This window comes from Chamaea fasciata, unplaced genomic scaffold (assembly GCF_029207755.1).
Source record: "Chamaea fasciata isolate MVZ Bird 193981 ecotype frontalis unplaced genomic scaffold, bChaFas1.0.hap1 SCAF_22, whole genome shotgun sequence".
NCBI lineage: Eukaryota > Metazoa > Chordata > Aves > Passeriformes > Sylviidae > Chamaea > Chamaea fasciata.
Window position 1 is genome coordinate 6112260 of NW_027094107.1, and position 71189 is coordinate 6183448.

Genomic DNA, 71189 nt, shown 5'->3' on the forward strand with positions numbered 1-71189 from the left:
AAGGTCAGTCAGACTGGAAAATCACTTGAAACAGACAGGGGTTGATGTTCTGCTGGGTTCCCAAATCCTAGTGAATCTTACAGACATCAAACAAAAGCAGGCACATGAGTTGTTCTTTTCCTTTTTTTTTTTTTTTTTTTTTTTTTTTTTTAATTTAATGTGGTTTCCTTTAATAAGTCTCCACTGGACATGATGACTTCCAAGTCATGGAAGTGGCAGAGTGGCTGGGGAGTCCCACAGCTGCTCTGTGGAATCTGAGGCCGCTTGCAGGATGAGCAGGAGAAGTGAAGGTAGTTCAGGGAACGAGAGAGTCGTGGATTTGGGATGAGAAATGGTCTCAGGAATTTGAGCAGAAAGGTTTCGGCTCCGCTGTCTCATCACTGGGACACCTGCATGCCCAAGAGACAGCCCCAGGGACATTTCAGGGAGAGCAGGAAACTTGGCTCCCTCTCTGTATTTTTGCTGTCGGGTTTTGTTTGCTTGTTTCGGGTTTGTTGTGGGGTTTGTTTGTTTTGTTGGGTTTTGGGGGCTTTTTTGAGCTTTAATTCCCTCTTCCTTGGCCTCATTTCAGTAAGAATGGAGACTTTTACCCAAAATACCACCCTGCAGGAAGGACACTCTCCTGGATATAGAAACTGCCACTGCAGACACCCTTAACCCCAGGAGCACCTGGGATAGAGGCCTCCCACCAAATGAACACACATCCAAACAAAAGGGGAACAAAATAATTGTCTACTCATAAAGCTCAACCTTGGAGCTCTGCTGCAGCTCTAAATAGACACAACAGCTAAATACAGACTTTTCCATACATCTCTCTCTCTCTGACAGCTCCCATTCCCTGAGATCTACTCCATCTGCTATGAAACCCTGTGGAGAAGAACCTCCACCCCCAGGCTGGAGATGAGACTGAGCTAAATCAGCCGTGACCTCCCCGGTGCAGCAAGGCACGCAGTGTGAGGAGGGGAGTGCTAAAAGGCACAAATGCCTTTTTGTTTGAGGATCCAGAACAGGGGGAAATAACACAGGCTCTGTAGGGAAATGTGGCACAGGCCAGGCTGGAATCTGGTTATCTCTACCAAACTTTCCTTCCGGATCCTGTTCAGTTCTCCTTCCTTCACCGACAGTATCTGTTCATTTCAGATTCATCATTTGGGTTTTCTTTGCTCCGTCCAATCACAAATACTTCCTAAACAGAACTGAAAATCTGTCAGGTTGCACTTAGCTGGGAAAAAAAGGAGATGGAAATAAAACTTTGCTGGATTTGTCCCCGGACTCCCAGCAGAGCACCAGCGTAAAGCCCTCAGTGATTCCACATCCCTCCTGTCAGCAGGCTGGGGAAGCACTCAGGAGTAGCTCCTACAGTAATTTCAAGCTTATCTTTGGGCAAAAGGCTTCTCTACAATTTTTGCCTTCTCCTTCTATTTGTGCTTGCCAGAACTCCTGTGACATTGTTACCAAGGCTTTGCAGCTCTCCCCAGGGGCAGAGGCCGACACAGCCACAGTCATTCTGTGCTGGTTGAACGGCCAGTTGTTCACACTGGAGGTTTTCTTAACCCTCACTAATGACGGCCAAAAGTATTTTAAAAAAGGAAAAAGCGCTTGAAAGCTTGTCATTTTCTGCCAAACGCTTTACACAGAAAAGTAGATTTAGTTAATACCAGTTTTCCCAAGTGTCTCAATTACCTGAAAACTCTGCTTAGTTTAAATGCTACAAGCGAGTATAAGAGAGAAATAATCAGTGCAAGCTGCCAAATCTAAAATTGAGAAATCTTATTATAACTTGTGTATAGCTCACCCAGTCCCTAATGCTCCAGCCTGGGGAAGGAACATCTGGACACCAGGAGCACTTGTGCTGCAAATTTTCATGCCTTGTACCTGTTCCCAGCTTGTTCACAGCCCTGAGCACAGCCACAGCAGGGGGATTCAGGAATGCTGGGCGTGTACATTAGAGTGCCTGTAAACAAACAAACCGAGGTGTTTTACATGATCCTGTAAAAAGGGAGACCTGCACCTCTCATCACATCCCATCACCACGAGCACTCCCCACTGATTTGCACCCTGTTCTCTTGGCAGTATTTTTGGCAAAGGTTCAGGTCAAGGGTTGGAACCCTCTTCCCCGTGAAGCCTTAGGAAAGCCACTACTGACCTCTGTGATGCTGCTGCAAGGAACTGCTGCCTCCTTCAAGAATCCTTTAACAGGTATTCACAACAGCATGGACAAAGGACAGCGTGTTGGCATCAATTTACTTTGGTTTTATTTCACGTAGAACATCCAAGATCCTGGGTCAGTAACCAGAGGTGAGACCTCCCACCAGCATGGGGAAGCTCTCCAGCCACAGGCAGAGAACACAATTCTACAACAGAAGTCAGCCCAACACTGTAGGCGAAATGAAAGTAGAATACGGGTCCTGTGGAATAAGAATATGGGACTTTCTGTGAAGGCAAAAAGAAAAACTTCCTTGCAGCAGCAAATACTGCTTACTTTTTGACTTGTGTAATTCCATTTAATTAGCAAAGAGAGCAGGATTAGTGTCTTGGTATTATAAAACAGCTCTTGTATTTCATTGACATACGCTTGAAACACCAGCCACAAATCAAGTAATTAGGCATCCTTGTGGATCTCTTGCGACAAAGCTGGCACACCTTAGAGAATGATGAAGCTAATGATCAGCACAGTATGCATTTCTGAGAAACAAAACCCACTGCTTTTCTTTTTACCCAAGAAGATATTTTCATTACTCATTTTAAATGTTACAGATTGAATCGGTTCATTTCTGGATATAAATTCAATCTCGCCCACAGTCTAAGCAAGGTGATTTTATCAGACTGATGAAAACAGTGGAGCTCTGGAGCCTCCTATGGGGAGGATTCCACAGCCTTTGAAGATCTAAAGTCTGTCACTTTGACACAGGTTGTTAATCTAAGCCTTGAGGCTACAGGATGAAACACCCTGGCAAACTGATTTTCTGAGGTTCTGTGATGGTCTTGTTTTAACCACACTCCTGCCCAGCCACTGCAGTTCTGAGGAGCAGCACCAGGCCAGCCTGCTCCCCAGATCTGAGGCTCAACTACCCACTCACAGTCCCAGGGGTGGGCTGTCAACTGCCAACATGCACACCTGAATTCACTCCTTGGTATTCACAGCAATTCCACACTTTCATTTGTTCAGCGGAGCTTAATTTAATCATAACGTGCCTCATTATTAGCTCTTGTTACAGCGGGTTATTAAAGGAGGTATGACAGTGTGGGATAGAAAAGCTTGCATTTTAGGCAAGTACAGCTTGCCCAACACGCTGAAATTTGCTTTTTCTCTCTCCTGGTTGTGATAAATGTACGTCACGTCTCGTCTCTGCATGGCATTTGGCTCTTGCACAGAGCTTGCTGCACTACTTACATACTGATACAGAACATGCACTACATGCAGTGCTCTGTTTGTGCTGTTATAAAACATAAAGCAAAAAACACCTACATATGTCAGATGGAAAAGTAAAACTATCAATCATAAGCAAAAATCTCCTGTTGAATATTTATAACGACCGATTTGGGTATAGAAAGTGTTTCACATTAGTAATAACAGGGTCAATAACTTTCCTATATATATATTCAGCATCAGCCAAATGCTCCCCAAGAAGAGGCCCAGCAAAACCTTGTGTGGGCTGCTCAAATCCTGTGCAAAACCCAGTTTCAGGAAAGAAGATTTAGGAGGAGTGGGTGTCACGGTGAGATACCCACTCTGCAAAGGGTGAGAGGAGCTGCAGGTCTGTCTGCGCACTGCAGAGCATTTGCTGCAGCCTGGACAGGCACACTGCAGCATCCCGTCCCTGCCCTCAGTGCCCACCCATGGCAGTGAAGTCATGGAAACTGTGGCTCCTGTGCCAGCTACATGAGGCAGATTGTCACTGTAGGACACGAAAGAAAGACTCCAAATATTTTAGAAGGCAAAGAGCATAGAAAAAGAAGGCTTTGTTTTCTATTTTGACGCCGTTTTACATTACAACGACACAGACTCCGAGCTTCAGAAGGCTGAAAATGACTCCTCTATTTTTGGGATGTGTCTCCTTTATATATTATTTTATACAGCCCAATTTGATTGGTGACACAAAGGCAAAACCTCTTCAATCACATTGGTCAGAGCAGAGGATAAACATCAAGAAGAAGTCCCTCCTGGGAAAAGGAATGAATAACAAAGTTACAGCTACAAAAACATCTCTCTTGTTTACAGAAAATTCCCTGGGAAAAGAATTTCAGAAAACCAAAACATCTCAGGCACGGAATCAGGGCTACACTAATTTTTACTACCTTTTATAAGGTGTTCCCATACAGACTTACCATGGCTGATGAACAGGAATGACACCTCTCTAATGCCATTGTTTAAACCAGAGAAACAGCAAAACACCACCTGGAGAAAGATCGTTTTGAGCAAGGAGAGTTGTTTGCCAAGATTGTTTTGAGAAGAAGCTTTTTGAGAAATTTTTCCTTGGGAAGAAGTTAGCAGCTGCTAGCAGGCTAAAATCCCGCAGACCCAGAAATATCAGGCCCACAGCAGATGAGCACAGGTCACTCACTCTGGCAGAGGACGGAGGCAGCGCTGCTGGGCCTTGGCTGCTTGGTTCTCACCAGGCTGGCTGCACTGGCACACACAATTCCACAGCTGGAATTGTGCCTTTGTTTGGGTCTCTCCTGGCTGTGTCCTTGCCCTGGACATGGGATATTCTAGAGCTCCACCCAGCCACAGGCAGGGGAAGCAGCTCCTTTTCAGTGCCATGATGAGAAAGCAAGGAGCACAGCACTGGCCCACACACCCCTCACTTTGAATCAGATCACCTGCTCGTGGCTGCAGCTTTTGTTACATGATCCAACACAAAATGAATAATAGCACAGCTCTGTAATCTAGGCACCATCTCACAGCTGTATCCTCAGAGAACACACAGGGTATATAAATAATACAGTGAGTCTGAGTTCTCGCTGACTCTTATACTGCAAAGGGACAAAACTTCTGCTTGTTCAACTTGGATTTAAGGAAAAACACAGAACACTGGCATTTCAGCTTTATGGAACCCAAGATTCTTACACAGCCCAGTGAGACTCAGAAGACAGATATCTCTTACATTCTTCTGGCCAGCATAGGGGAGAAATGAAGAACAGGGTAAGTAACACACTATTTCACAGTGACCATCATTATTCTTCATGCTTTCAGAAGTCTACACTGATGAGCAATTACATCATGCATCCTTATGGCGGAGGAAAGAAGAATGGTGCTCATCATCCTTTTTCGTCCTTCATGCCAAGTGCTAAGGTCTAGAGAAAATCAGAGCAGGTTAATTTGCCCCCATTCTCTTTCTCACAACAAAATCGTTGTGAATCATACATCACTTTCTGAATTGGATTACAGAATAGGATTGCCCACAGTAACAAGGACTGAATTTGATAACTAAATAAGCCTCTTGCATGCTTTTCTTAGGATTTAGCCCACACACTGCCCGGTCTGAGCTCCATGGGATCCCTGCACACTCTGGGTTTACGTGAGAAGCTGTATATACTGAATGAAAGGTTCATTAAACATGGGAACTTCCTGGCCTTTTCTTTGCCTTCACCCTCTCCCTTTGATAGCTGAATGTGCTGCTTTACTCACGGAAACCAAAGTGCCCTGGCAGGAGGGAGGCATAACACAGGCACGTGCCCTGAATACGGAGGGCTGTGAGTGCAGCTCTGGCAGAGCATCTCTCAGCCAGCCCCCAGCACCTCTGCCCCAGGCACCTCTGCAGGGCTCACCTGTGGCTGGGATGGTCAGAAAACACAGAGTGACACCATAGAAGTTCAGCAGGCTCTTTATCATGGCCTCATGCTGCCTTTTATACAGTTTTTACAAACCTCAAGGGCAACTTCTCATTGGTTAATGACTTTCTTGTTAATTATTCTATTAGTTATTAAAAGGTGTTTTACTTGTCCATCAAATCTATCTATTCTCAGATTGTTTACATATTTTCTTTGCTGGTTCTCATGGGACAAATCCCTTGTTATTACAGGTGCACTTATTTTTCACCCCTCAGAACAGATTGTTGTGTTAAAGGAACTTCTCATTCTCAAAACAGCTTCACATGGGAACTTACAGATTACTTGTTAGCTGCCCTTAGAAAGAAGTGACAGGCTGGATTTTTACCCTGTTCCTGTACTCACCAGGGCAGCCTCAGCAGGCACAGCAAACGCCCTGAGCCACGGTGCAACCGGGCAAAATTATCTGCTGAGGGGAAATCTCAGAGCAGCAAAAGCTTCTGCTCGGCTTAATGGGAATGTGAGGGCAGGGGTCTTGTAAAAGGAAATGCCGACAGCCTGTGCCACTCTGCTCTTTCCCTCCTCAGCCTCTTTTCCCCTCTCTTAAACCCGCTGACAGCCGTTTGTACCTGGCCAGTGAACCCAGCAGTGTCATATGTGCTGTGTGGGATTCTTTCCTTGGCTGAGGCCAGCAGTGTGAATAAAGCTCCGTGTGCAGATCGAGGGGAATGAGAAGGTTCATTTCAGACTGGAAGCTGGGGAACATGGATAAAATGACAGTGTAAAATGTTGTGCTCTTTCTGGTTTACAGTGGGGTTCTCACACATCCATCGAAGCATTCTGCTTTAACAATTTCAGATTGAGAAATTCTGCATCATACACTGGGAATTTATGACTGCTCACACACAGATACCCACAAACACAGTATTTTGACCAACAATAAAATCTTCTTATTTCTAAAAGAGCTACTGAAAGTCACAAAGTTAAATGGGATAGTCAGACCAGCATCAACTTTCTGTCTCTTCACTCCCCCATGCTGTGTTAAAAAATATTATATTTTCATGCAAGTTTTACACTAGTCAGAACACAGCCAAGAATATTAAAATGCAACTAAAAAAAACTTTAAATCCTCATCATTTACTATGATATCATAATACTGCTTTCTTTACACGTAATTCTTATTCTCTTGTGTTTTAGGAGTGGTTCCGTGACGCTGTTTAAAATACCTCTGTAAATTTCATGGATTCACTGTGAATTATGAAGCTTGCATAAAATAACTACTTTTTACAAAGGTTCCTTGTTGGTCCTCTAATGATTTTAAAGTACAATGACAAATAGAAGGCTAAACCTAATATCTCATGTCATCTCTTCATAAAACAGCGCTTTCGTTTAACAGCACGAGCAGCATCCAAGACAAGTCTGTTCTGCCAGTCCACCTTCATGAGCTGAGCTGCTCCAATTGTTCTGGCATCTCAGAACTTTTTGAATTAACGTTTGAAAAGTTTTGCTGCCCATGAATTATGTCCTGTTTCAACTTTTTGGCACGTCTTCCGACTTTCAGTGGGGAAAGGAGCTTTGACCGCTGATACTAAAGGAGTGTAAGTTGTGTTTTTCCAGCTTCTTATCTCCCTCTTTAGGGCGGTGCACTAATTGCAAGAAAAGAAAGCACAGGAATGAGTGGCTGGTAAATCTGCCCTCTGCTGTCCAGCAGAGAGTTTGTCGCAATAGGACACGAAATAAAGATGCTTGACTCCAGTCAGAAGGCAGGAGAAATCAGAAGGTTTTATTTACAATTCATCCAGCCCTTTTATAGCACGCTGCACTAAAGAAACACGTTATTGCTCCATAGGGCTGACACCTCTCCCATTGGCTCAGTAACAGAAACAGCAAACAGCACCTGTTGTTATGGGAAAGGAACATTGTTTACACAAGGTTGTTTTGGGAAAAAGAAAAACTGTTGAAAAGTTTCCCTTGAGAAGAGCCAGCTCCTCTCAAGCTCAGAAAATATCGAGCCCACAAGAGCTGGCTGCAGCCATGCAGGCCCGTGACAGCTCTTTCCTGGATTATTCTTTATTTGTGCCAGGGTAAGGAGCTCAGTCACAGCAGCTTTGATGGGGAGGAGAGATGGCAGACAGTGAGGAGGCAGCACAAGCCAAGGGGAGCCTGTTGTGTCCGTCCTGCAGTTTGCTCTGATTAGGCACAGCCAGCTCCACAACAGGGCTTTGATGCTGTTGTGACAGGGTGGATGTGGGGGCAAATACCCACAATCTCCTTAGAGCATGAACAGCACCCCCAGAGCTGTCCCGAGTTGTAGCCCTGGTTTCGTGCCTGAGGTGTTTTGGTTTTCTGAAATGCTTTTCCCAGAGAATTTTCTATAAACAAAAGAAATATTTTTGTGAACTGTACTTTGTTTTCATTCTTTTCCTTAGGAGGGACTTCTTCTTGACGTCCCTCTGCTCTGACCAATGTGAGTGAAGAGATTTGTCTTTGTTTCACCAAACAAATTAGTCTGTGTAAAACAGTATAAAAGGGAGACACATCCCACAAATGGGGGAGTCATTTTCAGCCTTCTGCAGTTGGAGTCTGTGTCATTGGGATGTAAAACCGAGTCTCATCAGCCTCCCCAAGCACTGAGAGCTGCTCTCCCAAGCAAGGACAGCCTAATAGGTAGAGTTGCACTCATTTGGAAAAGCCTGGATGGATTTTTTTGCTCTGAAAACAAATTAGTTTTGCCTCTCTTTTTTTTTTTTTCTTTTTTTTTTTTTCAGTTGTTTGCACTCTTCCCAGGACCTTTGGAGGTTTTTATCTAGTTACTAGAAAACAAATTTTCTTGTGCCTTCAGCAGTCAAAACCCCACAGAAAAATTTATTGCCGAAGACAAGGGAAAAATTGCTCTGTCTTGTTTGTCAGCCTCTACTCCAGAGATTGGGATTTTTTTTTTCATAAAACTTTCCACCCTATTAAAAGCTATTTTCTCTCCAAGGTTTTGATGATAAAATGCTTATGCACTTTGTTCAGTGGTAAATTTCACAGTATCTCCTACCATCTGCTTCACTGCAAAAGATTTTCCCCTATGAAGACTAAATATATAAACACAGAAATGCAGATTTCATGTCAGCAAGTTCTTCTCCAGAGATTAGGAACTATTTGCATGAGCAGGGGCTGTTAGCTTGATTATATCTTCATATTGAACCATCCCTAAATTGCTGGTTAAATAAAGCCAGACAAGACGCAGATAAACTCCAGGGGTTTTTATTTATATAATGTATATCATTGAGATAACACAGAATCTGAAGGAGCTGTAAGAATACAAATCTATGTAAATAAAGAAATCAGATCTATGCAAATAACTGACCTGGGGCATGAAGAAGAAGGTTCTGGCTAAATTAAATGAACAGTTTGACTTGACAGACCTTTATTTGGAAAGTTTTAGCACTTCCTTAAACTTTCATGTATGAATCAACTTCTTTTAAACAAAATACAAACCCCAAAACTTTATCAATCTGACAATATTTTCATCCAAAACTCTTTCAAGTTGATCTGAATTTCAATTTTCCTTTCCTTCCTCCTTACAAACCATTTATGTGCTCTGGTATCTTTCTTATTTACAGGGAAACAACTTGCTGCTGGAATGAGAGGTGGGGTCTCATGAGCTCAGAGCCCCTCACTCTCATGGAAACACTGAGGACTTAGTCAGAGCACAAGGGCAGGACAGGGAAAATGGGATTTAGTCCCAGAGAGAAGCCTGGCTGACACAGACACACAGCATCTGTAGGAAGGCCACCTGACCAAGTGGCAGAACCTGACCAAGTGCATCTGATGAGCAAAAGAGAATAGCTTCAAAAAACATTCTTCTGAGGTTGCTTGGGGTTGTAAAGTCTAGGACATGTTTGCAGATCAACAATGCACAAGCTGCAATGGCAGGAGAGAAAGAAATGGAGCTTGATCTTCTTACCTATGAAACTACTCAGAAATCATGAATGCTTGAGAGAATGAGGGGCACTTATAATCTAAGTGCTGTATCAAACTCTGTTTCTTTGGCCAAAAAATAACTCCTCAGTCTGAGAAGTTATTCATATGAATAGCTGCTGCCTACAGAATCTCTCCTGCTTTTCTACTTTGTCCTTGTGCTGAAGTGGTGACCTTCAATAGAGCTAAAATCAAGTCAAATCTCTTGATCTGAGAGTATTCCAACTTTTATACATCAACACATCCCAGGAATATGAGCCTGTGGTCATGGAGGAAGTTAATAAATATATTAGCCCATCTTCTAGGAAGCCCTGAGGAATGATTGTTGTGTGGAAGCGTGTCTGCCATTTCTGATTTAACAGTTCATTACCCATTTTTGGAAACTTTCAGAGGTTTACTGCCATAAAAGGCTACACCAGGTTGTTGGTTTTAAACTGCCTAAAAGCAAAATTCAGGGTTTAAGAACTAATTCAGCCAATTATTTGGCTTCAGTTGGTCGGGTAAGAAGCAGCAGCAGCGACAACCAACAGAGGCCATCCCAGCACTGCACCGCTGTGGTTCTGCAGACTGACTTTGCACTGTGCCAGCTGATCTCTCTCCACGAAGCTTTGCCCTCAGAGGATGCTCAGCTAACTTTGTCCTTTACAATCCTTTAGAAACCTGGAGAATCACGCCAAAAAAATTCACCCTGAAGTCTCTTCTGGGTGCTGCAGAGGCAGGCTGGTCACACGGGGAGGCAGGATCCAGGAACATCCCTGCTCCGCCTCCCCCATGACATCTAAGGTAGGGTCTGCATCTATCACTGTGCAGGCATGGCAGGAGATGCACTGAATGCAGGAATTATCTCAGCACAATTAACACTCTGCCCCTAACAAGCATGGAGAAAACACTGAGCAGCTCATCCTATCAGCCTCAGCCCCCCCAAAACCAAACTTTCCACAGGGAAAGGAGAGGCTGCTTAGGGCAGCTAGAAGGAGTTGAGGGGTTTCTGCTAATAAAAGAAGCAGTGCTTGGATCACTAAACACTAAAGTGCAAAATATTTCTCATTCTCTGCAGGTACTCCACAAAAAAAAATTTAAAAAAAAAAAAGTATTTTTCAATGAAACAGATAGTGGATTAAGAGAAAGAAGATAAGGAATGAAAGAAGTGAGGAAGTAAATAACGAAATTCCCGTGTTGAGCTTTAGCAGACAAAGATAAGCATCTGAGGGCTTTCAGTGATACGTATTTTCTACGGGCTGTTTTAAAAACACTAAATGCAGAGTCTTTTACGGTTATACCAATGCTTGGAAGAAGCACAAGGCATTGTTTTACAAATAACTGGATTTGAGAGGCTTTTGAACGTTGCTGTTTGGGACACAAAGAAACATCGATACATTCTCCTCAGACTTTACCAGCTCTATTGCAGAAGTGATGAACTTGCAGTGGAGCAAAGGGAGATTTTTTTCATTTCTAGGGATAAAAAGCATCTTTAATTTACAGCAGTGTTTCTCAAAAAGGTTGTAAATTTTTCTCAGGTTAAAATCCACATTCCCTTCCACGGGAATTCTTCAGTGCTTTTGTGGTTTGATGTGTGACTGTTTATATTTAATGTTCCCTCTTCTGCTTTTTTGAGAAATTTAAACCCAATAATACTCATTTGCATTCACTCTGCTTTCAGAGTATCTTTTCTACTTCCACAACCACCTACTGGAATCCTATGAAACAATGGATTTCACTTTGGTGGGAGGATCACTGAGGCCCTAAATGAAAAATCAGAGATTTCGATTCCCCTAGCCTTCATTCCTGCTCTAATCATCTTTTACCCTTAGCTTTTAAGTGCTTCTCTGTGCTGCTCTGCACCAGTCAAACTTCCTATAGAATTATTTTCAAAGTCCATGAGGGCTGAGCCCTGAACTGAGCCGCTGCTGCACCACCGGATCATGCATTGCTCTAATTTACACAAGCTTAACTAGCTCTGTTAGGGTCTGGGGCAGGGAATAGCAAACAAACAATGCATTTCATCCTTCCAAGGAGCCTGAATCTATATTCATTCATATTCTGCATCAATGCAGCCTGCTCCATTAATGAGGGGCAATTCCAGAGAGTGATTTTCTTGAATGTGCCCATCACCAGCTCTTTCACAGAACAAAAAAGTCGAGTCATTTCTTCAGGACGTTGCTTTGAGTAAGGTCTTCGCATTTCACAGTAGCAACCTGAAACCAGCAGCTTTTCTCTCTCAGGCTGCTGAGGGAGAATGTAAAGGAAGCCCTTGTGACATGACAGAAGCAGCAAGGTATTATTTTCTGTTTAAAATTTTAGGAAGCGCTCTGAATGAAACACAGATTTCTCTTCCTAAGTTCAAAGAGCAATTCTTAACTACATTTCAGCCCTGGGATATTTTTTTTTCTGCCAGTCTGAGGTTAGCAGCAAACAACAAAATTGAGCAACAGTTGTACAAAGTTTCAGCATGTAGGGTAGAAAGCAGGTTTTGTTTAGGGAGGTATTACCTGTACCCTCTAAAACTCATTTCTCCTTCTCAGACTTTAAATTTACTGGATTTTGAGTGCTTGTTGTAAGCCTTTGTAATGTACTTTAATGGGAGAAAATGACTGTACAAAGCCTTATACAACCTCATTATCCTCTAAATAAAAAACCTGCTTTCTGTTTTGCTATTTAGCTTTCTGTTTTGCTGTTCCAAAGCATCTAAATTATTTTTCTGAGACTTCAAATTAATTCACCCTGGCATTGAAAGTTCAGCTCAAACGGTAAGATTTGAAGAAAACTAAAAGGATTCAAGTGAAAGAATAGACAAAGACGTTATTGCAGTTTTCTTGAAGGCAAAAAATATAGTTCCCAAGTCAATAGAGCACTCCAGCTCCGAGCATGAGCACACTCTGGACTGGCACATATATCAAAAACAAATAAATGTTGTCTTTGAAGTATCTGCTTGTGTTTTTAAGGTCCGTAGCAGACTTGCATCTTTTCCTCATGATGGAGGAAAATCTGTAAGTCACACAGATTCTACTTGGTGCCTTTAAGAAGTAAAAGTGTCCTGGGAATTGTTAGTGTGACTTACTCCTTATGAATAATCGCTTGAACGGAAGAAGACTGTAGATTACCTGGAAAAAGGTGGGAAAATACTTCAAACAATGTCCTAAATAGGTACCATCAAAGCTAGTTTGGGGTTTCTATCTTGTAGAGCTGGATGCTAATCACACAGGCAGATGTAAATCTTTAGTAAATTCCCTGAAATCTGTTAAGACTATTTATCCTGGTATGATTTAGAAAAGTCTATTTCTTGAAGTATAAGTTGCTCCTTTTTTCACCTGGGGAAGTTTCTCACCTACATGTAGAAAGGTGCTACTTTATCCTGAAAAAAGAAAAAATCTATTTTTTTTATTTGACGATTTCTTTGGCAGAAGAGAAGCTCAGTTGTAGATCTGCTCTTAGAATCCTGTGGGAAATAAAAGAACAGAATATGCTGAAGGCTGGTTGGGGGGATGGAAAGGAAATGTTCTCAGATACTTGTCACTATATTACTCTGATCTATAGGAGCCTTTCAGAGCGTAATGCAATGCAATTTATTTCAGGTGGCACAGCACCCCCACAAGGCACAATTTTGAACTGAGAGATGTCAAAACCGGGAGAGGAAGCATAAAGAGCCCAGCAGGGAACTGCTGCTCGCTTCTGGCACGTGCTCATATAAAAACCCACCGGCTGTGAATAATGCTGGCTTTGGAAGCAAGGTGGAGAGAAGTGTGCAATAAATGCTGAAACACTGCAGTGACTTTTGGTGCTTCTTTCACACGTCTCTGTGTGCAGTCACTTTAGGAGAAGAGTGCAATTCATGTAAATAACTGCTGTAACGAATATAAGGATTAATGCTACTGAACAGAGCCTTTCTGAATTCTAGAGGTGTGCGAATACCAAAGCCTGCTCGTATTAGGAAGGGAATTAGAAAGAGGTTCTTTTCAATAATCACCCAGGCCTTCAATGAATAATCAGAAGGAGCAATGCACACTATTTAAAATTAATGGCCTTAGCTCTCTTTCCTTGGAGGAAACCGAAACCCAGCAGGAAATTCAGGATGATATGAGATTTGTATGCATAAAACCATGCACATGAAGGCTGGATAAACATCTTTGGCTTGGTTCACCCCGAAGTCCACAATGCCCCTCCTGCCTTGGAAAAGAGAACTGTACATGGTGTGGCAGGCAATGTCTAGGACCTGTTTAACTTTATGCTTCTGAACACCTTGCTATTTTCTGCCTTCCAGCACAAGCTCAACAATTCATGCAGTAGAAGATATTTTGGATTTGCAGACAAGCAAGTCACTTAGTGCCTGAAACATCTCTGCATTACAGGTCAATAGGAACTCTTTAGTCAGCTTTTTTCCATTTTCTGTGTACAGAGGAGATTTCAAAACATGTCACTCAGCCCAAGAAACAAGCTGATGCTCAGACTAGTTATTTTTAAATCTGGGTCTTCACAAACAGAATATCTAACAGACTTCTTAATTTGCTGTGCCACTCATTGGCTTTAAATCTACAGCAGCATTTAGCTACAAGACCAGTTTTGCTGTCAGCCTCGCTACCTGCTGTGCTGTACCTGCAACCTGCACTTGATGTCAGCCCGTGTGTTTAAACCAGAAGCAGTTTCAATTATAGTTTAAGCAAACTCGGGGGGTTTTGATCCAGGGGATTAGAATGCTCACAACTGCATCTGTTTTCCTACCTACCACACATGGGCTGAGGAGTTCTCAGTTTTTACAAGGCTCTGGTTTGATTCCACACAAACAGGGAGTCCTGGATTTTTAGTACAGGGGAGATGTAGGACTTAGAGCTACGTGGCAAAACAGTCACAGGAGGTGAGTTCTGGCCCTCACTTTCCAGGATGTACTTTAGGTTACCCATGAGAAATTCTCTATTATTCTCCAATTATTTTGGAGTTACAGCAAAGGGCCACCACCCACACCGGCGAGGTTTTTATCTTCTTTCCTTCCTGTTAGACCTGGGATTAATGCACAGGAGAGGCAGTTTTTCGTGTTCAGACTCAGCTGTACATTAATTCTTATCTAAAGTGCAGTCTCACACGTTGTGAGCTCTTAACAAGGTAGAAAATGGCTCCTCTCTAACTCTTTCCATGGTCTTTTAAGTGCTAATTACCCAATAAGGAGATGACACCTGTACTGTTTATACTTTTAACCCCATAACTGACCACTCGAGGTCCGCAATGCGGATTTTTTCACCCAATTAGAAAAAAACACCCAAACCCATGAAGAGGAAGGTAAAAGAAGAACTTAGTCTACACCCTAAAACCTCCATATTGTTTTGTATATATTGCCATGTACTAAAAGGTTAAAATCCAAGTTTCCAAGGTTTCAGCACCCACCCACCCAGTCCCCTGTGTACTCCAGAGGAGTGAAAGCTCCTGAAGCCTTTGGGTGGGATCAAACAGGTCAACCAACACGGTCTTTAAAACAAAAGAAACAAAATAAAAGCCACACATACAGTCTGCAAAGTGAAATCTCAACATTTACGGCTCTCAAAACCAATTGCAATGAAAACTCAGGATGAAAAGGAAGAAATCTTGATTATTTCTTCCAGGGGCAAAATCTAAATATAAGTAGTCTAAAAAACCCAGGTTTTTTTAGTTTTATGTCAAACTCCAACAATACAGGCTGCCTGCAACAATGCTATTAATATAACCATTCTTATTAGCACATTTTTACCAGAGGAAACAAGATGTTATTGTTTCTAATCTCGAACATATTGAATAATATTTTCAACAAGATAATTCCAAACACATTTCCTCTTGTAGCTATTTTATTACATTTCCTACAGATAATGCTTACAAAATTATCTCACTTATTGTTATAACTGTAGCCTCTGGCTTAGGAGAGAAACTCTAATAAAAAGAAAAATTCTGGTTTGCATTTTTTAGTCCTAGCAGGGATAAAACCTTCCTGTGTTTAGCCTGTATTATCCAGAGTGGAAAGTGACCAAAAATCCATAAATTAATCCATCTTCTAAAAAAATATCCCCAAACCTCCAAGTGTCAATCACCCCTAGCCCATCGAATGGGACAAAATACCTTCAGCAACGCTCCTAAAGAAGTTATAATTATTCTGGTTTATGTGACTGAAAGATTAGAAGGTTCATGCTGTTTTTTAGGGGGAAAAAAGAAGAAATAAATTGAATAATCACTTGTTAATGACAGGCTTTCACAGTGAGATAGGAAACCCGATGTTTTTACACTACAGTGTATCTTAAACTATGGTGTGATAAGAGGAAATGGGAACTAATGTAAGCTGGTCTGTTTTATAGCACTGGCCAAAAAGAAAATTTAATCCTGTTTTCTAGCTGAAAAAGCTTTTCTTTTTCTCTTTGCACAAGAATGGCTGGTCAAGCAAGCAGGACCACACTTGGTGGCTTTTCCTCCCCAGCACTCTTGCAGGACATGGGGAAGGGAGAATGGGCAAACAGATTCCCTGCCATTGCTCTTTTCAGTGAGTATCTTCACTTTTTCACTCCATAGAGCTTCGCCATCAACAAATTATTGGCTTACACAGCTGCTTGTCCACCAGTAGATAATTCTTTCCCTTTACAGAATCAGATTTTCATCACTTTCAGTGATATCTTCTCTTTGGCTTTTCATCCTCCTCTCAATTGCATCATCCAGAGCTCTTTCTGCCTTGTCTGTAGAACTCTTACAACCATTTTGGAAATAGAGTCATATTCCCTAATGCTTTAGCCCAGAGGCTGAGATTTATTTATTTATTCTTTGCCCAATCAATCACAAATAGTTGAGAAACTACCTGATGAGCAATATTGTTTCATTTCCTCTCCTCAAGTAACCAGAGTCCTGCTGTTCTTCCTCAGGCTGTTGTAAAGCACAAAATGAGTTTCCAGTGGGCCGAAAGCTTTGACTGCCTTCATTTTCTTCCCTTTTATGAGTGACATAACTAAAAGCTTTGATAGACTTTACAGTTTACTACAGGAAGTTTTCTGTTCTTATGAATTTTGGTAAACAATTTGTGTCTGTACCACCTGGAAGCTGTTTTACACAAAACTGCCACACTATTTCATTAAGACAAATTCCTCCAGGGAGTAGGATGCCTATCATCATAATGCCATGTGAGAACAATTGGTCTTCTGTGATTCTGGCTGATACCTCTTGTCTCTTCCTGGGAAATGTTAGACAGAGACATTTTTCTTTTGTTCAGAGATGCTTTTCTCAGCAGTTGGTTAACTGTGTCTTCTGTTATTTTATCCTTCCATGTTCCTCAGCTACTTTTCAGCAACACCTGACATCCCTATAAATCCTGTGTGACAGAACCTGTGTCCACACTCCAATCTTTCTTTGGTATATTTTCCAACTCAGACATCTGCTGCAAGGTACTCAGCAGATGAGTTTTAACAAGGCACTGAAAGAGTCAATAAAGAAGAAAAATAGTGCCTCTTAAGCTTTATTTTTAACCACAGATGTGGCACTTCAATATTTAATGAACACCGGACATGGACATCACTTCTTGTTCCATCAAATAGCCTGAATATCTGAACACGCCTGAAATGCAGAATTACTGCACCATTAGAGAATCACAGAATAATTTATATTGGAAGGCATGTCTGAAGGTCATGCAGTGCAACTCTGCTCTTAGCTGGGCAGCTCCGAGATGACAGGAGGAGCCCTGACCTCACTGGGCAGTAGGGAAGCTCTGGGGTAATTCTGCACCAAAACCTTGTCACAGGACTTCAGTGCTGGTGCTGAGGTGCAGCTGCTGACTCTAGAGTGAGAAAATAACCTGTGCTTCCCAGTGGTGACTTTTTGCATGTCACCAGCCCAAGGTTTTGTTTTTCAGGCCAGGGAATGCCAAGCTGCCAACACGAAAACAGCCCCTGCAGCTGGTGCTGTGCAACACCTCTGCAAGAGGAGCCCTGTCTTTCACTCACTGAAATCTGAAATTTTCCTTCCACAGTTAAAACATTCCTTTCACTAGCTCCCAGGCTCAGCAATTTTTCTTATTCCAAGAGATGCAGAGATTCATTAAATAAATATACTAGTCTTGTTTTCCATCTCTTCTGAAAAATGTTACGTGTACAAAAGGAAAGCTGATGCATCGAGTGAATCACACCCCTTCAAAATGCAAATCAATAATCACAACTGACATCTAAACATTGGAGTTCTGCCAAATCTTTGTAAAGGTGTGAATTGTTAATCTAACATCTAGGACAGGACTAGATGTTTTGAAAATAGTATTAACAAAAGCAGAAGATGTACAAGGTGGGGAGACAAATGAGTTCTGACAAAACTCTGCTTTGGCAACCTTCCCTTTAATATCGTGATGGGTTTGCTAAAAATCCCATTTGATTTGGTTAACTGCTACATTATTGAAGTGGAGCCTTTCAAAGAGTAAAGAGCACAGCACCAAAGTTGTTCCTGTGGAATCAGAAAATTTATTTGACTTTTCCTTACAACCAGAGAAAGCAAAACCTCGCTCTCCACTTTCAGTACACATTATTTTCTTCAAAAGGCTGCGAAAATGAAAAAGAACTCTTAAGCTGAAAGGAACAGGACCATTAAAATAGGTTTAGCCCAGTTAAAGGGTTCATAAGGGAACTTCAGGATTTGACACATGTACTGAACAACCGCTTGACAGTCTCCTGAGTGCCTGAAAGTCATGGATGAACACTCCAGGTCACGATATGTGAGACAGCTCTCAAAATTAAAATCCATTCCGCATAATAAGAATAAAAAAATCATTTGTAGGAGTCTAAATTTACTATTAACAAAAAACAAAAGGTGTTATAGGCTCTTAGCGTTGAATTTGTTTCAAGTATTTCTCCTGGGTTCTACGAAACACTGCGAGTCCCAAGGCGGTCCGGAGGCGGTATTTAAAGGAGCTGGCGTGGTGTCTTGTTCCCGAAGCGCAGTGGAAAGCAGAGAAAATCAGTGAAAAGTAGTAAAAAGCAGAGAAAAGCAGTAAAATGCAGAGAAATTCAGTAAAAAGCAGAGAAAAGCAGTAAAATGCAGTGAAAGCTCCGCGGGCCGGGCGCGCCCCCAGCCCCGAGCGGCTCCGCCCGGCCCGGCCGGTCCTGGGGGGCCCTCGTGTGGCCGCTCCCCGGTACTGCAGCCCCGCGGGGTGACCAACGCCGCCGCGCCTCTTCCGCGGGGTTAAGCCGGGACGGAAAACGGGGGCTCGTGTGAAGAGATTGTTGACAAAAGTGGGGAAAATAAAAGGTGAAAGCATGGCTATAAATATATAGCTATTACGTAGCTATAGGCAGGATATAAATCTGTAAGTGGTATGTCAAAGACTGTGTTTGGAACTGGTGAAGAATAAAACATTAGCTGCTGGGACAAAAATGTCAGCTAATGTCAGCCAGAAAAAAATTCCAAAAACCAAAAACCAAAGCAAACCAACCAACCCACCAAAAAAACCCCCAAAAAACCCCACCAAACCCCCCTCCCCCCCAAAAAAAAAAAAAAACCAAAACCAAGAAGCAAAACCAACTACAACAAAAAGCATAACTAAAAGACTACTATTGCAGGGTAATTTATTCTTTTACTTGTATTTTTGTTCTGTTTTGTTTCTTTCACACAATTCATCTGCGTGATTGTGTTGCCACAGCGTCAGTTTAGGGCATTGTTTTCTATAACAATTTAGTGGGGAAATACAAATCTTTTAAGTTATATAAGCTTCTAATAGGAAGTTAAATATCACAGTCTGTCGGGAGAATGGCATTTTATATAGTAGCTCCATAGCAGTTCCCATCAGGGTCAATACAAATAACGTTAAGGCCATATAAACGCACTGGCATATACAGCCTTTGAAATACAGACTCATTGCTCCTCGACATCACTGGGAATTCTGCTATGGATTGGAAAGAGTCATGTAATGGTTTCAGATTAATTTCAGCTAAAAGAGCAGTATATTGAAGAGAGGCAGTCATCAACCTTCATAAATCTCTGAACCAGCTTCAGACTGACGCCTCCTGTTCCTGCACACAGCAAAACAAAGGCCTGATGGTCACCCAGTGGATTTATGATGGGTGCTAGAAAAACATGCCCATGTTCCCTGTTATACACTCAGATGAAGATTCTAGAAATGTTAATCTGTTGTACTGAAAATTTTCTAGTTTAGATTGCCTAGAAATGTAGACTCTCTAAGCCCACCAGTTCCATCCTTGACATTGTTGCTGATTGTCCGGACTCAGCTTCGGGAAATGAGATGAATGTATTATCAACCAAAATCATACCAGGAAAATGAGAAATAAAAATATCCTAAAAACACCTTACCCCCCCCACCCCCCCAGCCCTCTTTCCTTCATGCGCTTTAACTATATTCTCAGTTCTCTACCTCCTGTCCCCAAAGATGCCAAGGAACAGGGAATGAGGGTTACGGTCACCCAATGTTTCTGCTGCTGGTCTCCCATCAGAACTTCTTCCCCTGCTCCAGCATGGATTCCCCTCCAATGGGAGACAGCACTCCAAGAACTTCTCCAATGTGAGTTCCTCCCACAGGGTGCAGTCCTCCAGGCACAGGCTGCCCCAGAGAGGATCCCCTGCGAGGTCACAAATCCTGCTGGCAAACATGATGGGCCAGATCCCTGCCACGAGCCTGCTCCAGCAGTCTTCCCAAGGGGTCAGAGCCTCCTCTGAGCATCCCCTGCTCTGGTGTGGGGATGCAGCTGGATTCCTGCCCCCCAGGGACCCCCCTGTGCTGCAGGGGCACAGCTGCTGCCTCTCCATGGGCAGCACCAGGGGCTGCAGGGGAACCTCTGCTCAGGCACCTGGAGCACCTCCTGCCCTGACCTGCCTGCCTGCAGGGCTGCTCCTCTCACACACTCTCACTCCTCTCTTCTCTGGACACAATTATTCCCACTCAGTATTATTTTTTCCCCTTCTTAAATATGTTATCACAGAAGCATTATTGTCATTGCTGATGGGCTTGGCCTTGGCACCAGCGGCAGGTCCATCCTGGAGCTGGCTGTCATTGGCCCTGTCAGACATGGGGGAAGCCTCCGGCAGCTTCTCACCTGCCACACCTGTGATCCCCTTCCCACACAGTCCACCAAAACTTGGCCACACAAACACAGCACACTGATGAACTCTGGCTGGAACCTCACTGAAGACCCTTGTGGAACCCATCTGAGTGCGGCTGACCACAGCACAGCTGCCTCCATCTCCATTGCTATCCATGGTCCTGTTTACAGCCACTGCAATGTAGGGCTGCACTCACCTCTCTCCCCATGTAGAAAAGACAGTCAGGGCTATTTTGATGCCAATAACTTTTGGATACAATTCTTAATTCTACGAAGGAAAGCCACCCCAGGCAGATCAACTCCTAAAGCACCAAAATCATTCCTTTTCTAATCACAGCATCAATGCCTATACTGATGATGATGATTAGAATATTGAGTTTATAGTTCAGGGAGATAAAAGCTCTTATTCAAAGGCTGTGTGTTCACTCTAGGACTCCCTGACCTGAACTGAGGGCTGCTGAGTGAGCCAGCACACACACTGCACACAGGGGTGGTTATGGATGTGTCCAACCACCTGCAAACAACAGAACATTTCTCTTGTGCTGCATTCTAACCAGCTGTATCCCAAGTTCTCTGAGGGTTTTCTTCTGTTTAATTCATTTTCAAGACACACATAATTCAGAGAATCTTTTCACTTTCATCTCATGTTACTTGGTTAGTGATTTAAAAAAGAAAAATAGCTGAGTAAACAGACATGCAGTTTTCTATATGAATGTGAGTGTTGCCATTTTAAAAGAACTGTTTAAAATACCAATATGCTTCTGCAGAGGAAACAGCATGCAGGATTAGTATAATGATAAATGTATTTGTGGGGTCACGAGAGAAGTGGATGGAAACGCATGAGTGGGAGGGGAAACTGAATAATTAAGCAGTAAAATGCAACATGGTACATTTTCAAATTCACTGAAATGCGAAGGAAGGAAATTGCCACTGAGACTTGTGGACCAACAACATGATATACAGCCACTGTTCTGGAAGAATGCAGAAATTACTATTAATTTTAAATGAGACCTGATATTCCAACAAATAAGATAACATGAAGCAAATAAGAAAGAGATTATCCACCAAGACAATTATTTCACAGGTGAGTTGAATGACAATGCTGGGGTTTGAATAAGCAAATCAAGCTAGAGCTTCATGGTTTAATTGGTCATATTTCAAAAACACGTATTTTTAGAAAATTATATCTGTGTTAGCTAAAAATTCTAATAACCTCCTGAAGTTCAGATTCCAGTGTTTACTTCTTTGCCTCTTCTCTGTGAAACTGGGAGGCCTCTGTACTGCAGGCACAAAGTAGTCTTAAATCCCTCAGTCTTCTTTCCATATTCAGGTCAGGAAGACACAGTATACTGTAGAAACTGAAAACCACCAGTGGAAACATTCATCTACACTCAAGTAGAATCTGTGGCAAAAATGAACCTTGGATGGCTCCCTGCTCCCTGGTTGCTACACAGAGGCAGAGGTGAACTAATGACTTAAAAAAGAAACAGAGAAACAGTCAAGTTTCACTGAAGGTCAGCTTAAATAATTAAGACAGAAAATCAATAGTCTAGTTGTCTCTTCTCACTAATATATTTTTACAAGGTTAAAGATTACCCACCATCCTAATACATGTAATAAATGCTTTTTTGTTTTAATCTTTTTGCAATATTCAGGTTTGTCTTTTTGTTGCCTCTTCACGTGAACACCACCTCCCAGAATACTTTATTAGCATTCCCAGAGAAAGTTCCCATTAACCATTCAAAGGACTGAATGAACAGGCATAGCATGATCTGATTTCTTGTCCACACACAGTAACACTTCAAATCATCCCCGGTTTAGTCCAGCTTGTCTTCATGAGTTCTGGGAATATCCACTGCTCCACACCCTGATTGGGATATCTGTCATTTCTGTGCATCACTTCAGTCAGGGACAAGCTAATAAAACTGCAATATTTTGGTTATATTTAACCTTCAGCTATTCTTGATTATTCATAAAGCAATGCCTGAGAAGTTTTTCATCTTTGTATCTCTACGAACAGTAACTGCTTCTTCCAAGTGCTGATCTGGTTGTTAAAACATCACCATTTCAGTGAGGTTACTGAACAGCCTGTGACTTCTTGTCTAATGATTGCAATGGGTGTAGAATTTCACTGCAACTCGTGTAAGGAGAGCACCACACACATACTCAGAGAAATCACTGCCACAGTAATACATTGTGAAAGTTGAGCACAAATGGGTAAAAGTTAGGATTTTCTTCTCCCCTTCTCTGATTTTTTGAAGTTATGTTAGAAAACATGAAGATGTCAACATTTGTGCAGGTCTGATGTAAAGCTGAACAAGCAACTCTAAGCTGCAGATGCTCCATCATTTATGCTCTTTATTGTATTGTGTTGTGTTTATGAGAGTTCTATGTGCCACGTGACGTTGAAATGTCAATGAGGCTTTAAATGCAGCTGAAGGCTGCAGTGATATTGGAGATCTTTTCCAACATTATGGAATCTACAGTGTTACGAGGAGAGCTTGCATGTTGAACAAAGGATCTGCTGCAGGGCGAGGTGGAGGAATTGTCCCTTCAGCTCAGCTCATCTGGTGCCAGAGCCCCTGGGAGGTGTTCAGGTCTTCAGCAGAACCAGCACTACAGGAGCTGCACCATTCCTAATCCAGAGTCACAATCCCCAGAATCACACATGTCCTGGGTTGGGACTCCTCCCAAGGATCAGCAAATTCCTGGCCCTGCACGGGACAGCCCCAAGATTCCCACCCCGTGCCTGAGCATTGAACAAACACTTCTGGAGCTCTGGCAGCCTTGGGGCTGTGACTAGGCCTTGGAGAGGCTGTCCAGTGCTTGAACACTCTCTGGGTGAGTAACCTTCTCCTGATCTCCAACCTAAACCTCCCCTGTGGCAGCCTCAGGCCATTCCCTCGGACCCTGTCACTGTCACCACGGAGAGCAGCGTCTGTCTCTTGCGAGGAAGCCGCAGGCTGTGATCTGGTCCTCCCGCAGTCTCCTCCAGGCCGAACAGACCAAGTGCCCTCAGCTGCTCCTCACTCGGCTTCCCCTCAAGGCCCTTCACCATCCTCGCGGCCTCCTTTGGGCAGGAGCTTTGGCTCTTATACTGTGGTGGCCAAACTTCACAAAGGACTCGAGGTGTGTGCTCGGTTCATATTTACTGTAAACTCCTGGCCATGGCCAGGCAGGTAGAGCTCACTGAACGGCTGAGCCTTCTCCCCGCCAGGGCAGCCCCTGAGGAACCGACCCCGGGCCCCACAGGCCGTGCCGCCATGTCCCCCTCCATCCCAGCAGCCCCCGCGCTGCCCGGCCCGTCATTCTCTTCGCCCAGCCCCGGGCCCCGCACTGCCACCGCTCCCCGGAGCCGTTACTCGGCGCCGTTTGGGGCCTCAGCAAAGCCCGCACCGGCCCCGCCGGAGCGCGGCCCCGGGCCGGGCGGGGCACAGGGACACCGGGACGCGGACAGGCGCGGACACACACCCCCCGCCATACGGGCCTGCCTGAGGGCGCCGCGCGCCCCGACCGGCTCCGCTCAGGCCGCCCGATCTCATTGGCCGGCAGCGCCGGTCGCTCAGGCGCGCGCCGCGGCACCGCGCGACCCCATTGGCCGCCGAGGCGGTCACTCCGGCGCGCGACGGGCGGGGCGAAGGAGGCGGGACCTCGGCCCCGCAACTGCCGGGTCCGCGCGCGCGCTCCGCGCCACTGCGGCTGCGCGCGCGCGCGCGCGGGGCCGTTACAGAGGCGGCGGCGGGTGGGCGAGCGAGCGGCGCGCGCCGGGCCCGCTCCCGCCCCGCCCCTCGCCGCGGTCACGTGACGCGGGGCCCCCGAGCGCCTCGCGTGCCGAACCGGGCGGCCCCGCGCGCGCGCCGCCCCCCCGCCCGCCGCCCGTTTCGGTTTCATTTCCGGCGGCCCCGGCGCCCCGAGCGGCGGCGGCGGCGGCGCCCAGCGGAGCCCCCGCCCCGGCCCTGCCTCCCCCCGCCCGCCCAGCGCGGCCACACCCCCCCCGGGCTCGGCGTGAACCGAGCGCCCCCGCCCCGCACACACACACACACACACACACACACACACCGCTCCTCCCCCGCCTGCGCCGGCACAGAGAAAGGGAAGGGAGGCGGTGCCGGGCCCGGGTCTCCCGCACCGCGCACAACATGGAGGAGCTGGTGGTGGAGGTGCGGGGCTCCAACGGGGCCTTCTACAAGGTACCGGGTGCTCGCGGCCGGGCCGGGCCCCCGGGGAGGGAGCGGGGACGGCAGCGGGAGGAGGAGGAGGCGGCGGCGGCTCCTCCTCCTCCTCCCCGCGCTGAGGGAGAGCGGAGGCCCCGGGGCAGGAGGGAGGAGGGAGAAGCGGGCAGGGGTGGCGGAGGCCGCGGCGGTGGCGGCGGGGAGCGAGCCGGGAGCCGGCGGGGCTGAGGGGCCTGGAGGCCCGCGGAGCGGGGAGGCCTCGGGCCTTCCCCCTTTGTGGGAAGGGGCGCCCCGGCCCGCCGCGTCCCGGCGCCGGGCGAGGATCAGCGCCGGGATGGGGTGTTAATTGCTAAATCCTCAGCTTTTGTCGCCGCTTAAGGAAAGTCTCTGTGGCCGTCCGGGTTTCCAGGAGAGCTGCACTGCATGAGCACGGCCTGCCAGGCGGGGAGGAGGGGGGCCCTCGGTAATACACGTTCCTGATGAAACGCCGTGCTGGATTCTTGCTCCTAATGCCACGGCAGGGGAGGCTGCCCGGTGATATTAAAGGCAGCATTGCTTGGCCAAGTATATATCTGTTTTGAGTCTCTAAATGCATGTGGATTTCAAATGTATTTCCTGCTGAAATGACTTAGTCGCATTGCATGTTTGTTTCCAAGCCCTTATGCTCAATAAAGCCATCACTGAGCCTTGACCATACGAGCGCTGAATATCTTTTATTAATACCGTGTAGTATTGTGTGGCTTTGCGTGAGTTGGGTTGTATTAATCGGCTTATTAACGGGGTGTAATTCGTAGTTTTACAGAAAATAACGTTGGGATGTGGTAGGTTTGGGCCTGCTCTCACTGACCTGTTATCAACACAGCAGGAGCAGCCGTGGGTCAGTCCCTGCGGGTGTCCCGTGGTTTAAACGCTCCTGGGGCTTTAAAAACGGGGCCTGGTTATTGTGCGACATCCAATATTTATGTCAGCACTGAAGGGCCGGGTAGAGTTTCACACTCACATGTTCCCCTGGTGAGCCAGGGAGATCTCCACATGATACAGCTCCAACACCTCCGAGTTTTTCTAAGGAAAAAAAGACCTTTTAAAAGTTTATTTCTACTATAGGTGTGCTAGCATCCTTTGCTGAAAATAATTTTATTTATTTATTTATTTATTTATTTATTTATTTCAAAAAAGATGTGATACAAATCAGTGGTAAATGAGCATCCTGTGAGTGAGTTCATCCTGTGGTCAAAGTTCCATATCTGTGTATTGCTTCCTGGAATTAAATAATCTAGCCCTTTTAAAAACCGGTTTTACATTTTTAAAGGTGCAGTGTTTGGTTAGAAAGAAGCAGAAGGGAGTAAATACATTTCACAGCAGAACTTTTACTGAGGCTTTTATCAAATCAGTTCCACAGTGCTGTGAAGGAGATGATGACATTAATGACATGGTGCATTCTTTAGTGACAAATATTACTGAACAAACCTGGGGGGAATTGAAAACTTCTGAAACTTTTATTGTTTATGTTCGAGTTTGACCCCATGGGGCCCTGTCCCCTTGTGTGTAGGTGAAAGTTTCATTTGAACATCTGCTCATGGAGTTTATTCATGATTTAATGTGCCCAGGTTCTCACCCAGACATTGCCCCGAGCACTGGGGTTATGTTTGTCCTTTAACTTTGAGAATTTTGACAGGGTTTTTGTTTTCTTGCTTCCTCTTTATCACTAACCAAGAAGATTTGGTTGAATTATCTGAAGGGAAAAATGGGCATATGGAGTTATCTGTCTTCACCTGAATCACCTCTTTAGATGGAGCATCACACTTAAGATAAACGCAACATACTTTTTTTAGAAGAATAAAAAAGTGGAAATTGTTTTGCACCCTCATGCAATCATGTTCAGTATAAACCAGCAATTTTCCTCTAGTTTTCCCCTAGTTTGAATTGCTTGAATTCTAGTTACAGATTTTTCTTTCATCATGATGTCTGAGTATCACTCTGTTAGAAAGTAATAATTTTTAATTTTTTTCTTGTGGGTTTTATGCCCTTCTTATAGGTTGACAATTAGGTTGTAAAAAATGAATGTTAACCCAGCATAACAAGAAGTGTGCAGTGATGTCAAGTGTGAATTTAGTTGCAGGACAGTTTTCTTTTTTCATTTTAGAAGTTTCTTGAAGCAAACAAACCAGCCAAAAGGAAAACAATCATTTTATCCAATCTCATGATTTGCTGACAACTGGTGAAGATTTCTTTGGCTTTGAATAATTCTGAGTTAATGAAATGGTGAATTTTTTAGGAAAATACCCCTCTCTTGATGCTGAGACATGGAATGGGGAGGAGTATGAGGCTGATATAGTCAGGATGGGACAAAGTGGCTCAAGGAGGCACCTGATTGTGGCTTCAGCTTTTCCCATCCTCCTTGTAGGTCTCTCTGAGCATTTCTGAGTGCACCCAGCAGCATCTGGATCTTGGCAGGACAAAACTGCCCCAGCTAAGCCCTGCTCAGAGTAATTATCCAGTGTTTTCTGAGAAATATCCAGAGGAAAAAACATAGGGGATGGTTTGAGGATTCCTTCACAGCCAGCTGTAAGATCTGAATTCAAATTTCATCCTGCTGAGGTGCACTGGCACACTGGAGTGTGTTGCTGTGCCTGCTGTAGTGCAGCTAAATCTTTCTGAATGGAATTAAAACAGTGCTTAGTGAATACTTGGGACTTTGATGATATTTTTTTTCCCTCCTTGCCTAAGATGAATGGCAAGCAGAGTGCAGTAAATGGGCATGATTCAGGGGTAATTGACAATCTGGTACCTAGAGATGCTTAGTCATGACTTGCTGTGTGTGTGCTTGGGCCCAGAATCCTTGGAAAGAAAATGTTGGATTTTCTTACTTATTTTCTGGAGGCTAGTCCAACAAACCAGGGGAGGGAACTGCCTTTTTGCAGCTCAGAGCCAGGTAACTCTATCTTGAAGATGTGCAGGATTAGGACAGATCTTTTCATCTTTTTTCTTGTCTAGGAGTAGTAAATTGGGGTTTGAAGTTCTTATTCACAGAGGACTAATAGACAGCCTTGGCCTCATCTTTTTTGGGATTAGCTTTAGGTGATTCCCTCTCCAAGGGGACATGCTGGATGCCTTTCCAACATGGGATTGATTTTTCTTTTCCAGTTTGGGGGTGATTCTGTCTTGTGTCCTCTGCTAAAGATGGGAAGCATCCTGTTCGTGAGGCAGTCACTTTTGGAATGGTGTTTGCTGTTAACATCTCAATGTTGTCTGTAACCCAATTTTTGCCACTTCTTGCTCTATAACCTTGTGAAAATCTTCCACTTTCTCCAAGTAGTTCCAGTGCCTTGCTGCTGTTTGCTTGGTTTTATAGATAACTTCATTGAAGCTATAACTGATCAAATAATTCATCTTTCTCACTACTTTATTGCTGCAGGTCTCACTGTTAGCAGCTGTTCCTGTGGCCCTCTGTGTCCATTTTTTTTTCTTTCCCTGTTCCATACAGACAATATCTGCAGTCTCTTTGTACATTCCTGAGCCTCTCTGCTCACTCCTTGTGAGGATGATGCCTGTGCCCTTCTCCCTCCTCTGGTGACCATTCCTGTGACTGTTTTTCTTTCCCTGTTCTGTTCCTTTGTATGTCCAGCCTTTCTCAGCCTTGATTATCCACCGAGTTCCCTTTTGACACTCTCCTTCCAGCAGGTATGGAACGTTACAGCACTGTTACACTAACAGTAGATGCACCTTTGTTAGCAGCATGGCTTTTTTATGGTAAAAAGCATATTTTTCTCTACTTTCCCTTCTTACAGTTTATTATCCTCCTGTATTAAAATGGTTGACAATGCTCACATCTGATGATGTGAGCAGACTTTAAAAAAAGCAAAATTTCATGGCAGTTGAGGCCTCTTTTTTTACTTTGAAGTGTCTGTCATTCCATTTAGCATAAAAATATAAATATGCTGGTGTTTCCAATAATTCTTATTTTATAAACAAATATTTTTTAAAAAACTTAGGCCATATATTTACATATAACCATTTTTGGAATGTGAAAGCTTATGTGTTTGAGAAATGCCATGCTGTAAACTTTTTTACTTAATTCTATCTGAAGCTTGGAGAGAAGTGAAATGGTTTATGTGACTCAGCGTCAAATTTGGTGTAGAAAACTTTTACCACAGTCGATTTTTTTTTCCACATTACAGAAGAAGAACCAACCTTTGCCATTATAAAATGTGCTTCTGTTCACAGACAATTTTTGTGTACTTTTTCTTGGTATTTCTGCTGTCAGCAATTGTGGTGTCTCAGCTGCTTCAGCCTCTCACTGTCCTGTTAACTCATTTTGCTTCTGTCCAGTCTCACTTTGTTTTTAAGACATCTCATCTTTGTGTCCAAAGTGGCCAGAGCCACCGTTCTATCCCCTCATGGGAGTGCATTTTAATCTCACATATCTGCACGTCTATGTTTGAATTTCCATTCCTACTTACCCTTTTTATCTGAAAAAGGTTGATGAGTGATTATTGTTTTTCCTGTGATACTTTGTGTGAGATCAGAGCCTCTTCTCTGTCTTTACTGACTCCTGGGGCTGGCCTGTCCTGTGCCTGTGAATTTGGATTATGGTGTTAAAGTCTTCATGTCTCTTTAGCACTGTGTGTAATTTCACAAGTAGTACAAAAACAAGACTACCAAACAGTTCACATAAGTATTAATTTTGGTTTTCCAAAAGCATTGCTGCTTAAAAGCTAGGTTTTTTTAAGGAGAACTTAGAAATGTTTCAGATCTTTCCTGTTTGTACTTGGAAGTGTGCAGATTGATATCTATAGTGCTGGTGAGTCCAAATACATTTTTGTACTACAGATCCGTTTAAGTATTTATACTGGAGGAAAATTCACATAATGCTGGGGTCCAGGTAAAGGTAAAGTGATGTGATAAGTATCTGACATTCTTCTGTGTCACAAGTAACTGGAAAACAAGGAAAACCCCATTTCTCTGGAGAGACAGGATTAGACAACTAAATATTAAGGGCTGTATTAACAGTCATTAATATATTTTGTGTGGTTGTTTTCAAACATAGTAAATATCACAGAGAGGTGTGCAGAAGTGTTTCATTTATGAAACACCTGAAATACACTTGAAATACATACATGAAACACAAGTGCATGCTTGAAGTTAGATATTTGGCAAGGCGTTGTTCAGTCTGTAATTAATTCAAAATTTATTCCAATGAACTTTTGTAATTTTGCAAGACCTTAAATTAGAAGTCAGACCACAGTGTTGTGACATCAGCGTTTTTGGCCAGACTGAAGGGAAAACCAGGTACTCATCTGTTCCTGTGGTTGCCTCTTCTGAACTTGGTATAAACTAAAGAAATTGAGATTTGTAATTTCCCCTGGCAGTGTGTGTGCTGATGCTGCCTGTGTCAGGTCAGCAGTTTTAACTTGTGCTCCTGGGTCAGGGTCCCTCCAGTTCCCGGCTGTGACCAGAGCAGTGTGGAGGAACTGTTTGAGGAGAGCTGGGACAGGACAGTGGAGTTCATTCCTCTTCCTGCCAGCTGTGTCTCTCAAGTTTTACTTTTTCCAGATAACACGATTGCTAAACTTCTTGAAAGTCCATGCTGGTCTTCAGCTCAACTCTAGATTTATTATTTGTTGCACATCCTGGTTTACTTATTAATGCTACATTTTAGCATTATTACCTTTAGTGAGGTGTATTGCTGTGGTCCCCAGGATTCCGCTCAGTGTGGATTGGATGTTAGGAGCTCTCTTCCATCTCTCTCTGGATATGAGATGGAGTTTTGCTCTCTGCTGCTGTGCTTGTGAGTTTTTCTGCCATTTTCTGCCATTTTTTCACAGTGCTGTTTAGAACACCTTTTCATCACCACAGAGGTGATGACTTTGCCCGAAGTATCTTTCATACAAGTAAAGGTGATTTTTTTTGACATTTTATAAATATGAGAAAATGAAGTATCAACAGATTCTTTCTCAGGGCATGGCTTGTGTTACTCGTTCCTGTTTTCCTGAAGGCTGTGAAGTGTTGCTGGTATCATTTCTGTTGAATTTGCTTTGTAAAATAATCTCTGCTTTTACATCCACAAGTATTACTATTAATCCTGGTCCAGTGTGTGGCCCAGAGGAGCCACACCTAATATGTGGTAGTGATCTTAGTGTTTTTCAGATATTAAAGGCATCCATTTCAGCTCCATATCTAAGAGCAGGTGCTTTGAAGTTGGATGTTACAACCATTGGAAGAAATGTGGGTGGAGTTTTGCAGGTGATCTGTGTAGTGTTGTGAAATGAGTCAGGATCACCATTGTGTTGTTTAAATGCATATCCACTTCTGGAATCTTCTTACAGAATACTTTGCAATATGGAACACAAGCTAAATGTTCAGTATCCATAATGATCAACTGAGAGCTCTGTTGCCTCTTCATGTAAACACCATTTCTGGGCTGCTGGGAGCATGATCTTGAGATGTGGTCTGAAGTCTTCTTTATACCCTGTCATTGAAAAACATCAGCTGTGCTTGTAATCCCCTCTGAAGGAATATGGAATTTTGGAATTCGTAATTATGCAAATAATAATTGGAGACTTTTTTTAAGTCTCTTTGGCTTGCTGGCAAAAATAAAGTCATGTTCTTAAGAGTACTGAGAGGGGAGCAAGGTGCAAAAGAATTTTTTGCTGTTGTCACTGTGGTCTTCCTTTGACTTCTATTCCCAGTGGCATTGGTTATGTTGCAGTTATAACTGGGATGGTTTTTTCCTTGTCCTGAATGACTCTGAGTGGTGACATTCATGTGCATGTGCCACTTAACTGTAATTAAATAACAGTTCTGGGAACTCTCTGTTAGTCGTTGGGTGTTTCTCTGCTTTGGTACTAAGATACTGCTGCAACTCAGGAAATATTTTGGAGTACTTTATAAGGCAAAAATAGCAAAAGAATTTTTTGAAAACCATTTGGGTTCCAGATAGGAGAGACTTACCTTCTTGTGAGAGATAAGATCTGTTCTTGTGCATGGAAACCTGCAAGGGCAAGAATAATAAAATGTAGAAAAATAAAATGTTCCATACTTCATTAACTAATTCTTCTACAGAAGTGGTAGTTGCTCCTAAATTATTTTCAATTTACTGAGAATATTTTTATCTACTAAAGTGAATCTCCATTAGGAGAACAAACTTCTCCGTTCTTTCTTGCTCGTGGGCTTTTATCTACCTACCTTGCAATGATACTGTGTGTGGACTAAGATTAGTGGAATACTCAGCACTTCAGCAGCCTGTTTCAGAAGTTCATAGTGATTTTATAAAAATAAAGAAAAAAAACCCCACAACCTTTTCATCCCTGGTTAACCTGTGACCTCCATTGTTTCAGGCTAAGAAAAATATTTTCATTGGTAAATCCCAAAACCGTTTGAGCGCTGGTCTTGCTGTTTTGTAGGTGGGGAATGGGGGGGACATTTGGGGCTTTAAGTTAATCACTGATCAAATCAGAATCAATCAGTTGAGTGCATGGGGCCAGGAGGAGCCCTGGGTGCTGAATTCTGGTTCTGTCCTGTGGTGGCCTGGAGAGCACAACTGCTGTCCATCCCCCCCCAAAAAAAAGGGCAGGAAGACCCCAGGGCATTGATCTGAAGTTTGTGTTCTACACAGTTAGTGTGGTGAATTAGATATTAAATATTAAATCAGATTCTGCTGAAATGGATGTAGAGGAGTTTTGTTATTGCAGTGTTCAAATGTACTTTGAGGTAAAGAGAAAAGAGACTGGACCTGGGGGTTTTATGGGCTTTGGTTTTGTTTGTTTTTTGAGGAATACTGACGTTTTATTTCTGTGCCTGTCTATACATTAAGTGTGATTAAACTCTTGAACTATCTTGTCATTTCCTACTAACCTTTCCTGTTGCTTTTAAAAGGTAGAAAAATCTCCATAGCTGAGGCATTCTGTTTGTGTTTCAGAGCACTGGCAGTCATGAACCCAAGGAGGTTACCCGCTTTCAGTGTGTGTTTTATAGAAGTCTACTGCAAATCAAAAAGACTGACTTTAAAACATACTTTTATTGTGAGATTCATTAATATTTGTGAAAAGGAGATGTTTTACAGGCTTACAATTATTTTGAAAGTGTCCCTAAGCATACCATAATTATACTTTGTTTCCTCCACAGGCATTTGTAAAGGATGTGCATGAAGATTCAATAACAGTTTCATTTGAAAACAAGTAAGTGTATTGCTGGTGTTGTACCTGTAAATGACAGAGTATTAACCTTGCATTTGATTGACCTAAATATGTAGAGTAGTCTGTATTAGATACACTAAACATGCTGCTGGCATGTTTGAAAGTTACATTTTCTGATCTAGAAACCAAATTTGTCCAGTCTCCATTAAAGAAACTGAAAATTAAACCTGTATTCAGACTGGATCCTGATCAAATTTCATAACATATAGTAGAACCGAAGAAAAAGAAGATACAGGCTTGTTTTGAAGGAAGTGTCCTTCACTTCCTTTAGAATGCGTTACGAAATATTTTTTTAATCTGTGTTTCTAATGTTGGGTTTGAAAACCATACCTATAAATATTAGAGGAAGAACTTCTACTAAAAGATTCAAAAGACTGCAGGTGACATCAGGGTTTCATTGAAGATACTTAATGGTCATTATGACGTGTTTTTTCTTATGTATACATTGGAACACATTACCTTTAATTCATATATGCACAAAAGCTCCACAGAATTTGAAACTGTAAAATTAATGGATTCAAAATGTTTGATTTCTGTTCACAAAGAAGATGAAAATATTTAGACCATTCACTGTGTTTTTGTTTGTAGCTGGCAACCAGAGAGACAAATCCCATTCCACGATGTGAGGTTCCCGCCACCTGCAGGCTACAATAAAGACATCAATGAAAGTGATGAAGTAGAGGTGTGTATGCTCCATCAATAGTTCTTGTCTTGGGAAGCGTGGAAAATGTCAGCCAGGCCACTGGAAGGTTTGCTTCCATGTTAGGTGATGTCACCTTTTTATTCCAAGTACTGCAGAAAGCGCAGTGTCAGACACATCACCAAACCCAGAGTTTGTCACTAGTAAACCATGTAAATTCCACGTACCACAAAAGGCCATGTCAAGTTCCATGTGCCATGAGCTCCATGCTGAGTTACAAATAGGCTGGTGGACAAACATGATCAGTGTTGCATTCATTTCATCCAGTCCTTTGTAGGACTGGATTAATTCAGAAATTGGTGATGAGCTGTAGTTCTAAAGCTGTAAGGTAATAATGTCTCTATTACCAAAGCTTCAAGCTGAATCAGATAATTTGCATTATATGTGTGTACATGAAAGCATAGAAATGCATGTGTACATGTAAATACTTGAATGTGTATGCAAAGAGATTGACTTCAAAGCAGCATATTCCTAAAAACTCCTTATTTTATAAAATTGTATGCACTTACTTTTGTAATTAAAGAACTTGCAAGATTTGCATTTTGCTTGCATGCTCTGTAAGTTGTTATTTGAAAGATAAGAAAATGGTCAAACTTCTGTAATGTGGATGTGGCTGACAGCATATATGTGCTAGAGAAGTGCAGGTGTGTGACCTCCCTCTCACCCACTGCTAGGACCTCATCAGGCACAATTAGAAATACTGTTGATTAAGTATTAACAGATGTAAAAGTCTGAGTTCTCTGTCTTTTCGCTGCATGCAGGACTGAAGCAGCTCATGCCAGTAGATTGGGCACTGTATTATTTATTACTATTTATCTGTACAGTCTTGCTGTTACATGCTTTCTGTGTTGTGCCCAGGGACTTTATGTACCAAGTTGTTTTGCTGGATTTTGTTCCTATGGAGTTCCTGATCATATTAGTGTCAGCTTTTGTGATGTCTTTTAAGAATATAATGTATGTATTTTTTTTCAGGTTTATTCCAGGGCAAACGAAAAAGAACCCTGCTGTTGGTGGTTGGCTAAAGTGAGAATGATAAAGGGTGAGGTAGGAGTATGCATATATACATATATATATATTTTATATTTACTTATTCTTTTTTCTTTCTTTTCTGTTTATATATTAATGTGCACTGTGGTTTGAACTAATCTCTCTTCATTTTTTATGAGTTTCTTGAGTAGGACAGTTGCAATTACCATTAACCTCAACCCAAGAAGTCAAATTTGACTTGTACAGTTAACAACAGTACCTTTTCCTTAATAGTGTAATGCTCACTCATGTCATAAAATATGTGGCTTGGATGATTTTATTATTTTTATATCAGTTCTACGTAATAGAATATGCAGCCTGTGATGCTACATACAACGAAATTGTCACAATTGAGCGTTTGAGATCTGTGAACCCCAATAAACCCGCAACAAAAGATACTTTTCATAAAATCAAACTGGCAGTTCCTGAAGATTTAAGGCAAATGTAAGTACAAGCGTTTCTTTATAACTTGGTTCAGAGTGTGGGTAACTTCTTAAGCCTGAGACAAGAGGAATAAAAGTGCTTTTTTACCACTTATAATTAACTTTTTGATATATAAGAGTGTAAAAAATACAAATATTGATATGGTCGTACTTCAAAAATAGAAAAATTGATTTTTGAATTGCAGTTTAGTCCTGGAGGAAAAAGCTCTTTCTTTGAAATTTTAAGGTTTGTGTGTGGTACAGATTTAGATTTTTATTCTTAGAGCTGTTCAGTGATGTGCACAGATTAATCTGAATCCATTCTTGGTCAGCTTTTATTGTTTGATGGCGGCTCTGGGAATAGTTGAAGAATAATGAAACCTCACAGGGTATGATAACCAAGCCAGCTGGCTTTCTCCTAGACCATGGACATGTTGTTCTCATATAGATACAGCTCTAAAAGTCAGATTAATACTGACTCCCCTTGTTTACCTTCAGGTCACTTTCTGCTTTCCTTGAGATGCATGTTATTGCCTCAGTGTGGAATGAGTTATAAATTCAGGTTAGACTAAAACTTCTGCAGTTAGTGTTAGAGCATGCACAGGTTCACTTGGTGCTGAGTGGCCACAGGAAACCTGGAGAAGCCAAGCACAGCCTGGTATGAGCATCAGATCATTAGAATGCTGCAGGGGTTACAATGAAATCACACATTTTAATGGTTCATGTGGTGTTTGAAACCCTCAACTTGCTGATTATAGTGATTAGAGCTTTTTGATGTAGTTTTGTTTAACTTGTCATGTCACAGATATACATACAGGAAATTTCTGAAATATTTCTAATCCTACTCATGTAAACAAATGAAAGAAAAATGAGTAATGTAAATGATAACAGAATAAAATAGCACCTGCTTTGAAAGGGAGAGCTTGGAAATCTTTATTTACATTCTTTGTATTAAGGAATGACACTTTTTGGCTGTTAACCATAAATGCAGTGGTTACTATATTTAACTTTGCTCCATTTTTCTTCCTAGGTGTGCCAAAGAATCTGCACATAAGGACTTCAAAAAAGCAGTCGGAGCTTTTTCTGTAACATACGATTCTGAAAACCACCAGCTTATTATTTTGGTAAGTCCAAAGGTTTTACTGTACAGTTGGCAGTGGCTTGTTTGAAGAGTCCATGTGTAAAAAACATTGTTCATTATGTGTTTATTAATAATTCAGTCAATCAACGATGTGACCACGAAGAGGGCCAACATGCTGATTGATATGCACTTTCGGAGTCTTCGCACCAAGTTATCCCTGATACTGAGGAATGAAGAAGCCAGCAAACAGCTGGAGGTATGTTGCTTGTTTTCCCTGAAGTAATTTGAGTGAAACAGATGATTTAAAAAAAAAAAATAAAAATCCCTCGTGCGTTTCTTAGCTGGTAGGACTTGCATTGAGGTGAAAGTAATGATGTACTGATAATAATCTAGGTGGTAAGAAAGGCAGATGGAAGTGTCATCCAACAAAGATGTTTACAGTTACAGGGCCTGTTCTTTCAAAGACTCATTTTTATCAGCAGGATTTTGTGGGGGATTTAATACAGATATGTAGACACACATACCACATGTATTTCCTTCATATTTTGAAGCATAAAATAGTTAGCCATCGCTGCACAAATAATGCCCCGTATTTGGTGGCTTTAAAAATAGATGGGAGTGAATGCATCATGATACTGATAGGACTAGAACTGGATCTAGCAACATAACCCAGCGGAAATGAGATGGAAGGGGTGAAAACTGATGTTGGTAGAATGTATGAAGGGATAGGTTTGTCTATAGATAAAATGTTAGGAAATAATCTTACAGCAGATACAGCTTCTGATACTCCTGTGACTGGTGAGTAGGTGTTGACTGGCAAGAAGCTTGAGTCATACTTGTCCATGGGTAAAAGGAAAAAAAAAAAAAAGAAAAGAAAAAGAGTAGGCTAGGAAATAAGGGGTTCTTTATACATCAGAATTAACATTTCTTCATGGTTTTTCTCCTATCTACAAATTCAAAAAATAGCAGAATTTCTGAAAACTTTCTAGACTCACTGTCAAGAACCAGAGGTACCAGTTAAAGTGCTGTAACTCAGTTTGACACGGGTTTGTACGGGCAGTGTTTCTGCAGGGCGAGGTTTCATCCCCCCTTCCCAGGGGTTGCATGTGTTTGAGGTGGGATGTCATGGTCAGGCCTTGTGTATCCAGTGGGTTTTACTCACTGTTACAAGGAGTTCTCACTTCTGTTGTTCTCTCTTTAGTATCTTGATTTTTGTGTTTCAGAGCTGAAATCCAGGTTTGTTTGGGTGTTGGTTGTTCTCAGGATGAAGGATGGACCGATTTTTCCTCATTGGTGTTCCTCACTGAGCACCCCAGTGTAGCTCTTCAGTAATCATTCTTCTTTATCCTCCCCAGCTGACAGTTGTGTGGGCAGTTTACCTCTTGAAGTGCAAAGTATTATTTTGGAGGTGGGAAGAACAACAGCCTCTTTAGAGCTAATTCCCTTTACATGCCCCCACAAATGCATGCACCAACAACTTTGTCATTGATTCCTTTCCCAAACTCATCTTGGATTCTTCTTCTCGTTGTAACACTGAGTCGTCGTGCTGCTCTGAAAGTCTCAACCTTGATTCAGTTCTCACTAGAAAACCATTGTTAAACTTCAGTTTCTACCTAAGCAGTACTTAGGTAAAGGTTGTGAGATAAATATCTGTATATACAGTTAAAATTTGTGTGACAAAAGTTGGCTGGTATTTTTCATTTTGGCATTTGTGTTTCTTTTGTACTTAGAATAAATATAAAATCACTTTCATCCAAAGTTGAAAGGAGGGGCTTCAGATAATAAAAATCGTACTCATGATTACTGTTGAGACACTGACATGGAGTTAACACTTTGGGCTTTCCTCCATTATGAATAGCAGTTCACAGTTTTCATCACATTAAACCTTTATATGTGTCTCATAGTAACTGAACTTCTAAAGTCTGCCACTTCTTCTAGCAGTTTTGCCTACTTTTTCTAAGTCATTTTCACTAGGCCAGCTTCTTTTGTTCAATGGAGTTTTTTTCTGAGTGTGACTTAGCTGTTTTGGGTGTCCTTCACATGCTAAAAAGCCTGAATTTACAAGTGGTTTGCATTCTTGTTTGTATTTTACTGTATCTAAGTAAATTTCAGAATTCAGTTATGGATGCTGTATAGGTATTAATACATTACTTGCCTAGATGTTTCTTATTAATGTATTGGAGGGAAGTAGAACACAGAGTTTCTGATGTTTAAATAGAACACACTTCGTAATAATTTGCAGAAAAGCTAATGCTGTTTGATTGCAGGCAGTAAAACTCTGGTTTGACTGTCAGAGCCAAGGTCCTCAGTGATGATGCAGCTTCATCTTTTCTGCATGTCGTAGATAGTTAACAACTGATCATTGTCTTGGTCATCCTGTTCTCTCCTCTTGTTTGGCTGTCTATAAAAGATGTCAACTAGTAAATTAGCATTTGGATTGGCTGTTGAAATGTAGAAATGTGAGCAATTATAAATAACTTTTGCTTTGCAAGTTGTCTGTGATGTAGCTGCTGAAGTGCTTGACTGGACTCTGAGTATCTGAAGTATTCCATAACACTTGGATACTTACACCACTATCTACTGTAACTAGTTCTTTGAAATAGTGATTTAGCACAGGATATTTACCAACTGCTTTAAGGAGGAGCAGGTCAGAAAGCAGTACCACTTCAGCTGGAACAGTATAGGGCTTGTTGTGGGCAATTCCTTAATGTTTTCTCAACATCTGTAGGGTCTCATTTGGCTGACATTAAACTGCTAATTTGAAGTGTGTTTATGTATGTCTTGACAGCAGTTACAGCTTTGATTGCAATGCAGGAACATGGACAGGATTATATACCTTGGCTTTTATCTTCTTTCTTCCTTGCAAAACGCTCTTTCCTTAAAAGATTATCACAGTTGGAAATTCTTTATGTTCCCACAATCCATTAAACTGTTGTTCCTTTCCTGAGTTCTGTTAGGCTCACACTTGTGAGTGCTCAGTCTGACCCTTCTGTCTTGATTGATGTGTGATTCCTGGATGAAATTCTGAACATATTTGTTCTCTGAATTCACACAGTTTTTGTGTTGTCATGCATAGGCACCGATTCTTAATTTTTGTTAAAGTGAAGTGGATATCCAGAGTTGCTCTGTTTTATATATAATTTTGTGTCAGTGGCTGAGTTATTGCAGTTTCATCCACCTGTTGAAATTGATGCGGTTTGTTTGGTTTTTTTTTCTCAGAGATCATAAGGTTTTATTTAATAACCACCGCAGTTACTTTTTTACTACCTTATGAGTTCTGTCTTACCTAGTAACACCTGATAGCTGTAGCTATTAAAGGGTAATTTAAAGTGGAGGTATCAGCACAGCTAGAGGCCAGCCTTATGTTAATATTTAAAAGACTTATGAAGGAGACCCCTTGGTGTTTTTGAAGCTGAAATAAGTGCAGTAAAGGGATTGATTAAATAAAAAGCAGGGTAAGCGCCTGATTGAAAAATAGGCTTGAGATTTATGTTGACTTCTCTCTCCAAAGTGAGCTGACATGAGACTTTTTTTCAGAGTTCTAGGCAGCTTGCGTCGCGGTTCCACGAACAGTTTGTAGTACGTGAGGACCTCATGGGTTTGGCCATTGGCACTCACGGTGCCAATATCCAGCAAGCCAGGAAAGTCCCTGGAGTGACTGCCATTGATCTTGATGAAGACACTTGTACATTCCATATTTATGGGGAGGTGAGTTCCTTTCTTTAGCATTTCAGAAAACACTGAAAGAAACAAGCAAACACAAACAAACCTTGGGGAAATGAATCTTGTTTCTCTCACCTCTTTCTATTGTAGGACCAAGATGCGGTGAAAAAGGCAAGAAGTTACCTTGAATTTGCTGAAGATGTCATACAAGTCCCAAGGAATTTAGTAGGTATGTCAGTTCTGGAGGCTGCCTCTGTGACAGTGAGGAAAAATGCCTTCTGGGAACTGCGCTGAGCTAGAAGCAGTGTGCTGATGTTGAAGTACAAGGCAGAATAATTTCTGGATTGAGCCAGAGTAAAAAATAAAACTTTTTTATATTTATTAGTCAGGTGCTGTTCTATTTGCCAATAATCTATAATGAAAGAAGGTACTCAGAAGTAGTTTTTGACACTCAGAACAGCCTTTGTCATTGAGGAGGAACATACTGTCCATTACTTCCCCCAGACATGTCCAGAGATTAGTTCAGCTGTACAAGAAATGAATCTGCAGTTTCATATTTTCATAGAATATCTTTGATCATTTCTTTGATTCACATTTGTCTTTTTTCCCCTTTTATTTTACAGTATGTTTAGAAACAGTACTGTGGGATGAACTAGGAGTTAGATATCAGTGATGAAGAAAATCTATAATACTTCCAATTGCCAAACACTAAAAAAAAAGTCCTTAAGAGCCCATGTAGCCATTGTATATGTGGAGAAATCTTTTAACAAGCTTTTGATGCCACAAAGCAAAACAAAAAGATGTGATTTCATTCAGCAGATAAGAAAAGAGCGGAGAAGATACTTCATGGATAACATAGTCCTAAAAGCAAATGCTTTAGTAGGTTTTCAGGGAGTGTATGAGAGCTGGTGTTGAAGCAGTGTGAAATTCTGCAGTGGGACAAGTACTAAGAAATGTGGCAGCTCAGCTCTGGAATTGATTAAAAGCAGTTTTCCCTTCCCTATTCCCTCCTGGTTTTACTGGTGAGAAGTGAAAATGATAGGCTGCCATCATTATTTTAACTTGAAATCTTTAAGTCTGTTTCTCTTTAGAACTTAGCAATTACATTTTTTGGCAGGATTTTCATTTCTGCTCTTAATTCTTGACCTGGATCCTTTAGAATATAACTTTGGCTGAACCCTATGTTACGTCTGAAATAAGCTATGTTTAGTAATTTGGCTTTTAAAATTCCTAGTAGTTTGCTCTAAAAATGCAGAAGACATTTTTAGATTTATACATATATATATATATACACTTGATTTTTTTTAATCTAAAGAAAATGCAAACAACCACCTTTTTCTATTTAATTATATTTTTAAAAGTTCAAACTGAACAAAAAAACCCAAACAAAGGAAGAACCTTTGGCCATTTTGGATAAGTTCTTGCACTGGTACTTAAATAGTCTTGTCTAATTAGAGTACAGCAATACTTTCAGGTTTGGGGGAAAACCATAAAGGCGGAATGTTCTGTATGTTCTTTCTGTAGGAAAAGTAATAGGAAAAAATGGAAAACTGATTCAAGAGATAGTGGACAAATCTGGCGTTGTAAGAGTGAGAATTGAGGCTGAAAATGATAAAAATATTCCACAAGAAGAGGTATGTTTTCAGTTAATATAATTTTTCTTTTTGTTAATTGGTTATATTCTACCCAATGATAAAATAAATTCTTCCTTGTATCTTTGTAGTGGTAAGATAAAGTGTTGATTAATGTGTGTTTTCTGATGGATTCTATCTTTTCCTAATTATGCTGAGGGGCATTTTGATATAAATTTGGCTTCTCTATGTTAGAAAAATGCTGTGTGAAATTTATTGTTGGTGCATCCTCTTAGAGATTTCATGTTGTTCCTGTTGGAAGCACTGACATTTCCCAGCATGTGCGAGGCCATAAATCCATATATATGAAACTTGCTGGTTTCATTCATTGATCTGCTTTAAGTTTGATTTCTTAGGTTTTACCTGGTTTACCAGGTTTACCTGGTTTAATTTTTCATTAGCAATTTCTTCTGTTGAAGTGAAAAACTTGTGCTTTATGTTAAAAATATTACCTAGGTCCACAAGAGCCTGTCAATTGTGGCCTAAAGAAAAAAACAGTCTTGAATATTGTGAAATTCCAGGTTTTCACAGCCTTGTAAAGGGCCTGACTGAAGTCTCAAACACTATAATTTGAGGCACTTCTGTGTGGGGCTGCATTGAGGGGCAAGGTTGCAGTATGCAAAAAAACCTGACAGCGTGAAAGTTTGAACATCTTGATGCCAAAAAGACTCCCTGCGATTTCAGATGTGAAATGTGCTTCAAGAAAACTGAGCTGCCTTTCATTTACCTCAAAATCCAAATGTGTACCAGCTAAGAATCTTTCCTACTTTAAATAAGCTATGAAATCTGGTTTCTAGAACCCTTATGATCTTGCTTGACTAGTTATTTCCTCTTTATAAGACTTCCTGAAAATCCACAATCCAATTCCCATCTTTCTGTACAGAGTGGCCAAGCAGTTAACTAAGGGCTTTTTACTCTTTTACTAGTTCTACATCTGTCTGAAAAGGGAAATCGTCAATATTTAGACCTAAAGGTTTCACTGGTCTGTCGTATTCCATTTCTAAAGATAAATTCCTGCAGCATAAAATGGAATTAATTTAATAAGCAAGAGGGTGCTGCTGTTGCTGCAGGCTAGAGAATCACAGAAGGGTAAAAGAGAGCTCATGGCTGCAGGGAGTACATCTGGCTTTTTTTTTTTAAATTCTGACTTGAGAAAGCTGATTTGCTTACAGTTTTCTGTCCAAAATGCAGCTTTTAAGGGTTATCTTGAAAGGTCTTTACCTGTCAAGCTCTGCATTCATGCTTCTGTTTTACCTGTTAATGACATTTTTAACACTGACATTGCTTGTACTGCTTCTTGTGTTAGTTGTGTCAGGCCAGGTGCAATACAGAAACCCGAGATCAGACTTAAACAGGTAAGAGTTAGTATTTGTAAATTGAATGGAGCTTTATTTCAACTACAAAACCCAAATACTCTTCCCATGTGTGAATTTGGATATTGCAGCCCTTCTTCTTGTAGTAGAACAGTAGTTCAGTTAAATTTTAATACAGCATTTGGTTCTTTTTATGTGACTGAGATGCTAGAATACTGCCCATTAGTTTCAAGTGCAGTTTTATGCATCCCATAATTTTATAACAGGGTATCTTCAGGCTTTTCGTATTTTCATAGGAGATAGGTACTGTTTGTTATAGTAATATATATTAACTTTTACCTCTAAATTTATTATGCACGTAGGGTCTGCTCAGTATTCCCCACTTGCAGCCAAGTTGAACACAGGTACTTTTGCTTTGAAGACAAAAATAAGGCTCAGTAAATCAGCACTTTGCTGCTTTTGTACAGCCGAAATTGCTTGACGTGGTTACCAGCTCATATTGTTAATAGCTGCCATTGTTATACCTTGAATCCACTGCCAAAAGCAACAGCAAGCATTTCCTTAAATGCCCTTTTAAATCATTTGTCTTGTCATCGTTTAATAATTGATACTGTGAGCTAGTTAATGCCAGTTTAGTAGAAATTTCACTGCTCTTTATCAGGTTGTATAAAATATTTATGAAACTTAAAATACCCCAGATAATAAAACATTTCGGTCAACAATGCCTGTGGCTAAGGAATTTCTAATGCTCATGAAAGTCAGTGTTGATGTTGAGGTTCCTTAGGACTAGAGGACTGTGTGTAGATCATTTTCCCTGGTTGCTTTATGTAGATGTGTAAGGTCTAATGTAAGATCTTTTGCCTTTAAAAGAAAGGGAGGGGGGAAGAAAACCAAACAAAACCTTAAAAGTGGAGACAAATTACAGACTGGGCACTCCTGGGCAACCTGAGCATAGTGTGCTTTTCATTTTTAACACATTTGTGTCTCAAAAATCATTTCACTTCTGCAGCAGACCTTCCTTTGGAATGCAGTTCTGTGAAGGGTGTGTGTACAGTGACAATTAAAGGCTTCTTTATAGGTAATGATGAGATAGGAAAACAGTATTGGGGATAATCAGTAGGTGTGCCAGGCTCTGCTCTGCAGTGGTTTGGGCTTCAGCAGCTGGCTGTTGGAGATGCCCAGGTGAATGTCTGCAGTGCCCACTGAAGCTTCTCCCGCCCAGGTGATGCTGCAGCTGCTGGAGCAGTCAGGTTCCCTCCTTGGGCCTGTGTGGGCTGCACTGACACCCCTGAAATGCTGCAGGGACCTGTCTTAGTGTCAGAAGGTTTGGTGTAGAAATTCTCCTTGTATTGCTGAGGTTTACTTAGTTTTCCACACTCAGTGATGCCCTTTTAGATAGATTTTTTTTTTCACCTGCTTTGGCTGCCTAAGTTAATCTTCAGGTGTTTTGTCTCCTGATGTAATAATCTGAGACTTCAAAATTTCCAGATTTATATTTCCCACACATTTATTGGATCCCTGAACCTGCTTGAAGGGTAGAACTGTAAGGTAGAAATCATCACCTGAAGTACTGACTCTTTCTTGGATATTTTTTGGCTTTTTTTTTTCTTTACAACTGTGGATTTTCAAGAAGGATCAGGTTTTGTTTTGTGACACAATGTTAATTTGATTTACTTTTTTAAAAGATCAAAGGTAGACCAAAAGCAGCTGGTGTGAGAGAATGGATGCCGTCAGCAAAGGTGGTATAACTTTGAAGGGAGGAAACATAAAGTGTTCTAAATTGACTCTTTTTCACTTGTTCAGAAAAATAAACATTGACATTGTGATGCAAATGATCTAAATCTGCTTATTTAAGAAAGCTCTTTGCATGAAGGGAATTAGACTACATGGTGTAGTCAATATCAGAATTAAAAATATGCTGTTGTCTCGCTTTTTCATTTTTGCTTGTGCATGGTGTAAGAATTTTCGAGTTTTACAGTAATAAGTTTGGTTCTCTTCAGAATTCAATGCCTACTCAATAACCAAAGCCTGTTGTTACTGTATTTTAGGGCATGGTACCATTTGTGTTTGTAGGAACCAAGGATAGCATCACTAATGCAACTGTTCTTCTGGATTATCATCTTAATTATTTAAAGGTGAGTATAATGGTGCTGTTTTACCACTGATCTTTTTTCTGTCAGTACTTAGGCTGGTAACAGTGCATGCTCTTACGTTTCCTCCCATTCCTCATACTGTTCATTGTCTTTATGTAGAGTTTAACAGCAGAGTGCCTTTTTATGAAACAACAGAGTTACATCAGAACCGTTTAATAACTTTGGCATTTGTTACGTGCAGCAGTGTAAAGAACTTGTGCTCTGATCTGAGTGCTTTTTCTTGATACTTCTTAAACAAACCTGGATTTGTCAACAGTGCCCCAGGAAGAATTGTGTTGGTAGCACATAGATTTGAACATTTGATGGTCTTTCTGTTAAACAAGTTATTCTCAAAGCTGAGCTGTTCTTTGAGTATCAAATCAATTGCAATATTTCAGTGATTTTTCTTTCTGAGACCTGCATGTGTGCAAGAGTGAGAAGACAGAGATAGTGCTGAAGGCAATCCTGCCCCTGATATATTGCAGCTGTGTTAATTACCAAAGAGTTGGGACCAGCCTTGCTCTCACAGCTATGAGAGTGATGAAAAGAGTGAGCGACCTGGTAGAGATCAGCTGGAGTCTGCTGGCCGTACTGTGAGGAGGAAGGGACGGGAGGTCATGCCAGGGACAGAAAGGGTCAGACAACATCCAGGGGACAGACAGGGTCAGGTAGCCATGCCAGGGACTGGAAGGAGCAGCCAGACCTGCAGAAGGAGGAGAGAAGAAGGAGAGAGAGCCAGATCTGCATGGAGCTGCCCATGGGAGGCTCCATAGAAAAGGTACGAGAGGCTTTCAGATAACAAGGTGCTGATGCTTGGAGCCTTCTTCGGTGTCAGTCGTTCCTCCTCTGTCACACGTGCAGCTGGTTAAACCGTGCTTGTACCTGACTCCCTGGGCTTGTGTTTGCACAGGAGGTGGACCAGCTGCGTTTGGAAAGATTGCAGATCGACGAGCAGCTGCGGCAGATCGGAGCCACGTCCAGGCCCCCCCCGAACCGCACGGACAAGGACAAAGGCTACATGACGGACGACGGGCCGGGCCTGGGCCGCGGCAGCCGCCCCTACCGGAACCGCGGCCACAGCCGGCGCGGGCCGGGATACGCTTCAGGTAGGGCCACCTGCACTTCCCACTCTGCCCTCCTGGTCTCCTGATTGCTTGGAAAAGGAGACTGCACTAGAGCTGTTAAAAACGCAGTCAATATTGAGTGTTAGTATTTGAAGATTATATCCTGTAAGAAAATCCTTTGGAGTGTAGTGCTTTCCTGTAATCTATGCTGATTTCCATGCAGTTCCTGCTTCTTACAGCGTGCTTGTGTCCTCTACATTGTGGAGCGTATCTAGTCATTCCCTAACTCCTTAGGGTGAGGATTGTTATTTTGTCTATATTTTGAACAGTTCCTGACAATGAAGTCTCAGTTTTCATTTAAACCTGTGTGAGTCTATCTGAATATAAATATTTATAGGTGAAAATAGTGTGTAGCTCAATTTACAGAAAAGCTATTTTCTTCATATTAAATTGAACTTTTATGTTTTTACTGGAAGACCGTAGTCACCAAAATAGTGTGTTACTCTTTGAAACCTTGGATAATTCATTAATGAATGATTTTCCAGATTGTGCTTCTTCAGAGCAATCTATTACTTCATTATCCATAATGTAGGTCAGCTGGTGTTTGTCCTGACTGAAAAGCACATAGTGAGCTTTATAAGAAAATCTTAGCTTACATTCTGCATAATACAGAATTAATGTTTTTGTGGTGTTTACTATTTTTAGAAGATGTGAACTCACCTTGCTAATAATATGGGTTATGGGAGGAAAAATGGGGAAAGAACCAGCAGTTGTCAATGAAGGTGATCTGTTAATTGGAAAAACTGCAATGGCCATTTATTTGATTGGATACATTTCTAGCATTTTGACTTTGTTCTCTGCTTTTGTAGTCTGTTACAGGCTGTTTCGTGATGGAATTTTTTTCTTTTCATAGATGAGTTGCAGTGGTGAGAGGAGACAGGACAGGTTATATTCAGAACTTTCAGTTGTAGAATACGAAGGAGTCTAGTCTCTTAAACTTACGTTTTACTAGACTTTTATTACATTTTGTAGTATGTTCAGCAATCTGTTGATATACTGTTAACACCAATTTTAAGCATGTGGCACACTTAATTATTTAGCCTTAGACACAACAACTAACGTTTATTAGTCTGTCTTGCATTTTGAAGAAGTAATATATATTATGCACCTTTCTGTGTTACATATATTACAGAGTTTGGGAGGCAAAAACATCACAAAACTGTCTATTAACAAAAAAAAAGAAGAAAAAAAAATCTAAATGCATTCTACTCTAGTAATTTCATGCTAAGCTACACTGGCGTGTTTGGATTTTTTTCATCCTCTTGATAGGAACTAATTCTGAAGCATCAAATGCTTCTGAAACAGAGTCTGATCACAGAGACGAGCTGAGCGATTGGTCGGCGGCGCCGGCGGAGGAGGAGCGGGACAATTACCTGCGCCGGGGGGACGGGCGGCGGCGCGGCGGCAGCGCCCGGGGCCAGGGCGGGCGGGGCCGCGGGGGATTCAAAGGTAAAGAAACGTAAATAAACCACACCCCTGCGGTGTCACTGTGCAGTCCTAGAGCAAACTCCCTGCTGCTTTTCTCCTCTGCTCCAACTCCCCCCCTGCCGGCCTCTCCTGTGTCGCTACAGGACATAAAACGATACGCACACAGTCAAGTAGTCAGGGCAAAAAGAGAGAAGTTTATTTTTCTGCTTGGGTTTATATAGATGTTTGGACAGTGACCGTGGATTGGAGGATGAGGTTGCCACCTCTCCGACCACTGGTCAAACTAGAAGTCAGTCAGTTGTCTCTCCCCAAGACAGGAATGAAAAACAAGGACAGTTACAATAACATCACTTTGTTTACATGAAAATCTGAGAGAAACTCCACTACAAAAATGCAAACATCAGAAGGCTGAGAAAGATCAGGGCGACACTCCTGACTTCTCTTTGTCAGTCTTTTAAATGGAGTATTTTGTTTCAGATGTGTTGAACGTTGAAAAGAGGGGAATAATTCTTTTTGACCTGCTTTATGCTGGGGGAGTTTTTCCTATCGTTTGTTTTCCTGAAATGCCTCTTGGCATTTGGGGGCTGTTGTGGCATTTGGCCAGTTTGTGGCCTGTGCCGTCACACATGGACATCAAGGAATGAAATTCTAGTTTTAGTAGATACAGAAAAATCTTTTAAAATCTATATTGCTCACTCCGCTGTCCATATGCACATCTCCTTTTTTCATGGACCAGGATAATACTGTAATTTATTGTTTAGTGGAAAGAACCAGGGAAAAGTAAGATGGGAGAACTTTAAAAAGTTAAATACGTATACTCCAACATATGTTGTTTCATTCTATTTGTTTACATATGATATTTCATTATATTTATTTGTTAAAATACTTTCTTCTGCAGCTCTGCTTATTTGTTAAAATGGTTTTTTTTTTCAAAATATGGATGCTGCTTAATAAGACTTTTTTGTAAGAAGGTAATTATAATTTAGGAAGCTTATAAGCCATTGAAAAATGTGAAGGTATTAAATACTTCTGATTGTGTACTTCTTTTCTGTGGTTAATATTTTGAAAAGTGGATTTTTTCAGTCAGCAGTCAGTCTTTTTTAAACTCTGGTGGTTTTAAACACTGAGGTTTTATCTGCATTATCACCGGAGAACATTTTCTTTAGTGATTCCCGGCCCATAGTTTAAGAACTGTTGTTAAATGTTAGTAATAATATTTATTCATGAGACAGAAAATTCTGAATTCCCTACTGCGCTTGTGTAAAATTGAAGTGGCAGAAGATCATGTCTTTGTTGAACAACTTGGTTGATTAATTCTTCTTGCAGGCAACGATGAACAGTCGCGAACAGACAACCGTCAGCGTAACTCAAGAGAGGCAAAAGGGAGGACAGCAGACGGGTCTCTTGAGGTAACTCTTTCATTTGGCAAGTCTGGATGGTTAAAATTGCATCCTGTCACACAGTAAGGTTGAGTGACACTGTAGCCTTGTGATTCCATGTTCTTTGACTCCCTAATCACATCTACAAAAGTAGCATTACAACATGACACAGATGCTCAGGACTCCAAATTTATCCAGCTGTGTAAAGATGCAATTTTGTAATGCCATGTAGCTCTGTCTGGTGAGTCCCAAGGATTTACTAACCAGCTTGATTTCAGTCTTTGTTCTTACTAGTGCTTTGGTTTAGCTTTTATTGCTTGCTGTGTTGTGTATTGTTGTCTATCTTCTATGCACCCGAGGGAAGAAAATCCTTAACACTATATAAAAAGAGTGTTTTGTAGCCAGAATCCTCAGAAGGAAAGATTAAACTTCAGAAACTGCCTTCACTACTAAATGAAACATTTGCAATTGAAGGCTATTCAGTCTAGAAAGTGAGTTTAAAATGACCATCAACTTTTTCAAGTAGCAGATTTGAAATATCTTGTAACTTTAAATATTTTTAAGCTTTTTATAAAGATATTTCTACACTTCTTTCAAATGTTTTATTTCATGAAGTTATCAAGATGATGCCTTATGTATATATTTTAACCTCCCCCACGTGGAAACTGCTCTTGCTTCAAATGGTAGTTTACAAACCTTCTACCATTTCTTACTGCATAGGATGAGTAAAGTTGGGAGGAAGAAGCAAAGAGCAGCTGCAAGCTGCGGCCTCTGTGTAGTGTTAGCAGGAGTCACAGCTCCAGTGGGACACAGACGTGACTCTTGGCTTGGTTTTTAGAAAGTCTGGTTAAGAAAGGGACAAAACAGAACAAGTTTTTGAAATGGGAGTGCTGAACTTTAAGGTGTAGTAATTGAATATGCATCTGAAATGGAAATAATTAACTTGGCAAAACAAAAAAAAAAAACCAAATAATGGCCTGATTAATGAAGTAGGCAGTGAGGAATTGTGGTGCTGAAAAAAGCCCAAAAGGCACTTAAATCATGGGGGGTTTATCTGTTGCTCCAAGATTTGGATGCAGTGACATGTTACAAGAAAATAAGTACTTGCATGTTGTTGAAATCTGGCTGATCAAGTTATAAAAATCTTGTCATGTATCAAGGAATAATCAAGGAATTTTCCCCCTTTACAAGCATAAAAATTTGCTTTCAACACGCTCTCTTGAAATTTTTTACGACCACTTAAAAAGGCTGCAGAAGTTTTTTGGGTGCATTAAGTGGATCATCTGTCTTCAGATTCAAAAAAGGTCTGTGTAGATTTTTTTGAGATTCAGAAAAGCTGCCCCATGGAACAACACTGTCTTTTGAGGGCGTTGTGCATACAGAGAGTCGGAAGTCAGATTACGAGAGGTTGAAATAATGTTCCAGAGATCCATCTGATACTAATTCAACTTTTTTGTGCACTGGAAATTTTTCTCTTAGCTTCCAAGGCTAGATAGATGGGAGAGGATTTTTTGGGTCATATTTGAACAGATAAAAACTTACCCACCCCTGCAGCTGGATCCAATTAACAAAGCCATGAGGGGCTGGCAGTGTTTGCTCCTCCCAAGGAGGACAGCCAAGGTACAGAACGCCCAGGGGTGGAGGAAAAGAGGAGAATGCTTTATATAACTGTGAATTGTTGCAGATGAGACTTGACTGCAGTAATGAAAGGAGTGTCCACACTAAAACCTTGCAGAACACCTCGAGCGAAGGCAGCCGGCTGCGCTCGGGCAAGGAGCGGAACCCCAAGAAGGAGAAGACGGAGAGCGCGGACGCCCAACAGCCGCTGGTCAACGGAGTCCCCTAAACTGCATAACTCTGAAGTCACATTTCCTATACTGTTCCAGTAATTCCTATTCCATGTTAGAGAAAACTTGTTTAGGCCAAAGACAAATAGTAGGCAAGACGGCGCAGGGCATGAAATGAACATATGTTCTCTGTTAGCCTTTTTTAACATCAACAGTATGCAGTTGTTTTCAGAATAAGAAGTTATTCGAATATTTGCATTAAAAAAAAAAAATACCTGAACTTCTGAAAAATCGCTTCCAAGTACATATTGCAGTTCAAACGATGAAAGAATCTTTTTTTTTTGTTTGTTTTAAAAATACTGAGCTGTGCATTGGTAAACTTTCTGTTCAGTTGTACCATTTTAACACATCGGGTCAAATTCACTGCTCAATTTCAATTTTCAGAATAAATAGTGTTTGCAGTAATCAAATTGGCTTCTGTTTTCAATCTAACTTACCAGTTCTTCATGAAATGCTATGTCGTTTTATGTCCTGTGTCAGTTCACATTCTGGTCCACCTTTTTCAATATTTTGGTGGACCCTGAAATCTGTGTGATGTAACAATTGTCATTTTCATTAGCAAAAAAGTTGTATGATCTGTGCCTTTTTTATATCTTGGCAGGTAGGAATATTATATTTGGATGCAGAAATCAGGGAAGATGAGTTGGTAACACTAAATGTAAAATATATGTAGCAATCCTTGTCAGACGTTAGTACTTTATAGACAAGTGCATGCTTTCCATAATTTTTTCCTTACATAAACATTCAGTTAGGCAGTTATAAGAATAGGAAATTTATTTTGCACTGAAGATTTGGCAAATAGTGTTATTGAAAAAGGGGTGTAATTTTTTTCTTTGTAGGCAGTACGGAAGCTTTTTTTTTAAAAAAAGAAAACTTTAAAAAAAAAAAATCTTTCCGTTGTGGAAAACTAAAAAAACTCATTGTTACTGAGGGAACAAGTGTAACATGTTCACAAGCTAGTAATGTGTGCCTGCTGTTTGGCCAGATGACCAGCCTAAAGCATTGATGGTTTTCATCCTCCCAAAATTTTTGAATCGCTTCTTTTCATTTGGGGGCTATTTCGGGAGAGGTAAGAAGAAAGTCACCACATGTCATGCCCTGGCAAGTACAGATACAGTAGTTGAAAATATTGAAGGTAAAACTAAAGTTCTTCATATTTTGAGCTGCAAGGTCCTAATTCCCAGCCGATATGAAGGTGTCAGAATTGGATCCAAAGTACAGCTGTACACCAGGGAAGGGTGGGAAGTGGTGGGAGGAGCTGTGCTTTCGTTCATTTCTGATCACACGTTAAACTTACTGGGCACAACTGCATAAGGACCTTCATTTTAGTCCATTTTTGTTCAGATTACTCCAGAAGGAGAGCCACTGTTTATGTACAGAATTGTACAAACTTGACCTTGCCTCTGATGTATTTTGTGAGTTTTGTTTCTTTGCTTTCTTCATTCTTTTTTTTTTCCTTGCATACAGGTGAGCATACTAAAACTGGCAACGAACTGCACATGATTTAACAAATATAAAAATGTCTTAAAAAGTATTGCCAAACATTAATGTTGATTTCTAGTTATTTATTTTGGGAATGTATAGTATTTGAAAACAGAAATTGGTACCTTGCACACATCATCTGTAAGCTGTTTGGTTTAAAATACTGTAGATAATTAACCAAGGTAGACTGACCTTGTAATGTAACTGCTCTTGGGCAATATTCTCTGTACATATTAGCTACAACAGATTGGATTTTATGTTGACATTTGTTTGGTTATAGTGCAATATATTTTGTATGCAAGCAGTTTCAATAAAGTTTGATCTTCCTCTGCTAACTGATGTTGATGCAATCCTTATGAATGATTGCTTTAAAAAAAAAAACTCAACTGACAGAAAGTAGAAAGTATTTCTTTGTTTAGACTTTAACTGTAGCCGTTGTTTATTTACGCAGTTTAGAAAAGTCTCAAATATTACCACATTCCAAAAACGTGGCACAAAATGCTCAAGAAGACACAGTTTCCTCGTGGAATGGTACAGAACCTGTTGAGTGGTCACACTTCATGCACTCGTTTCTCACATCCAGTGGTTGAGTTCACTAAGGTGCTAACCCGGGTCAATGTGAAATCACCAAACCACAGTCTGGCTAATTGGCTGCATTCCATTTCCAAGTGGGTTTTGGGGCTCTGACCTTTTGCAGTATTTGTGTACTTGACATATATCCCTTTCAGTTCATATTCCAGTGATTTTAAATGTTATTAAATTTCAACAAATTAACCTGTGAATCTAAATGTACACTTTTATTTTGAAAAGTCATGTTGTTACAAAACTTGAAAGTGCAACAAATGTCTGATGCTTGAGTTCAGGTCCGTCCTATTGGTAACTATTATAAAGTATGGTCTAATGAATTAAAATTATTTTTAAAATAAAGTTCTTTGAAAGAGTGAGAGGTATTTGTGAATCATGCCAAAGTCTAAATTCAGTAAGGTTAAGCTCAAAGCCTATGAATTAACAAATGCTTAAACGAAATAGAAAGTTTGTGTTTCTGTTGTTTACTGAATGCATTTTTGTTAATGATGGTGGGGAGTTAAGATTTTCAAAGTTGTTATTAAAACTTGGTCAAGGCAAAAAATCTCTTTATTCAGCTTTATTTAAGCAGATTAAAATCTCTTTATGAGCACTCATGAGTTCAAGAAGATACTAGGTTTAGTTGCATAAATATAGAAGTTATTTGAATCAAATACTGATGAGCTTTTTCGGCCCTCCTTTGTTCCTAATATCAAATAATGTATAGCATGTCCAGGAAGGACACTGGGTGCTGTGAGTGTGGGACTGAGTGTAGACCCTGCTTGTTCCTACGAGCACTTACTGTGAAAGGCAGCTTGTTTTCCTGAACTGCAAAACCCTTCAGTATTGAATATTAAAAGGGAAAACTTTATCTTCAGTGAGTATTCCTCACTGGGATTCCTCATTTGCGGAGTCCTGCTGTACAGTTCTGCTAAGTTCTCTGCTAATCTGCAAGACGAGTGTCAAATATTCTTATCCTGTGTAATGTTAAAGGTTTTGTCTATTTCCAGAAGCAGCAAGACTTGCAGTGGAATACCTTTGTTAAGGGGTGGGGGAGATGTGCTGCTGGCTCTGGTGGCTACTTAAAAGAAATTTTTAAAAGCTTTTTTAAAAAGCTTCGAGGCTGAGCTTGTTCTTTCCAGAGTAGTGTGTACTAAGCTTGTTCATCATTCACTTGAACTTGACAGATTTTCATCCTAAAAGATGCTTGTCAAAGATATCCATGAAAATTGGGGTGAATGGGATGTTTGCACTATTAAAGCTATTAAGGCAGCTTAATACACGTTAGGAAAGGTGAGGTTAAACCTGAGCTTGGTGTCCTGAATAGATTCCACCTCGATCACAAGGCTCTCCTTGCCAGATGTTCGTTAGATTAAAGCACAGTTTGGGTTTCACACCATATTTTTATGCTGTGATTTACAGAAACATTTCTTTACTCTCTGGCAGCCTGAGTCTCTGACAGAGGACTGGGGATCTTTGCTTGCATCGGGATGAATCTGGTTTTCTATAAACAATTTTTTAAAATGCATTGCACATCCGTGACTTGCGCTTTCACAGTTACCAAGGTCCTTCATCTCAAACAGTTTGATAGAAATAATTGCTGTTAAACGTGGGTGAGTCAGTTTGCCATAATTATTTTTTTTACATTGTTTAAAAACTACAGTAGAATTTAAAGCAGTAATTTTTGTGCGCTTTGAGTACTGTATGGAATTGGATTATAAAAAAGAGCAACAATCATAGGTAATTTTGTGTATCTACTGAAAATTCAGCTGGAGAATGTTTGCTCACAGTTTTGCACTGAATTTAGAAAACTGGTTTCCAATAAAAGCAGTTCATTTAAAGCAAAAAACAATCACATGGATGTAGTCTGTAAGTGCTGAGAACTTGACTGTTGCAGAAATGGTGTAAGAAGTATTAGGTGTGGTTTGAATTTTGGACGTGCTTTATTTGCTGGTGCACTCAGGCTGAGCCTCGTGTAAACTGCAGCTACAGCAAGAGAAATCTGCTCCTAAATGTAGTAAAATCAATTAAGTGTTCCGTATAAAATGGGGGGGGGGGGGGGGGGGGCAATTTTCTGTGATTCTTAGTCTGAAAAGTCCCATATCAGAAATGCATCACGCTGTCTGGGGTGTTCCGTGAGATAAATCAGCGTGGAAAATCTCACTTCCATGTAAATCATGTGCCTCAGAAAAGGAAGGCTTGGGGATTAGACATTCCCAAGTATCTTCTAATTGAACTGCTGAGAGTGGCCTGGGTCTAGTCTGGGTGTGGAGTGAAACAATGAAACTGAGGATACTGTGTATTGTTGCTTATTTAAGCAAGCTGGTGCTGCCTACGAATGAGGTTAAAGAGACCCACCCTTTAAAGTCATTTTGCAATTAGCTGAAATGGGGGGGGTGGAAGAAGTGAATATATGTTTTTTCAGGCTCACTTATCAGTTCAGATGGCTGTTGTAGCAAACTGCAACTGCTTTAGGCAGCTCATCTGTTAGGGGAACTGCTGATTTGATGGCATCTGCATTTACTTTAGGCTTCTGTATATTTTAAAAACACTGCTCCTAGTTTATTCAGAGCCTATCCTTAATAAAAGGAATGGAAGTGGTAGAGTCCTAGAATGGTCTGGCTTGAAAGGGGCCTTAAAGATCCGCTAGTTCCAGCCTGTGCCTTGGGCAGGAACACCTTTCCATAGACCAAGCTGCCCAGAGCTCCATCCAGCCTGGCCTGCAGTGCCTCCAGGCACATCTACAGCTGCTCTGGGCAGCCAGTGCAGGGCCTCACTGCCCTCATTGTGAAAAACTCCAGCTTTAGTCTAATTTGACCCTCTTCTTGTTTAAATCTGTTACTCTTTGTTCTATTGCACAGGCCCTGCTGAAGAGTCTTCCCCATCTTTCTGGTGTAGCCCCTGTAGGTACTGGGAGGGGCCCTAATGTGTCCCCAGATGTGTGAACCACCCCAGGTCTCAGCTTGTCCTCAGAGCAGAGCTGTTCCAGGCCTCTGCTCACTTTCCTGACCCTCTGGACAAGCCTGAAAAGGTCCACGTCCTTCATGTGGGGGGAAGTTGCGGTTTAACTGCAGCCAGCAGCACCAGGAGCTGCTCGCTCACTCACTCACTCACCCCCTTCCCCCTCCACTCTCCCAGTGCAGATGGGAATTAGGGAAAACAAAAAAGTAGAAATCATGGTTTGATACAAGAATAATAATTTAAATAATTGAAAGATAATAGAATACAGTAATAATTGTAATGAAAAGGAGCGAGAGGGATGAAATCCAAGAGGATCAAGAGCTGCACAGTACAATTGCTCAATGCACTGGCCAATGCCCAGCCCAGCCCTGGGCAGAGTTTGGCAACTCTCTGCCAGCTCTGCAGTTTCTATACTGGCTGTGCTGTGCCATGGTGAGGAATGTGCCTCTGGCCAGCCCAGGGCAGCTGTCCTGGCCATGCTCCCTCCTGGTTTCTGGTGCACCCCCTCCCTACTAGAGCTTAGGAACTCAAAAGTCCTTGATGGAGAGCAACTAAAGTGTGTTATCAGCATTATTCTCATGCTAAATCCAAGGCACAGCACTGTGCCAGCTACAAAGAAGATTTAATTCTATCTCAGCTGAAATCAGGCCAGATCTCCAGAGCTGGTTGTGGTACACCAGGTGGGGTCTCAGGTGAGTGGGGTAGAGGGGCAGGATCACCTCCCTTGGCCTCCTGGCCATGTTCCCTTTGGTGCAGCCCAGGATGTGATTTGCTTTCAGGGTCTGAGAAAGATCCGTGTCAGATTTGTGCTTCAAGTGTGCAAACATTTGCTGAAGCAATACCTAATTAATTCACCTTTCATGGCTTAGTGAGAAGCTCTTATTTAAGCATTCTGTCTGAACTTTCTGATTTGAGAGGAGCATGTTTTGATCTCTTCCCTATTACCTGGTCTGCACAGTTAGGTGTTGTTTCTGTATTGAACACTGGAGTGGGCCTGGTAAGAGTATGAACTCGTTTTTAACTTGGTGAATTAGAAGACTTGAGAGGCTTTTCAAGAGTCTGATTTCTCCCAAACTACACTGAGCTTTTTCTGGCCCCTCTGTTGCTCCATCCTGTTCTGTGCACCTCAGCTGGGGGTGGTGACTGTGACGTGTTTTGGTTCCACCGTTGTCAGGGCTACTCTGCAGTTGCTGCACCTTGAGGAGCTGCTCATGCCCTGCTCCAACAGGGCTGGAGGAGACAGCAAGAGAAGTAAGTAGCATCAAGAATAAGAATTTTATCTTGTTTTCCTTCTCCTTTTTTCCCCCAATTTGTCATGAATGGTATGAAATTTTAGTAAGTATCTTGGAAAACATGATTCCTTTCCTCTTAAGAAATAATTTCACATTACCAAGGTAGTTTCTCCGTGGGACAGAATGTGTTTGTATATTCCTCTGTAGCACAGGCACTTCCAAGGGCAGGGAGGCTTTCCTCACTGAGCAGGAGGGCAGAAAGAGCTGACCCCTCAAAGGGCAATACCTGTGTGAAATGCAGTCAGTCCTTTCCCTGTACAGCCCTTCAGAAAATGGGGTTCTCCCCTCCCCAGTAATAACAATTTGTCTTTACAACTAAGTGGTAATAATTGAAAAAAGCCCTTTTTCGGGTGAAACAGGAGGGCCAGGCAAGAAATACAGCATCTGCCAAAGCAGTCATCAGGGGCTGCTCGGGGGTACAAAACCCAGCTTAAACCTGCTGCTAAATTACTGTGAATCACATGGGGATTTCTAAAACTATTTTCATCCATAATACCATTTTGAACCACCTTTTAAAAATGTCTAAAGCTCTTCATGTGTTCCAGCTGTGAAAAGAGTGAAGAATTCAATGAGCTAAACTAGAATTTAGTTTTAAGCTTTCAAAAATTATTCATTCTTCATTCTTTATTCTGTCTATTGAATTGGGATTAAAACTTTTAGCTAAAAATTATCTTTTTAAGTGCCAGGTGTCCAGCTCTGGGACACTTCAGAAAGATGAATTTTTTGCTAGTCTCTGTAAACAAGATGCCTTCTTTTAAGCTCCCTTTAAATGAGTAATTTCTTCGAAATCATTGATTCCCAATATATACACATACATTTTCAATGGGTTTTGGCCTCTTTCTTGCTAAAAAGGCAGTCCTGCTCTGTGCAGCAATCAACTGTCAGGTTTGCTCTAATGCATAAATATTAATTAAGATCAATAATTTGTTTTATGCAGGACCCTGTACCCCTTCTTGCTCTTGGTTTTATTGCAGTAATGCTGCCCTTGGGCACCCATCGAGTGTGGGTCTTCATGGTCCTGCTCCTGCTTTGTAGCGTCCATTCACGTGAGTATTGCAAGGACAGAAACACTCAAAAGAAGTGCCAAGTACTCCTACCAGCAAGCAAGTTTTCTTGTCTTGGAAATGATTGGAAAATATTGAGAAATATTACAAGCGATTACTTCAGACTGGATTGATCCATTCTGATACTTAAATAGAACAAAATACCTTTTTTCCTGCAACTATAGCTTCTATTTCCCTCTGTTCATCTGTGCAAGAAGTAAATGCTGCCTGTTTCATCCCTGTCAGTGCAACTTGCTTTTATTTCTCAGCTGATGATAGATTTTTTTTCCCCCAATTATAGATCCTTCTATTTTTCCCCCACTTCAACTTATTTTTCAGCATACTATTAAAGGTGTTGTTATAGTCAGTTGGGAATTGATGTATTTGCTTATTACGGCAGATGACTCAAAGTAATTGGAAAGTAATTTTGTCTGATTACTTGCACTAACAGAAGTTGAGTTTGGTCATCTGACATCTATAAAGGGTCCATCCAAACACATTTTCATTTGATCCTTAATGCACTGAGAACAGAGCTCAGAGCCTTTTCAGCTCTTGGTTTCAGCAGTTGCTGGGTCATTGTAAAAGGCTTCCAGAGTGGGTGAGTTAGCATTCTAACACAGATATGAATATGTAACTACAACAGTGGCCATTAAATCCATATAACTGTCTTGTGTCTCTTTAAACCCTCACATGAGAGAGCAATGTGTGGGGCAGCCATGGTTTTCACATCATTCTTACCAAACTGAGTGTTGGAAACCTCATCTCATCAACTTCCCATGAAGTCATTACAAAGTCTTTAAATTTTTCTGTTCTGTCTATTACACAATAGTTTCAGATTATCTGTTTTGACAGTACCTTCAATTCTCTCTGTTCTTTTTTTTTTCCCAAGGGAGTTTTTTACGGCACTGAAGAGGCAAGTTGTGCCCCAGGACAAGTAATTTCCTAATTCCCTAATTTATGCTCCCAATGCTGTTAACTGAAGGATTATCCAAAAGACTGAAGTTGTTCAATACTTAATTTTAGGTTAGGCTGCGATCTCCCTTGTGTTCACAGGGACTCTTAACACCGTGAAATGGCTTTCAGCAAACTCCACCACTGAAAGCTTTTAAAGTGGTGACGGAGTGGTGTGAGTTTCTCTCATGGAGAGAAAAAAGGCAAGCAGGTGGGAATACTGGATCTCTTTTTTTCCCCCCTCGTTGGGGAGTGGTTGATTACCAGTGGAGTCGTGCTGTGATTTGCACTTTTGGTGTAATGAAAAAGAGATGCAGGGAGGCAGCAAGGTTTACTGATCCCATATTTCTTTTAGAATAGTGTAAATGAAAGGTGATTGGGAAATCCTAGAGTAAGAAACCAGCAGCTTCTGTGTATAAACACTGCAGTACCTCTATGTTTAAGGATGTTTTGCTCTTTTCTATGCAATTGTAGCAGGTCACTGTCTGAAACAAGAAGCTGGGATAGATGCATGTTTGGTTGTGTCTGATAAAGGTGCCTTCCAGCATGTTTTTGTGTTTTAACTGGGGTCTGGTCTTCATCTAAAAAGCTGTAAGTTCTGCTTTTGTGCATGGCAGAAATACAACTAGAGATGCAGCAAAGCGTTTTCATGTAACCTGCACCTCACAGGTGAGCAGCAGGGCTTTTTATCCTTGACAGTTTCCACCTGAAGGGATTCTTTAATTTAAATTTTACAGCTTTAGTTCTTTTCCTCATTGTGGTTCATGAAGCAATTTAAAGCAATATAAGTGAATACAACAGAAAGACACCTGTGCTTAACCTTGCTAGCCATCAGTCGACACAGCTCCTGATGACTGTAAATGCCTTCCTAATGAGTGATAATCAGTATGAAAATGTCATTGCTTTAATTAATTACGGATAGTTTGGATGGTAATGAGCTAATCATTGTGAACTTTCAGTGCTTGCCGCCCCGATTCAGCCTGGTTCAGAGGCACCCAGCAAACCCAACATGACAATGGAAGCTGTGTATGGATCTTTCCTGAGCTTCTTCAGGCCAATGAGTAAGTGTCACATCACCACTGCAGCCTCCTTCCTCTCTTCCCTCCCCACTTCTGCCTCACTCCCACCCTCCCTCCCCTACCTGTCAGCATTTCATGTGTTTAAAACCCTCAGTCCAATACTGTAAAACTCACCAGAGCTCTGGAAAACGGGATTGCTAAGTGACTCTTTGGGACAATCACAGATTTGTTTGCATTTGCTACCCTCCTGCAAACCCCTCCATCACCAGTGATGTGATTGTGCTGCAAATACAGAAATTATGCTGGAAGTTTGGCAGTGGATCCACCATACCTGGCTTTGTTGGATCACATCTGAACTACTTTTCCAGTCTTCACATAGGGAGAAAAGAGAATTTGGCATAAATGGGAGAAGGATTTTGTCCCACACCGGTGTCTCTCCCACTTCTACTGGCTAAGGAAGGCTTCAGACTGATCCCCTCACCTTTGGACTGCTGAAGTTAAATTACAAGAACTGCTTAATTTCATGCAATTATTGACCTGGAAATCACAGTGCTAACGTGCCAGTATCAAAAAGCAAAATAATATGAGTACAGAAAAGATTTTTTTTTATATATAAAAACTGCCAGCCTGGTTCCATAACCAGACCATAGATCAATAGGAAGGAGAAGGAGAAATGCTACTTTTCTCTTGGAATGTTCATGCATTAATATCAGTGTGTCTCCACCACTAGTGCTCACACGGAGTCCTAAGGAAACACAGAGAATGGTGAAGATCCTGATCCCCCCCTTAATAAACTGAATTTGGCTACCGGTAATGTCTGTGATAAATGTGAGGCTGACAATACAGCCAGTCCTGGGGGAGTTGTTGGAACCAAATGATGCTTTGCAGCTGCTGTGTACCATAAGGGATGAGATAGGATTTTTTTATAGGAATTAAATATGCAGAGACATCTACTATTTATAAACATCTTACACATTTAAGCCATTTCCACATAGTATCTCATGATTATCAATAAATCTGCTATAAAATAGGAAATCTCAAAAATTGCTTAAATGTGTTCTTCATCAACTGTTGTGGGGGTTTCTTTCCTAGCAGCTGATTTTCAGCTGCTTGTAGAAACAAATAACTAAGTGCCAAACAGAGATGGTGAGTTGCAATATAGTCCTTCAGATAAAAAAAAAAAAAAAAAAAAAGTCTTAAATTTCTGCTGGTTTTTAATTAGAAACAGAGCAATCAGAAAATTTTGTTTGTCCTTTTCACTTTGCAAACCTAAACACAAAAAAGTGTCACACTGGTGCTTAGATTCAGCTTTGTAATAGACCCTTACAGAAACAAAGCAAATTACAGAAGATTTTCTCTGATGTGATTCAGCCTTTCTGCTAATTTCAATATAAGAATCGGTTGGGCTTTGGGAAAGAACGTACATGAACATCAATGATATTGTTTTCTGGCAGATTTAATTAATCAAAACATGCTAGAGACACCAAACTGATGACTTCCTTCTGCTTCACATTGCTCCCAGGATAGACATCTTACCTAATGTTGTTTTTCTTTTTCCTTTTTAAAGCTTGCCGCCTCAGCAGTGAGCGACCTTTAACTCCTTGTCCCTTAGAAGGCCTGAACATGTCTCAATGCTCCAAAATTCACTGCTGTCCTTTCAGAATTGGCCAGGATGAGCAGTGCTACATGCCAGTGAGAGATGGTGAGTGTGCTGCTGCCTCAGAGCAAACCCTGCTAAACGTGGGTGTATAATTCAGTATACCTCCACTGATTTCAGGGGTGATATCCCAATTTTTAGGATGAGCTGGCTTAATACAGATACGAAACCCCAAGGTTGCTTGTCAGTTAACATGAATTCACTTTCTCTTGTTTGTGCTTCTTCAGGAGCAAGCTGAGGTCAAAATAAGACTCTGAATATTTTCTTGTGCTTGAGCAGCTCCACATTCCAGTGCTGGGGCAGCTGTAGTTCCTACCAGCTGGATCATTTTTGATTGAAGACAGTTTTATCCAGTGTGCTCCCATCAGAATCTGTTTGTTAGTTAGGGACACATGACAGAAATTAAAGGTTTTAATAGTATTCAGTCCCAGCTTGGGCCTTTATATTTTGTATAAAAGACACTTCACTACAGCAAGGAGAAAAGCTGTACAGTGAAAATTAAGCTCCTCTGCTCATTTTTAAGACACATACTGAAGCAAATTTTAAAATTAAAAATGCTTATTCAGCTGCCACTGCTTGATTCCTCATTCCAGTTAGACTTTTATTGTTTGGACATCAATATCAAGGGCTGACCATTTTACAGAATTATTTGTTCACAGATTAATGAGCTCCTTGAATGCTCCTGGATGTACAGCATAGGTCTAAAGAAAATGCAAACACTTACTGTTTGCCTTGTAGCAATCCGTGGACAAAATAGAAGCACTTAGCAGGTATCAGACTCGTGGCAGTTGTGTTTGTCAGCTGGTCACAGGCTGCATACACTGAATGGTTCTTCTCCTTGGGAGGTTTGTCTTGAATAAATGAGGGAATAAAATGAGACCTTAAGAAAATGCTACAAAAGTTATGAAGTAGATGAATAGAATTCATTTTGAAAGATTTTGCTTCGTCCTTAAAGGAGCTTCTAAGGAACTTTGGGGGTTTTTATTTATTATTTATTCGCCCCACTCAACTGTGCCCCATGCCCTGGGCTCACTCAAACCCTGGTTGCCTCTGCTAAACAAACACTTGTGCTTTTCCCACTCAAGTGACATTTGAGACCAGTTCTTTCTCATCTGAACTCATTTCTAACACTTTTTTGATACTGTGCTGCTGAATCATAGAATCCTTTAGGTTTGAGAAGTCCCTTGTGACCAGTGAGTCCCGCTTTAAATTCATCTGAGAAATGGCAGTTTTCTTTGGCATTTACTGAAGTCTTTAGGTGTCTTAGAGGTTGATCCTGTCGCCTGGCCCTCAGTGGCTGCACCAGAATTATTCAGAATTATTCAGAACTGATGGAAACTTCTGCTGGCTCTACAGATGTGCAGCTGGCCATTCGAGTGATTTTGCTTACCGGAGGAGGATTTTTGGCTTTGGGATTTCTACCAGTCATTTGCTGTGCCGTTTTGCAGAGATGGTAAGAGTTAGAGCATGACCAGACCAAATTTATTAAATACTGTTTGTAAATGGTGGAAATATAGAAAGCTGACATCTTTAACTAGGTGAGGGGAGAAAAGATTGGGGGGAAAAAAAGGGCAAGAAACTAATGCTCAAACATAAAAGATGAGTCCTTCTGTTTTGAAGTACGTAAAACAGAGAGTCAATCTGGCTTAAAGAAAATAAGGTTATTTAATGCCCCAGTACTCTTTCTCAAGACCTGGATATAAAAGACTTGGACTTAATCTTACTTCACTTGCTTGGGAAGTTGCACATAACACAGAAAGCAGACTCCCTCCAGGATATGCAGTAAGACACAGAAGGGAAGAACAAAATATGAGGCCTGAATAGAGTAAGAGAGATGGGCTGTGAGTTGGGAATTAATTCTTTCTAATGTTTCTAACATGCAGCATGGGGGTTTTAATGTATAGGGCACTTTACAGCCTGCAAGTTCTGTACAAGCAGTTTGGTGTCTGATAGTGTGAAGAGTTTCAGCCTGTGTATGTGTTCTCAGGATCCAGGGAAAATGTAAACTCCACAGCATCAAGGTCACTGAATTGATGGAATGAATTAACATAACCATGCTTTATTCTGCTTAGGTGGTAGTTCACATTGAATGGCTGCTGCCACAACTTGGTTAATACGACAGAATTGTCTTTTTGGTGAAGGGTTTTTTTTCTCCCAGTGTTAAACTTTTGCTCTTCTAAGATATAGTAGTCTGTGTGGGATCATATACGTGCATGTACACACACACACATAGACTTTACTAATGAGGCTGCTTGGCAGATGGCTGTTGGCTGTGGAGTTCCACATTTTGACAAAACCTGCTGTGAAAATCTCCACATTACATCTTACACTGTGCTCAACAGCTGATGCTCAGCATACAGATAGCTGCACTGAGTCATCAGTGACTCTGAAAGCAGGAGGCAAAGAATCAACATGAAATTATCATAAATTTTCTGGAAAATGAATTAATATGTGTTCATTTTGGGAGAATTCACATTAGTGTTTAAATGATCATTGTTGGATTTTTTCATAGCCAGTGAAACTAGGAATTTTGCTCTTGTGCCGATGGCTTGGTTCTTTTGCTTCGTTTTTGAATGCAGTAACTAACCAGATGCTAAATGGTTCAAATTTCCAACATCACATATTTAAGTTCGATGAAGGGTGCAATCCTATCACACTGTAACTTTGAGTTTTACCAGTTTTAGAGACAGTTGATAAAGCTTTGAGAAACATTCCTTTAATAAGCCAAAAACCTCTCTGGATAGAAATTCTTTTGTTTTCAACATTACGCAGTCGTTGTTGAGAGAGTCCTATGCACAATGCCAAATCGGTACTGCAACTGGTGTGCACAAAAGTAAAAATTGTTCTCTAGAGTTATCAAAAAAAACCCAAGATGGCTTTTGCTGATGAAATTTGGGGTAATTGTTTAACTCCACTGTGTTGCAAGGTTTCTATACCATGGCCAGACAAAGAAAATGTAGGAACATGAAATTCCTGTGAAATTGATAGAGGGAGCTGAGTGCTCCTCTCCTTGCCACACTTGATCAATTCTAGTTGATCTAATTTCCCAAGCCAGTGAGGCTTTGTTACTTTCCACCTCCCCATGGACAAACTGTGTGTTTGCCTCCTTCCAGTGGTGTTTTTCATGCAGGAAGCAGAATCTACACATCTGTTCCCTGCCAATTGGCAATTTCCCTTGTGTGCTATCAGCACAGTGTCTCCTGTCTAGAGCTGTGCTCTGATGGTTTTGCTGTGTCCATAACAGTGCCAGCCTGTCTTGCTCCTTTCAGTTTTGTTAGTCCTCTTTAAGAACCACATGCATGGACAGGGAGGTAAAAACACTAAATGTTAGAAAAATGCAGGTGCACTTAAACAATGCTACTTTTGAATAATATTGCGTGGATTTTAAAAATAGAATAGAAAAGTCTTCATTCCTGCCCACTACATCCCTCGTGCTGCTGTGGTAAGAAGCCCAGAGAATTTTGTTGGCTTGTTACTGGGGAAATTTCTGGCCATGGTTGCACTGTCTCCCTGTCCTTGCCTGCTGGAGATGAGACAAGCAGAAGTGCAGGAGTTCCTGTCTCAGGAAGAGCTGGGCAGTGAGGGGTGTCCAGGCCTGTGTGTGCCTTGTGTGGACTGGGCACTGCTGGGTTAATGGTTGGGATTATGGATGATCTCAAAGGTATTTTCTATCCTGAGTGATTCTGTGAGTCTGCATGAATCAAAAGGTAAAAGTCATGAGGAAAATTTAAGAAATGGAAAAAGCATTGAAATGCTTCTCCTCGCCTTAATCTTTCTCCTGTTGATGAACCTTGTGATGGCCCCTGAAATCAACTATAGCTTTTTGAGATTTTTCACTGGAGCTAGGATTTCATGGCTGGCGTCTAGGTGACCTTCTCTAAACTCCCACTTTGGAACTCAACCAATTTCAGCTGTTTTAATATGTTGCAGTCCATGCATCAATCCTTTACGGAAGATAAGCAAAAAAGTACAGAAAGTTGCATGGGAAAAAAAAGCACGTGATGGAAGGGCTCAGGATGAGGAGATCCATCGCCACTTACTGGACTGACTTAAGAGGGAAGAACCAAAAGGATGGAAAAAAGAAGGTAAACTATTCTTGGGGTATGTTTTTGTTCTGAGTTTAGGGTTGTTCTGTTGAGTCTGTGTGGAATACTGAAGATGTCCACTAGCAAACACCTGCTGCCTGCCAGTGCAGTGCACATTGTCCAAAGGCACTGCTTGTCAGGGATTGTAGGACACAAAAGAAAGATGAAAGACTCCAAATACTTCAGAAGGCAAAGAGCATAGAAAAAAGGCCTTTTATTTGTCTAATTTTCACTACCTTTTATACAGTGTTCCCACACAGACTTACCATGGCTGGTGAATAGGAACAACACCTGTCTAATGCCATTGGTTAAACCAGAGAAACAGCAAAACACCACCTGGAGAAAGATTGTTTTGAGAGAGGAGAGTTGTTTGCCAAGATTGTTTTGAGAAGAAGCTTTCTTGAGAAATTTTTTCTTGGGGAAAAAGTTAGCAGCTGCTAGCAGGCTAAAATTCTTTACGTTTAGAAATATCAGGCCCACAAGGGGTCACCTTTGGTTGCTGTTGTGGGAGAGGAGATGAGTTGGCAAGAATTCAGTTGCTGTCCTGGGCTGCCAGCTGACAGCAGAGCCATGGACAGTCTGAGGTTAAAGCCCTCTGCCACTTGAGTGTTCTTGTCTCATGTGCAAATTGCAGCATGAGAAAGTGGAAAGGCAATGGGTTTGCTGCTTTCAGGAGAGGCAGAGCCATTTACAGGCACTGAAAAGCCTGTCTGCCTGTCTTTCTGCATGGATAGTGGTGGTTTGTAGCTGAAGCATTCCCATAGCTCCACACTTTGGCATTATTGGCATTCCTCCTCAATGCTGAAGAGCAATTGACTACTCAAATAAATCTAATCTGAGAGTGAAATGCTATTTACTTCGTGTGACCATGCCAAACTACAGCCTACTAAAGGTCACAATGAAATACAAAAAGTGTCGGCGAGGTCATTAGGCAATAAAGAAATGTTTCAGGGACAATATTGATTGGGGAGAAACGTAAAGGTGTCCCTAAATCAAGTTATACTCATGTTTGGGATTTTTTTCTCCCTTTGGTATATAGGAACATCCACCTGATCCTGAAGATCGAGCAGAAGACACCAGGATTATTTTGACTATCTCCTAGAAAATGACACGTTTTATTTTAGCATCGAAGTAATACAAAGTTGTTAACTTGCAATAATAGTATTGATTTTGCAGTAAAAGTTTTTTCATTCTAGTTCTTGCACTCATTCCATACCTCCTGTGCAAAAAAACCCCAAACCTGGTAACACTGAAAGGCAAACTGCTCATGGCAACCCCTGAATAGTAAAGTTAGTGTTTTTTTCACCCAGTAGCATCCCTGTGGAGGGATATAAAGATATCTGTTATGAGTTCATCTCAACTTAGGGGTCAGCCTTAGAAAAAGATGAAGGGAGTGTTGTCACTCATTAAATTGGGATTGAGAGGAAGCTTGCTCTGGTTTCATATTGGATGGCCCCATAGCACAGCAGTGAGGAGAACACCTAATTCTTTCCCAGGCTACCGAGGATTTGGGAAATCTATTGTTGGGAAATTGCTTTAAAGATATTCTTGCCAGAAATACAAATACTTAAGGAAACTGTGAGAGTGTTGTCTCTGGGGTTGTTCTCTCCGCTGGGTATCGCTGCACCACACTTTTGCTGGTCTTTTATTGACCTGCCTCCCAAAGTAGGTGATTCCAAAATGCAATTTCTTTCCATTTCTCTGTAGTGTAACAAAAATAAAAGAAACAGATGTGTAACACTTTTCGACAGCTGAGTGCAGAGTGAGCACCTAAAAGAATGTCAGTAGAAGTCAGTGTCACCCATAATAACACAATCACTTGTCATATTTCTCTGGGGCTGTGAAGTCCATGGAGCAGAATTTCCAAGAGCTACAACTGGCAGGAATGGAGCTTTGATCCTAGGCTGGAGAGTGTAAATATTATGAGTGATTCTTAGAAATTCTGTGCTTTCAGAATTCCCCATTTAAAACATTTTTCTTCGTTTCCTAAGTCCTAAAAAGGGGATCGCTTAAAACCCAAGTGTGATGTGGGTGGAATATGCGTATGGGGGATCTCATGGAGGTGTTGGAGCACTTGCTGATGATCAGATGTAACTCTGTGCAGGAGTTTAAAGCCCTGCATTGCAACCATTGCCAGAAGCATTGCGTTACAGGCGATTTGGTTAGAATTTTGCAAGAAAAATCTTACACTGTTTTGGATGTGGAGCAACAGAACGATGGAAACTGAACAGGGCACTGTTTGCCTTCTAAATCTGATGTGTATTTTCCCTTTTTTGGCTTAGTGGGCCAGCAGTCCAAAGCACAAGCATGGGCCTGTCCTTTTCCATGCAGCAGCTTTGCTGTAAAGGTGAAAGTTTCTAAAAACCTGGGAGTTTTGCTCTTCAGTTGGAGAAGGCAAAAGTTCTGATTTTACATTTTAATTTCTCAATTAGCTTGACAATGCATTGACTTATGAGCTTTCAAGCCATTGGTATTACTTAACTGCTCTGTGTGCCCAGGATATCATAATCGCTATTTCATTACTATTGAGGGTCAAGATTGCCACCTTAGGGTCAAAGCACAGATATTTATTCACAGGCCTGTGTGTGATGCAAACTGCACTGACAATGTCACAAAAAGGTGGATGCTTTGGTTGGCTGCCTGCTTACACTGAATATTCAGAGCCCTTGCATAATTTTTTTCTTTTTTTTTTTGGTTTGCTTGTTTTTGTGCTCCTGGAGCTAAACATATTACAGAACAATTTCAACATTGGGTTACCTCACATCCAACTGAAACCAGTCTTTTCCCCAGTGCCTGGGCTGCTGATTGTACCGTGTATATCAAGCTGTGTGTTACTGAGCTAAACTCAATTTTCCTTTGTCCCTTCTGTCCCTTCCAAGAATTCGGTGAGAGTCTAGGTCAGCTACATGAGGGAACAATCATTTTTGCCAGGCTCCTCACAGTACCTCTGTGGCTATAAAAAGAAGCTGCTGAAAGCTGGGTGTGGTTCCCAAGTCTGCAGAAAAACCTTCCCGGCCCGGGGAGAGGGAGGGACATCTTCAGTATTAAAATCGGGGACCACAAGATGGTGCTGCAGGAAAACATTTTTTTTTTTCTTGCCAAGGTTTCGGGTTCTGGAGAACTTTATTGATTTCTGCCTTTTACAATGTGGTTCATCAAGTCACAAAAAGGCAGATGGTGTACAATAGAGCAATGGTCACTCAGTAAAAGAGACAACATAATACAGCCTATGATGACAAGGCTTTAGGAGACTTACAAGATATACAAACCATTGCTTGTGGCTTTAGCTCTGCCCTCCCTCCTATTGAACTGATAGAGGGTGAAACAAAAGAGCTCTCAGTGGAACATCCTTCTTTATCTTCACAAAGATTAAATAAATACCAGGCTAAACAGCTCGGCCTGATGCTGGATAAGCTGTGTCCAGGAGTGGATGCTGCTGCCCCAGAGGTGGGAGCTGCGACAGGGACAGCAGCACAGCTCTTCCATCACATCACCCAGAGCCTGCAGCACGTCTAAAGGCAAAGGATTTGGTTCACTTTCTGTTCCCTCTTTAGCCACACTCCCTGAAATGAAAAGTCACCATGGGGTTTTTTTTTGGGGGGGGGGGGGTTTGAGAGCTTTAAAGCCGTGTGAAATGACTGCATTTCATTGTGGGTGATTGTGGCAATATCTGGAGTTTTTCTCTTCTGACCTTTAGAAAGCTTTCAAAGTCATGAGAATTGAATGTAAAAAATAAATACAGTGGAATAAGAGAGTAGGTTTGAACTGTAAAGCTCAAAAATCCAAGGCCAAATACAGAATTGTATTTAAGCAAAATCTCTGTGACTGGGGAGCTTGTGTTGTTGAAGGCTTGAAGTTGAATTCTGAGGCCTGTTTCACCCAGCTGAGATCCATGCCATGCCAGGTGGTGCAGATATAGGAGAAGAATGTACTTCCTTACTCAATAAATATTTTCCCAGCTTATTTCCATGTAATGGTTATAATTTTTAACTATTATGGTTGCTGTGATCTTGCTGACCTAGGCTTGGATTCACAGCTAAAATGAAGTGTGAAAAGGTCCCCCTGGAAAAGGTGTTTTGTGTTCTCCTGTAAGGTCCCAGTGGAGCAACTGATTCTGTCCAATTCAATTTTCCTTGTGGTGTTTGTGCTCCAAAACTTTTTTCTTCGAACAAAACACTGAGGAAAAAAAATGGTTTCTGCCAGATGAAAGGGGAAAACTGTCCACGGCTGTGCTGCTTTAATCTTCTAAGTTTCACTGTACTGCTTCCAAGCCCCTTCACAAAAGCCATGTTTCTTTCTGCACTGCTCCCTCACAGAACTCACCATCCTGTGTGTATCTCCCACCCCAGTGGAGAAACCTCTGAGCACGTGTGTGTTCTGTTCTGTGTCCAGGTAAGTGCAGTAGAGCTTCCCTTCACTCTGCAGCAGCTATTTCTCTCCAGCATCAACCACCACCTCTGTCCTGGTGCCTCTGAAGCTCTGGCTTGTCGCTGTAGGACACAAAAGAAAGACTCCAAATATTTTAGAAGGCAACTCTGGGGTTGGGGCACATCAGCTAAAGACCAGGCTGTGCAAACTGGAAAGGAAGAGAAGGAAGTTCATGGGAAAAATGACCTTGTGAAAAACAACATGGAACTCTTCACCAGAATCCAACAGAATGTTGTTCACATTTTCCTTTTGCAATTTTAGTTATATATGATCACAATAAAAGTCTGTCACAGCAACTGCTACAAGCATTTATCTTATTTTTTTTTTCCTCTATAAGCTTAATTGGTTATTCATTTCGGTTTGGAGGGGGGTTTTTTTGGTAAACATAACTGCAATTAATCATAACTCATCAGCACAGCTAGCTAGAAAACAAAAGGTTAACAGCAAATTCTGTTTTACTGGTTAAAGATGCTGCTATAGAAGCATTTGCTCAAATGGTTGTTTTACACATGCAGTGGCATCATCCAGTTTAAATCCTGCTGTGTTTCTTTGCCAACAACTGCTAGTGAACATTTGCCCACCTTCCCTGCTGCTGAGTAGTATCAGGATTAGATGCAGGGAGGCGAACAGGCTTACAACTTCATCTGTTGGCACCACAGGAATGCAGGAGCAGAACAGCATGGCAATAGGGAAAACTTTCAAAATCATCAATTTTAAGGTCTTGCCTCAAAATGACTATTTCCTGGCTGGGGGTGGAGGGGGGAGCGGGGGGGGGGGGTGAGGATAGCTTTCCTCAAATGTGCAAGGAAGAAAAAAAAAATGAAAG

At 41.5% G+C, this 71189-nt stretch overlaps 2 protein-coding genes across 4 annotated transcripts; both read left to right on the forward strand.

The window, feature by feature from the left end:
- Positions 1–24723: 24723 nt before the first annotated feature.
- Positions 24724–52698, forward strand: FMR1 (fragile X messenger ribonucleoprotein 1). Of its 3 annotated transcripts, none has more exons than XM_066202301.1 (15): positions 24724–24958; positions 33065–33117; positions 33724–33817; positions 34808–34879; positions 35157–35305; positions 36314–36407; positions 36504–36620; positions 39902–40072; positions 40178–40256; positions 41552–41661; positions 45020–45106; positions 46014–46209; positions 47533–47676; positions 48982–49064; positions 50719–52698. In XM_066202301.1, exons 1-15 carry the CDS (start codon positions 24908–24910, stop codon positions 50878–50880), a joined length of 1662 nt encoding a protein of 553 aa, XP_066058398.1. In that variant the 5' UTR covers positions 24724–24907; the 3' UTR covers positions 50881–52698. The 3 variants fall into 3 exon arrangements, with proteins under 3 accessions (XP_066058398.1, XP_066058397.1, XP_066058399.1); XM_066202300.1 differs by having other exon boundaries at positions 24728–24958; positions 47497–47676; XM_066202302.1 differs by having other exon boundaries at positions 24733–24958; positions 47497–47676; positions 50770–52698.
- Positions 52699–57067: 4369 nt separating this feature from the next.
- LOC136300312 (fmr1 neighbor protein-like) lies at positions 57068–67636 on the forward strand. Its single transcript, XM_066202629.1, has 7 exons — positions 57068–57139; positions 58118–58226; positions 60134–60235; positions 61761–61895; positions 63207–63303; positions 65781–65935; positions 66975–67636. Exons 2-6 carry the CDS (start codon positions 58157–58159, stop codon positions 65896–65898), a joined length of 522 nt encoding a protein of 173 aa, XP_066058726.1. The 5' UTR covers positions 57068–57139; positions 58118–58156; the 3' UTR covers positions 65899–65935; positions 66975–67636.
- Positions 67637–71189: the final 3553 nt, after the last annotated feature.

Bases quoted from the DNA above. Each gene is read 5' to 3' on its own strand.
- FMR1 (XM_066202300.1), top strand. From the start codon at position 24,908: ATGGAGGAGCTGGTGGTGGAGGTGCGGGGCTCCAACGGGGCCTTCTAC. The intron at 33,118-33,723 runs GTAAGTGTATTG...TTTTGTTTGTAG, and splicing joins ACAGTTTCATTTGAAAACAA to CTGGCAACCAGAGAGACAAA. The intron at 40,257-41,551 runs GTATGTCAGTTC...TTCTTTCTGTAG, and splicing joins AGTCCCAAGGAATTTAGTAG to GAAAAGTAATAGGAAAAAAT.
- LOC136300312 (XM_066202629.1), top strand. From the start codon at position 58,157: ATGCTGCCCTTGGGCACCCATCGAGTGTGGGTCTTCATGGTCCTGCTC. The intron at 58,227-60,133 runs GTGAGTATTGCA...GTGAACTTTCAG, and splicing joins GCTTTGTAGCGTCCATTCAC to TGCTTGCCGCCCCGATTCAG. The intron at 63,304-65,780 runs GTAAGAGTTAGA...AATATGTTGCAG, and splicing joins TGTGCCGTTTTGCAGAGATG to TCCATGCATCAATCCTTTAC.